The 67071-nt window shown below is 43.5% G+C and overlaps 12 protein-coding genes and 2 long non-coding RNA genes across 17 annotated transcripts; 7 read left to right on the top strand and 7 right to left on the bottom strand.

Moving 5' to 3' along the window:
* Nucleotides 1-3006: 3006 nt before the first annotated feature.
* On the top strand, nucleotides 3007-7918 carry LOC127768755 (protein NRT1/ PTR FAMILY 2.13-like). The gene is made up of 4 exons (XM_052294430.1): nucleotides 3007-3281; nucleotides 4900-5117; nucleotides 5419-5999; nucleotides 6781-7918. The coding sequence occupies exons 1-4, from the start codon at nucleotides 3176-3178 to the stop codon at nucleotides 7676-7678; spliced, it is 1803 nt and encodes a 600-aa protein (XP_052150390.1). The 5' UTR covers nucleotides 3007-3175; the 3' UTR covers nucleotides 7679-7918.
* On the bottom strand, nucleotides 4445-12404 carry LOC127769245 (glycine-rich RNA-binding protein 4, mitochondrial-like). The gene is made up of 5 exons (XM_052294820.1): nucleotides 12133-12404; nucleotides 11941-12009; nucleotides 8584-8690; nucleotides 8399-8482; nucleotides 4445-5166 (listed from the first exon to the last, which is right to left on the bottom strand). Exons 1-5 carry the CDS (start codon nucleotides 12314-12316, stop codon nucleotides 5158-5160), a joined length of 453 nt encoding a protein of 150 aa, XP_052150780.1. The 5' UTR covers nucleotides 12317-12404; the 3' UTR covers nucleotides 4445-5157.
* A 2212-nt stretch (nucleotides 12405-14616) lies between these two features.
* On the bottom strand, nucleotides 14617-16412 carry LOC127756021 (rho GDP-dissociation inhibitor 1-like). Its single transcript, XM_052281568.1, has 5 exons — nucleotides 16098-16412; nucleotides 15936-16002; nucleotides 15600-15818; nucleotides 15125-15249; nucleotides 14617-15036 (listed from the first exon to the last, which is right to left on the bottom strand). Exons 1-5 carry the CDS (start codon nucleotides 16257-16259, stop codon nucleotides 14956-14958), a joined length of 654 nt encoding a protein of 217 aa, XP_052137528.1. The 5' UTR covers nucleotides 16260-16412; the 3' UTR covers nucleotides 14617-14955.
* A 1002-nt stretch (nucleotides 16413-17414) lies between these two features.
* LOC127786314 (pentatricopeptide repeat-containing protein At1g05600-like) lies at nucleotides 17415-19236 on the top strand. The gene has a single exon (XM_052313676.1). It carries the CDS (start codon nucleotides 17488-17490, stop codon nucleotides 18970-18972), a length of 1485 nt encoding a protein of 494 aa, XP_052169636.1. The 5' UTR covers nucleotides 17415-17487; the 3' UTR covers nucleotides 18973-19236.
* A 70-nt stretch (nucleotides 19237-19306) lies between these two features.
* LOC127786305 (uncharacterized) lies at nucleotides 19307-21716 on the bottom strand. Its single transcript, XM_052313665.1, has one exon. It carries the CDS (start codon nucleotides 21343-21345, stop codon nucleotides 19828-19830), a length of 1518 nt encoding a protein of 505 aa, XP_052169625.1. The 5' UTR covers nucleotides 21346-21716; the 3' UTR covers nucleotides 19307-19827.
* Nucleotides 21717-21850: 134 nt separating this feature from the next.
* Nucleotides 21851-23502, bottom strand: LOC127786322 (uncharacterized). The gene is made up of 4 exons (XM_052313686.1): nucleotides 23294-23502; nucleotides 22692-22871; nucleotides 22371-22550; nucleotides 21851-22019 (listed from the first exon to the last, which is right to left on the bottom strand). Exons 1-4 carry the CDS (start codon nucleotides 23297-23299, stop codon nucleotides 21963-21965), a joined length of 423 nt encoding a protein of 140 aa, XP_052169646.1. The 5' UTR covers nucleotides 23300-23502; the 3' UTR covers nucleotides 21851-21962.
* Nucleotides 23503-28924: 5422 nt separating this feature from the next.
* LOC127786331 (putative lipid-transfer protein DIR1) lies at nucleotides 28925-29573 on the top strand. The gene has a single exon (XM_052313699.1). It carries the CDS (start codon nucleotides 29022-29024, stop codon nucleotides 29355-29357), a length of 336 nt encoding a protein of 111 aa, XP_052169659.1. The 5' UTR covers nucleotides 28925-29021; the 3' UTR covers nucleotides 29358-29573.
* A 2081-nt stretch (nucleotides 29574-31654) lies between these two features.
* On the top strand, nucleotides 31655-32494 carry LOC127768002 (putative lipid-transfer protein DIR1). Its single transcript, XM_052293505.1, has one exon. It carries the CDS (start codon nucleotides 31766-31768, stop codon nucleotides 32075-32077), a length of 312 nt encoding a protein of 103 aa, XP_052149465.1. The 5' UTR covers nucleotides 31655-31765; the 3' UTR covers nucleotides 32078-32494.
* Nucleotides 32495-36083: 3589 nt separating this feature from the next.
* Nucleotides 36084-37462, bottom strand: LOC127771487 (uncharacterized). Of its 2 annotated transcripts, none has more exons than XR_008017167.1 (3): nucleotides 37192-37462; nucleotides 36375-37026; nucleotides 36084-36187 (listed from the first exon to the last, which is right to left on the bottom strand). It is a non-coding gene; the product is annotated as an uncharacterized LOC127771487 (long non-coding RNA). The 2 variants fall into 2 exon arrangements; XR_008017166.1 differs by having other exon boundaries at nucleotides 36155-36187; nucleotides 36306-37026.
* A 61-nt stretch (nucleotides 37463-37523) lies between these two features.
* Nucleotides 37524-43525, bottom strand: LOC127771445 (pentatricopeptide repeat-containing protein At3g29230-like). 3 transcript variants are annotated; one of them, XM_052297369.1, is made up of 5 exons: nucleotides 41479-43525; nucleotides 41305-41393; nucleotides 40816-40934; nucleotides 38697-38900; nucleotides 37524-37656 (listed from the first exon to the last, which is right to left on the bottom strand). In XM_052297369.1, exon 1 carries the CDS (start codon nucleotides 43447-43449, stop codon nucleotides 41680-41682), a length of 1770 nt encoding a protein of 589 aa, XP_052153329.1. In that variant the 5' UTR covers nucleotides 43450-43525; the 3' UTR covers nucleotides 37524-37656; nucleotides 38697-38900; nucleotides 40816-40934; nucleotides 41305-41393; nucleotides 41479-41679. The 3 variants fall into 3 exon arrangements, with proteins under 3 accessions (XP_052153329.1, XP_052153336.1, XP_052153321.1); XM_052297376.1 differs by having other exon boundaries at nucleotides 37543-37656; nucleotides 38833-38900; XM_052297361.1 differs by lacking the exon at nucleotides 37524-37656 and adding an exon at nucleotides 37939-38091.
* Nucleotides 37534-38041, top strand: LOC127771495 (uncharacterized). The gene is made up of 3 exons (XR_008017168.1): nucleotides 37534-37604; nucleotides 37729-37802; nucleotides 37927-38041. It is a non-coding gene; the product is annotated as an uncharacterized LOC127771495 (long non-coding RNA).
* A 156-nt stretch (nucleotides 43526-43681) lies between the features above and the next one.
* On the top strand, nucleotides 43682-48095 carry LOC127771469 (signal peptide peptidase-like 3). The gene is made up of 13 exons (XM_052297387.1): nucleotides 43682-44949; nucleotides 45035-45305; nucleotides 45547-45666; nucleotides 45767-45891; nucleotides 46087-46269; nucleotides 46385-46419; nucleotides 46531-46687; nucleotides 46771-46824; nucleotides 46918-47010; nucleotides 47091-47230; nucleotides 47381-47451; nucleotides 47534-47614; nucleotides 47696-48095. The coding sequence occupies exons 1-13, from the start codon at nucleotides 44773-44775 to the stop codon at nucleotides 47758-47760; spliced, it is 1572 nt and encodes a 523-aa protein (XP_052153347.1). The 5' UTR covers nucleotides 43682-44772; the 3' UTR covers nucleotides 47761-48095.
* Nucleotides 48096-49988: 1893 nt separating this feature from the next.
* LOC127771479 (protein YLS7-like) lies at nucleotides 49989-53450 on the top strand. Its single transcript, XM_052297396.1, has 4 exons — nucleotides 49989-50150; nucleotides 50379-50858; nucleotides 51014-51291; nucleotides 52250-53450. The coding sequence occupies exons 2-4, from the start codon at nucleotides 50426-50428 to the stop codon at nucleotides 53045-53047; spliced, it is 1509 nt and encodes a 502-aa protein (XP_052153356.1). The 5' UTR covers nucleotides 49989-50150; nucleotides 50379-50425; the 3' UTR covers nucleotides 53048-53450.
* Nucleotides 53451-58437: 4987 nt separating this feature from the next.
* LOC127760187 (uncharacterized) lies at nucleotides 58438-59556 on the bottom strand. Its single transcript, XM_052284407.1, has one exon. It carries the CDS (start codon nucleotides 59483-59485, stop codon nucleotides 58604-58606), a length of 882 nt encoding a protein of 293 aa, XP_052140367.1. The 5' UTR covers nucleotides 59486-59556; the 3' UTR covers nucleotides 58438-58603.
* Between the last annotated feature and the right edge of the window lie 7515 nt (nucleotides 59557-67071).

Consider the following 67071-nt stretch of genomic DNA (forward strand, 5'->3'; position numbering starts at 1 on the left):
TCAGCCTGTTTTTTTTTTTGGCTTAATTATCTGCTGTTCCAGCCTGTATGATTTTCAGAACTACTCGGCTGTTTCAGCGTATGAGCAGCTATGATACCACTGATCACTCATCATTCGTGCTTGCTTAGATCTTAATGGCGAGTGATTAGCACCGAGTTAGTTAAGGGTTTGGTGAAAGCTACTACTAGTGCTGGCGGATTAAGATTTAACGGCGATGGCAAGGACGGGGACGTACCGGGCCGGGTGTGTGCGCTGGGAAATGATCGTGTCGCGCCGAGGCGGAGCCCAGATGGCGCGAATGATTCGGGCGGCGAAAAACAAACCACTGCACATGACCTACTACAGCACCACTCCATCCTAAAAAAAATACTACTAGCTACGAATCTGAACACACATATATATCAAGTTCATAGGTTGGATGAGTCTTTTTCTAAACGGAGAGAGTATACTTCATCCGTTAAAAAAAAACAAACCTAAAACTATCATATATTCTAGTGCAACGAATTATAGACATACTTCTATTCAGATTCGTTGTACTACTATATATCACATTCAGTTTTAATTTTTTTTTTTAAAGAACAGATATAGAGTAGTCGAATGCAAGATTGCAATGCAGGGATCAGGTCACCAGGACAACGGATGGGCCATGCACCCATCGCCGTCGCCGGCCGCGCGGCGCGGTGGCGCGCTCCGCTCCACGCTCTCTTCTTCCCTGATGCCCAACAAGACCCGTTCTTTGCTAATGGTGGTATAGGATATTTCTGTGATGCGCTTACAAAAGTAGATTTCGCCAAAGTTAACCTTGTACATCAGTATTATTAGATATAACTTTTCTAACTATTTGTTATTTTCGCTTTTTGAATTTATTTATGTATTTATGGGACTAGCTATATTTATGGTATCATATTAAAAAAAGTTAAAATCTTGTTACAATGTAAATAACATACATTTACACTTCAAAACTTATACTAAGTAAGTTATTTATATTGTAAATAACATACATTTACAATGTAAATAACTTATGGATGTTAACATATATATATATATATATATATATATATGAATACGAACAATGTTAGAAAGTCTTATAATATGAAATGTGGGAAGTACAACACTTATACTGTAAGTTATATAAGAGAATAATGATAAAAGTAAATAATTACCAACTTGGAAGATAGGATTGAGAGAGAAACACTAGCAATCACATATTTAAAAAATGATTGAGTCAAGTCAGAAATGTGGCACTATATTTACACCAAATTCGTTAATTTATTGGCTAATAAGCTTACTAACTAAACCGAATTAACATGCCATAATTACGGTCACTTGGAGCCTGGAGGCCAAGTCATCAAACGGCACCGGCTGGACCCACGTTTGGTTACGTCTCACCAACCGGTTCCCGATTCTGTGCAACAGAGACCGAAAGGAAAGGGAAAGGATTGGGATATTTGGGATTAGGACAAACAGATGGTACACTTTGTCACTCTATGATTATTATCGGTCACGTACGTACTAGTAAGTGCAGGCCCCTCCACCTGAGCCGGAGTTGATAGCATTAGTTTAGATTGTTAGCTAGCGGCTACAGAAAGAAGGATTAGTTGGTCTAAGAAAAGGTTTAGTTTTATGGGGTTCTTAGAAAGGCTTTAACTTTTGGACGTGTTTTAGTTAATCATGAGCTTGATTGGGTGCCGGCTGCTGGATGCATGGGCACGTTAAGTACGAACACGCGGCATGATGGATGCGTTGTCTTAGCTTTCGGGACGTCCCGGCCGGAAATGCCTCTTATGATTATTAAAGAATTAGGTCATGGGGTTAATAATACATGGAAATACAGGGTCTAATGGGCGACCTTTGATCGAGGCCCAGTACTGGTTATGGGCCCAATAAACTGTGCAAAGGCTTCATGGGCTACAAAGGAGATCATCCACAAAATTTGTGGGTCCAAGATAGTCACGGCCCATTATTTGCAACATACTCCCTCCGTCCCAATATATAAGAGCATCCCCAGCAGCTCATCTAAATTTCATCCTCCATACTCCCATTTGGATGGCCATCCAAAAAAATTCCCACTCTATATAACTTTTAACTTCAGCAGATCATCCATATTACATTCTAAATATACCAACATCCTATATTTTATTAATATTTTTCAACTACCACACATTTTTACTCCCATCCTTCTCACCTTTCACCACTTAAAAAAAATTCTTGGGAAGTGGGTAGTTGAAGATGGAGTGAGGAGAGAGAACCTCCATATTTAGCATGGGAAGAGCTAGGTTTGGAGAACCTCCAAAAATAGAGTATGTGATGGTGACTCTGCTGGAGCACTATTTTTCTCCTCCATACTCCAAATATCGGATGGATGACTAGATAGAGAAGCTGTTGGGGATGCTCTAAGAACCTAGAACCGGATAAAATATTTTCTATTACTATGAATCTGGACATCCTAGTACTACGAATCTAGATAGGGATAGGAAATATCCCATCCGATTTTAGTTTCTTATATACTGGGACGGAGGGAGTACTCATCAGCTTCCATGTTTAATTTCCACGATAATTTTTTTTCACTAAGAACCAAACTTTCTTCATTCATTCACGGGAGAATGTGGACTGGACTGTCAGTACCGCGCGCACACAATCAACATGACCAAAATGCATCAGATGCCGCCATGGACTGTCTCCATCCAAACCTACGTGTATCTTCAGGATGAGACACGCCGACGCGTCATGCCGCCTCAAAGGCCGCGGAAACCCAACCGCCCGTCCGCCAGCCCAGCCGCTGTGACGTGCTCACTGTTTCGGCGGACGGACGCATATGTGTCCGTTTCGCAATAAACACACGGGAGCAATCGCATCACGCCGACCCAAAAAAAACCGTCCCGTCCGCTCCGCGGCGCTTCACAACGCGTGGTGCACCCGATAGCTCTAGCGTCACAAGACTCCTACGCCGTCACGCACCCACGCACGCACGCACGCATATATGTGCAGTGTAGCGTGATGTACCACTTCGCCTACTTTCACATACGCGCGGCGCCGCTGGTGCTGGCTGGCTGGCGCGCGCACCGGCGGGCGGAGAGCGAGGTTTTTCGCCGGTGTTTTGGTTGGCCTCCGCCGTTCCGCGCGGTGGTGGTGGTGGTGGTTGCTGTGGTAGCGAGGGTAGGCTTTGGAGACGGAGATGGAGATCGGCGCCGTTGAGAACGGGGGTGTCGTCGGTGGTGAAGTTGTGGCAGGCAAGAGGGGGAAGAAGCCGCAAGGTTGGAAGTGCATGCCGTTCATCATAGGTGAGGCTCCCGTTCCAGTGATTTCTTTCTACGTTTTGCGACCCGTATAGTATGTTAAGGGCCCCTTGAATCGTAGGATTGAGAAAACATAAGAATAGGAAAAACGCAGGATTTTAAAAAGGTATGTAAGTGTAAAACAGAGGATTGCAGAACTAAAAAAAACACATGAATTACCGTTTGATTGAACCGCATGAATTGGATGAGAGAGATAAACTCAAAGAAAAATTATCAAGAGGTTAAAACTCATGCTAAATTTCTTCTAAAATCTCTATAGGATTGTGCATTCCATAGGAACTTCACAGAATTGGATAGGATTTAATCTTTTGTTTCAAATGGCTTTATAGAAAATTTTCCTATAGAATTGAAATCTTCTAAAATTTCTATGTTTTTCCTCCAAATCAAAGGGGCCCTAAAGGGGCGAAGGCAGGCCTAGAGTAGTTAGGGCTTGAGCCTTAGACTTGTCTTCAGAATTATGGTTAAATTATCTTAAACCACCATGTAACTTTAAGAAAAAAAAAAAAGCAACTCACTAGTTTAAGTTCACTCTTTAATGATTTTTAGCTCCGTCGCTGATGTTACTAGACCTAATACCTCTGCCGTCACTGATGTTACTTAGGCTGCGTTCGTCTCCAGGGATTCCCAACTCCCCCTCTCATATTTCGTGCGCACGCTTTTCAAACGGTGCGTTTTTACAAAAGTTTCCATACAAAAGTTACTTAAAAAAATCATATTGATCTATTATTTTGAAAAAAAATAACTAATACTTAATTAATCACACACTAATGGACCACTTCGTTTTACGTGTGAAGGGAATGAGTTCCCAAGCCAAGAAACGAACGCAGCCTTAGACCTCTCAAATGCTGCACGGCTACACCGTAGGCTTGAATATAACAAGATAGACACAACGCTCAAATACACGTATGTATACACACACACACCTACCTACACATATGAAGGGGTTGTTTAGATTGATGCCATTTTCAACCATATTATTTTTTGGTAAAAAATAATATCTACGTTTAGTTTATTGCCAAATTTAGTAAATACATAAGAAATCTTATCAAAATTGTGGCAATATTAACTGGCAAGGTTTATTTTGGCTACAATTTGAACATGCCCAAAGTCCCCTTTTTATAGATAGTTTCATGTGAAAGATCAATTCATTTCCTTTGATAATATAGAAAATATATTGCATCCTGAGAAGGGCCATATATATAGATCATAGATGTATATGTACATGGTATTCGTATTCGATTAGCACGTACGGAAGACTCTTTTAATCACTCGTATTCGTGAATCATCTCATTAATACTTCTACATGACTACCGTAAATCATATACTAATATCCATTCAATATAAGAGTATTTTCAGACTCTGAGCCTAGACCAAGTATATGTATATGTTGATTTGGTCTGGCTTGGCTTGGCTTCTTTGTCTAAACTTAGACATGACAACATGGGTGCTCTAACCCGGTGATCCCTGCACAGGGATACACCCTGCCTCAAATCAAAGCAAAAAGGGATTCACGAATGAATTATGTTGTACTTCAAGCGGATCAAATCAAAATGCTCATTATAATGTACTGAATGGATGCCCTTTTCTGACTGTATCTATGCAGCAACTGAGACATTTGAAAAGGTTGCGACAATTGGAGTGGTAGCAAATTTGACGGTCTATCTTGTGAAGCGCTTCAACATTGGGCAAATTGAGGCAGCTAATATTACCAACATCTTCTTCGGTACGCTTAACTTTGCGCCATTGCTAGGCGCCTTCATCTCCGACGCCTACTTGGGAAGGTTCAAAACACTAGCCTATGGATGCTTCGCCAGCCTCCTGGTATGTCCATATGATGACCAAACCATCTCTCTTAGTACTTTCATTTCACCTGCTTGGCAGCAGAAAGAAATGCAAGGTCACTTGTCATTGTCAAATAAGGCTTCACCCAACGAATAAAAAGAACAGCAATAGCTTAATGCTTTTTTTTTTCATTAGAAACGAAGAATGTGCAATAAGCCCCAACTGATGCAAGAAACTGATATATAGTGCACATCCAACATTTTTGTTGATTTAAGCTCTTCCCAGGAGTGTAGTTCATCAACATGAACTCATTTTAATTTATTTATTTGCTAAATAACAGGGGATGCTGGGAATGACTTTGTCTGCATCACTTCCAGCTCTCAAGCCACCGATCTGCCATGAAAAAACCCGACTAGGCGGAGGCTGCAACAGTCCATCAACACTCCAGCTAAGTGAGCTATACCTTTCTCTAGGCTTTCTAATCATCGGTGGAGGAGCGATCCGGCCTTGCAGCTTGCCCTTTGGAGTAGACCAGTTTGATAAGACCGACGAAGAAGGTCGAAAGGGACTAAACAGCTATTATAATTGGTACTATGGAACAAGTACTGCTGCCCTTGTGTTATCTATGACTGTCATCATCTACATCCAGAACAATGTCAGCTGGCCAATAGGATTTGGCATACCCACATTACTCATGTTTCTCGCCATTATCATGTTATTTCTGGGTACCAACCTGTACGTCCATGTACAACCAGAGGGAAGCATATTTGCTGGAATTGCCCAGGTTTTAGTGGCTTCATTTAAAAAGAGAAATCTCAAGCTTCCTTGTCCTCATGATATAAACCAACAAGGATTGATACTCTACAACCCTCCTTCCAAGGGCAACCGCGTATTCAGATTGCCACTTACTTCCCAGTTCAGGTAAACATCTGTTACCACTAAAGATGAACAGAATTGGAACTAATGTAGCTAGAGATGTAATCAACTTAAAGTGGAGGAAAAACTAAAACAATGACTAGTCATAGTGAAAGTATTAGAACATCCAACAAACTGAGAAGTGAGAAATGCATTGTCATATGTATATGTGCACACACTTTTACGCGTATAGTGTGCTTCAGGAGTTTTTGCAAGAACATTACAATGAATCGGAGATGGGTTGGTTTTCTTGAAATTTATATCTGCATCAATCCCGAGGCACATTTGAAAATTATGATGTTGCATGTATACATGTACACGTGGAAAAAAACGAAATTTGAAAAACATAAGTTCTTGACATTGTTCTATTTTATTGCCAAAACATTGAGTTTTCAAAGCAAAGCAACACCAAATAATTAATCAGGTTGTTGAATTTAGTGATTTTTATTCATTACCTCTTACCAAGTTGAAAGACTCAGATACCTTTTATACAGTTGAATATTAAACTCATATAGATCATGCATATCATAACTTGCACGAGTTATGATATGCATGATATTTACTGATAGATGCTATATTGCTATCTATGTGCTGGGCAAGAAAATGCAGAAATTCATATTTGTTGGTAAATATACACCCTTTTTCCTCTAGTAAATGCATAGAATGCACCACATGCTTAAATGGAGTTAAGAAGAAACATGCTGGTCATATCAAACAAAATACTGACCCTTTCAAAGAATTATATGCTAGATGCCATCATAGTTTGATGCATGTTACTCATCCTCAGGTTTCTGAACAAGGGTGCGATTGTAATGGGTGATGATATAAATGTTGATGGTTCTGCAAGAAACTCTTGGGAGCTTTGCAACGTCCAACAAATAGAGGAGGTCAAATGCTTAATAAGAATTGTGCCGGTTTGTATTTCTGGAGTCTTATGCTTTGTCGCATTGGCTCAGCAATTCACCTATATAATCTTGCAAACATTTACAATGGACTGTCACTTTGGGACGCACTTTGAAATCCCAGCAGGCTCTGTTGTATCCATATCCCTTATTGCCCTAACTCTATTCATCCCCATTTATGACCGGATTTTAGTACCAATAGCTAGACGATTCACTGGAGTGGAAAGTGGTATTACACTTCTACAGAGACAAGGTATAGGATTGGCCATTTCTCCCATTTCAATGGTGGTAGCAGGACTTGTTGAACGTAAGAGGAGGAACTCAGCCTTGTCGAATGGAGGAAGATCGCCTATGTCAGTCTTGTGGCTTGCACCCCAACTTGTTTTAATGGGTATTGCTGAGGCCTTCAATGCAGTTGGACAAATAGAATTCTACAATAAGCAGTTTCCAGAGAACATGCAAACCCTAGCAGGATCTCTGTTCTTCTGTACTATAGCTGGAGCAAACTACCTGAGTACTGCTCTGGCAAACATCATGAGAAAGGTCACGACCAGAGATGGTCACTCAAGCTGGTTAACAGACAACATTAATCTTGGCAAACTCGACTATTACTTCTATTTTATTGCCCTTATGGGAGTCCTGAACCTTATTTATTTTCTTATATGCTCACACTTCTACCAATATAAGGTAATGTCACTCCATTCTGAAGAATCCATCAAAGTACCTACCAAGGAAGAAGAAGCCACAGAGATCGACATTGACACAGATGCACCTAGCAAATGAATAGTGCAACTGCCAGTCTAATTGATCTGGCACAAGGAATATACTTTTGGACATGGTGACATATTGAAATTCCAATTTCGAATTAGAACTTTAGAAGAGACTCTAATGTTTGTAACATCAAACAGACCTCTATGTCATCTTATGGATGTGACAAAAACAAGTGTACCATAGCAAGGGGGTGACATGTTATCTAGCAAACATGAATAAAGAGTTTAAATGGCCTGTCCTGTTGTATTCGAAGTAATGGAGTGTGAGTGATAGCTTATGAAACTTAAACAAGTCCATAATGGTTATGCGACAAGTAAGCACAGGTCATACACCACCTTTTTCTATTAGAGCCTTTAATGTGCAATATTTGAAATTCTTATAGATGCTTTTACGAACATGATTTGCAGTAACTAGCCATTTATCAGGTAATAAGAAAAAAGTGAGCTCTATTAATAGGTGAAACAAATTGCCAGGTTGTGTCATCTTTGAACTATTGCTGTCAGTAATCTCACATTCTCACACAGTGTGGGTGATCCTTCATATACTTAATGTCTAATATAAGTAACTTTTTTTGATTAAAAAAAGTCATGCCAGGTGGAGAGATCTTATTTGATTGCTTAAAATGATATATAATAAAAATCACAGAAATGTTTATATAGAATAAAGAGTTTATGGTACCAAAAAAAATCTTCATTCCAGAAATGTAATGAACATTTCAATCGTTAAACTCACCGTGGAAAGTCGTGGAACAACAACTGGAGCACCACGGACCTTGTCAAGAGCAAAACTTATCCGTAATGGTCGTCCTAGCATTACCTGTAGAATAAAAAGAAAGAGCATGTTTATTTGCCTGTTTATTTTTCACTGAAACAGTTAATATTACAATCTGTTAGTCATTTCTCTTCATCAAACAGTACCTTTCCATCCATAGCATCCTTGGCGCACTTAGCTTCATACTCGTTTGAGAAGTGCACAAACCCAAAACCTCTTGACCTTCCAGAGTTTTTGTCATACATTATTCTCACTGCATCATCAAATAGTCTTCATATAATTCTGTTCACTAATACCAGCGTAATGAATATGTAAGGAAGGGATTAAGCATTGCAATTTGTGGGGTAAATAGAATAAACAATAGCAAAACACATGTTGCCACACACATCTTATAAAAGGCAAACACCAATATGCCTCCACCAGATAATTCCATGGCATATGCATATTGAGATGTCATCTTTCAGAATAAAACTATATGATAGGTGATAAATAATCACGCCACATATGAACCTGCTTCAAACAGAAGCAATAGCCATTGACACTGGGGCATACGCATGAAAAGACATGAATGGCAGCATCTATACAAATATGTGGGATAATTTAGACTTACAGAGCAGACAAATGTTCATTGATTGAAGAGAAGTGTTAGTACTTGGTAGATATATATGTCATAAAACAAATATAGCTTTCCTCTATGATTATCTATCGAGTGTCAACATTTGTGAATTATATCTGTTGGTGGGAGCATGAAACGTTAACACCTTTAAGGCAGAAAAGTGGAACAACGCTACTAGATCCTTGAACAAACATCCAAGATAAATTTTAAAGTGGCTGATTAATAGGGACTGCCAGGCTGCCAAATGAAATGGAAGTTGCAAAGCAATACTTGCACATATGTAGAGGTGCACACCCAGCAGACCCAATATACTGCTCATTTTTTTTAAAAAAAAAAAAAACTGCCACATCTGGTATTTACAGGCTCTATCACCAATTCTTTTTACTATCAATAGTATGTTGTTGTCCTAGCATGTAGGAAAGTCAACATGCACAATCCAGATGAGGGCATAAGGTCAGATGGAGGATCACCGTAAAAACTCCAAGGCAACTTTTAAAAAGGAAAAAAAAAAAGACAAATGAAAAAAGGAAGTAATGAAAAATGAGTATGCACTTAACAAGCTGCCTTAGACCTTAGTGTGTCAGTACCATTAGAATCCATATTCACGTGTTAGAGATTCCTGGAGCAATAGTGAGTTGAGATGTGATATCGTTGGTCATGTTCCATAGACCAAGGCAATATTTTTCTTTTAAAGAAAAAGGTCCAAGGCAATCATCTATTTCATCAACTTGAATTTAAAAATCATGCTTGATGCTTTACTTTTTCCACAGGAGACTTGGCAACCTGAAAGTGAATACTCAACTTATGCCTGAGATAGATTCCAATAGCTTGAGACAGACAGACAGTGAATACTAATTGTTTGATGTATCTTCTCTCTTCCCTAGGTAAGAGTTGTTCTACTATCTTCTGCTGTATGGCACTATCTCAATGGAACTAAGCCCTAAAGTTTTCCTTGTAATTCGTTTTGCATAACAGGATCTGACAGATTCAGCAGCTCTATATTTGCCAGATGATGCATAAGCATTAGAAAGTAACACAACATGCCCATAATCAAATGATTCCGTTGTGAGCACCTTCTCTGCAGCAACTTTAGTAAATTCCATGTCACCATGCAAATGCCCTCCTCCCATCAAAGCCTTCCAAGCATTTGCTCCTAATTTATTGTGAGTCAAGCTAGCCACTCCTGCTGCTTCATCCAAGCGGCCAGCTCTTGCCAACATGTCAACTATGCATCCGACATGCTCTGGGCATGGAATTATTCCCTTGTCATTAACCATTCTTCTAAAGACGAGCATCCCATCATCCACCAGTCCAGAGTGGCTACATGCTAGCAATGTGTTCAAATAAGTCACACTGTCTTGATCCTCGCTAGATTTCTCCATTTCATTGAAAAGTGCTACTGCTTTCTCTCCTTGGCCATTTACACCATAGGATAAAATCATAGTATTCCATGAGACAGCATTCCGAGAAATCATCTCATCAAACACTTTATGCGCTAAAGTCGCATATCCACACTTACCATAAACTGCAATGAGGGTATTAAGAACAGGTTTGTACAGACACAAACCCAATTTGTAACAATATGCATGAAGTTGAATACATAGTTCAAACTTAGCAACCTCATAGCAAGCAAGCAATAAGGTGACCAGTGTCACAGAATCAATCATAAAGGAACCTTCATGCCTCATCTTCGCAAAGAGATACATCCCTTCTAGGGAATATCCATTTTCTATATACGCTGACACCATTGCAGTCCATGAAACCAAGCTTTTCTCCATTGTACCATCAAACAACAGTCTTGCAGAACTTAAATCCTCACATTTAGAATACATTGTGATTAAAGAGTTAACTGCAGGAAGCTCACCACTGAACCCACGGATTACAATCTCGTTATGAACCAACTTTCCTATCCTTCCATCACCCAGATGTGCACAAGCTTGCGCCACTGTAACCAATGCTACCCTATCAGGCACTATGCCACTCAACCTCATCTGAACAAACATACGTATAACTTCAATAGCCTGGGCTTCCTCAAGAAGGAAACCCATCATCATCGTGCAAGAAACAACATCATTAACAGCGATCTTTTTGAAAATCTCTCTTCCAATCGCAAGACTACCAAAGCTCAAGTACATACCCAAGATTGAGTTTGTGACTGAGACATCTGAATCAAGCCCAATCTTGACTGAATAAGCATGTGCGCTCTCACACAATCCAAGGTCACCACAACCAGCAGAAGCCTGAGCAATGCTAATCATAGTCACAACATTATGAACTGGTCCAAATGAAAACAGCAACCTCTTAAAAACCAGCAATGCTTCCTCAAACAGATCGTTGTGCACTAGTCCAGAAATCAATGCATTCCAAGTAACTATACCAGGATCCCTCATTTCACCAAACAATGCCCAGGCCTTCATAGGACGTCCACATTTCGCATAGGAATCAAGCAATGCGGTACGAACAAAAGGATTGGATTCCAACAGGCTCTTCATAGCCCACCCATGGATGCACTCAGCAAGCACCAAGTTACCCATCCCAGCAGCTGCTATTAAAGCACCAACCAATGTGAACGAGTTGGGGCTCACCCCCACCCTCATCATACCAACAAACAGCCTGACAGCCTCGCCAAACAACCCGCTCTTCGCATGCCAGTAGATTGCGGCCGAGCATGCGACCAAATCCCTAACAGGCATTTCATCGAACATTTGGCGGGGTCGCGCGCGAGCGGAACACCCACTTCCTCCTCCGAGCCGTTTCATCGAACACCTACCGCGCACACCATCTGAACCCTCCCCCAATCCACCACCGCCCACCACTCAACAGGTTATTCTCTAAAGCCTAAAACGAAACAGTTTCGAGTGACAAATGGTCGCGATTCGTGGATTACCTTCGGTGACGGTGCCGAAGGAGGAGAAGGCGTCCGTCAGCGACCGCTCGTCCGCGGACCACGACAACCCTGCGCCAGCGAACGCAATCGCGCGAGAGAGAAAGCGTAGCAAAGCAACAAGGTGAGAACCATGGAACAGAGTGGGGATTGGATTGCGGGAAGGAAACAGAGGCGGGGGAGCAGAGGCTTTACCGGCGACGAAGAGCTTCGAGTTGGAGGGCGGCGTCGGTGGCGGTGGAGGATGCGGAGGAGGGGGCGACTCGTCGGGTGGTGGATCGGCGGCGGCGGCGGCGGAGAGAGCGCGGCCGAGGTGGCGGTGGTGGTGGTGGCTGAGAGGAGCGAAGCGGAGGCGGGAGAGCAGCGCACGAGCCGCCATGGCGGCGGCGGAGACTGCAGCTGCGACGGCTGGGTTAACCGCGAGCACGGCGGCGCCGCGATACTCAAAGTGAACCACGTCAGGGTCGGGAGAGGAAAGAGGCCTCAAGGCTGCGTGGGCTATAGCCTGAGCCCCGAGGACTCAAGTTTCGAAGCCCACCAAGAATCCTAGCAGACCTTGGCTGCTATCCGGAAAAAGTATACTTTGACTCCCTCAACTATGACACGAGTATGATTCATGACCTCCAACCATAAAACCGGGTATATCGACTCCTTCAACTATCAAATCCAATGCAAACTATATCCTTGAGTGGTTTTGGAAGCGGTTTTGGCTGACATGGCGCCTATATGGCGGTCTTGACCCGGTTTTCGTCTCATGTGTCGCTTATGTGGCATTAGAGTAAAAAATATATGTGGGACCAACATATCATTCATACAAAAAAAAAGTGGGACACATGTCCTCTTCCTCCTTCCCTTCTTCCTCTCCTCTCTTCTCTCTCCTTCCTCTTCCTCCTCCCTCCTCCTCCTCTTCCTCTTCCTGCGGCGACGAGCAAGGGGGTACCCGTTCTGCGACGAGACGCTGGCAGCGGTGGGCGGGAGCAGGAGTGGCAGTGGCGGCCGGGAGGGCGAGCGAGGACTGGAGCGGCGCGACGACCGTCGGCGGTGGACAGGAGGGTTCCGGAGTGATGGTAGTGGAGGCCGTTGTTGCCTCCCTCACCGTGGGTGACCCCGTCGACCTCCGTCCCTTGCTTGCCATTGCCACACCAACATTCCCTCCCTCCGCATCTCTTACGCGCCCAACTTGCCACTTTTCCTCTCTATTTTTCTTGGCTCCGGCCTCGCCGTCCCTTCTTGCTCGTCCTCAAGCCGTCATTCGGCGATTCCACCGGCAGCAGAGACGACTCGGCATTGACGACGTCGACCCCCGCCGTGGCCACTTCATCTTCTACGGAGGTGAAAATGGGGAGCGCCGTCCCCGTGCAGGGTGACGTAACGATAAGGAGAGCGAGAAGGGGGAAGATGGGAATGAGAGATATGATGACATGTGGGGTCCATATGTCACCGTGTCCCATAATATTTATTTGTGAATGACATATAGGTCCCACATATTTTTTTGCTTTTAGTTTTTTATTTTAATACAATATAAGCGACACGTCGACACACGTGGGACAAAGACCGGGTCAACACCGCCACGTAGGCACCACTTGAACCAAAACCGCTTCCAAAACCACCAAAAGATATAGTTTGTATCGGTTTTGATAGTTGGAGTCCATATACCCAGTTTTGTGGTTGAAGGTCATGAATCATACTCGGGCCATACTTGAGGGAGTCAAAGTATACTTTTTCCCTGCTATCCTCATTATGCCTATCCGGCCCGTAGATCATAGCCCAAAAGAAGCCCAACAGGGCAGCAGCAAGCAGACCACAGACTTACCCTATAAAGACACACACAAATATAGTAGTATTTCCAACACAAAATAAGCATATTACTCCCTCCCCCGCATTCAATTAGACACGGTCAAATTTAGCACGGTTTTCAAAATTAATCTTTAACTCTAAATTTATCATATATTACAATGTTTGTAGCAACAAAATCATAATCATATAAAATATATTCAATGTTAAATTCAATAAAATTAATTGTTTTAGATATTGCTAAATTTTTATATGATACTGATCTAACTTAAAAAATGGTTTGACCAAGAAAAATTCAAAACAACTTATAATATAAAATAAAACTGAGGGAGTACAAATTAGTACGGAAAACAATCACGGACACAAGGACGCTTGACGGCTTGAGTAAAGCAATCTTGCTAATTAATTCATCGTATGCGGAAATACACTGGCTGATATCCAAGGCAACGAAAGAACAAGGATCACATACTGCAACAAAAGAACTGGAGTAGTAGAAGGCTTGAAGCTAGCCCTACCAGGTGACACGCAACTTTCAGTTTATACTGTACGTACGGTGCTTTGCCACCGGCAGTACAGTAGCCTCCAGGTAGCAGAGATGCGTTGCTTCTCTGTAACGAGCATTAGCTGTTATGTCACTCTTCCTAAGCTTTGCTTTCATCCATCTCAAGAAAACGGCGTTCCTGCGCCTAATGCACTAATTACCCTATACTCAGTAGCAGACCAGAGTGAGAGGCCGAGAGCAATGCCAGGTGCAAAAACCATCTTAAATCACACGCAAAAATCTTGACTTGACAGGCAGAATCATTCATCATTTCGTCAAAGGAAAACTCAGCTACCACCACTGCACTGTAACCACCGAGACATTCAGAATTAAGCAACGAATTCGATCTGAAAGTGCATGTCTAGGACAATTAATCATTAGCTCAAAGGAATTGATCAGCTGGTGTGTTTCAGGCAAACAAGTAAACAACAGAGTTCAGTAGTACATAAATATATATCAGCGCGTCTCCATATATAGAGAATCGATTATATAGGTTTGAATAAACATTATGCGACCGAAGAACAGGAAGAAAAAGAGAAAAAAGAAAGTGTGACAAGCTCAAAACAAATTAAAAGGCGTTTAACGATGACGACACATTGAATCATTTCTAGAAGCAACAGCGCATCTGACTTGGCTTAGCTAGCAGCTAACATGTTTCTGAAGCCCTTTTTTAGTTCCACACATCATTGGATGGTTGGCCACTCCTTCCTAATCTCAAAGTAGTAACTCATCTCCAAGTAGCATTTGCCATCATCATCAACAAACTGATTTAACAGAAAAAATTACAGCCATGGTTAGTAAGGTAATTACCTCGATTAACACATCAGAGCTGAACTTGATGAGTTTGAATACCTTTAGTTTAGCAGAATAGGAACCTCTTGCGAACATGCCAGCTGGGGTGGTCTCCTCTTCACCCTCATATGTGTAGGGCTCTAGCTGGGGACTGAATGTCCCCAGCATCACCTTCTGGTTCTCAACTGCAAGTCAGAATGCACATATATGACACATCATATGACATTATTGGAGTTCATTGTTCCATAGATAAAAGAATACCTTAAATGCATAATTAAATTTCTCTTAATTAACATATTTCTTTACTGAAGAATGTAGGAAAATCCTCGAATAAAATGACCTAATGATCTAAGATCAGTATCTAAAATGGCATGTCGTCGTTATATTTATGAAGAGATTGCAGCACATACATGAAGATCATATGGGAAATTTAATGGAACGATCAATTTGTGCCGTTGTTTCTAGAAATTCAAGCGCTATTTTATCTGATCTACAAAATAAAATACGCAGGTTCAAGTCGTGCGTTGTGTGTCACCTCTTACTCCAGTCTTCCAGACAGTGTTGGTGTACTTGAGGCCTGACACGATGTTGTTGGAGACGATGAAGCTGAAGCGGAAGCTGTAAGTGCTCCCGTCCTTGAGCGCGAAGGCGTAGCCCTTCTCGTCGGGGACGAACGGGATCGGCAGTACAAGGTCCGGCCTATCCGGCGACAGGATGGTCAGGTTCAGCACCTTCACCTCCGGCTCAGCAGTCTCTGCATATCCATGCGCACGCCCAAAATGTCGTTACAGATCGCACATCAAGAATGTGTCAACGAATTCAGGCGAGAAGCATATATAATGATGAATTGGAAACAAGCGTAGATAGATACCTCCAAGCTGTTCAGTATCAACCTGCCCGAGGAGTTGCTCCTTCCACCTCCTCAGGCTCTCATCATCCTGCATTCAATTCGCAGAAAAGTTAAAATTATGTTCAGATTCAATTAGCATCAGATCAACAACAATGGAGGAATGCAGTGGATTATATTACGTACCTTGTCGAGCTCGAGCTGCTCCTTGAGGGGGACCTGGGGGCCGAGGACGACGGCGCGCTTGTTGCCCTCCTCGTCCTCCTCCTCCTCCTCGACGTCGTTCACGTCGGGGTTCCTGCCCGACGCGGTCTGCTCATGCTCCTTCTCCTTGTCCTTACTGTCCATGGGCGCGCGCGGGGGCGGCCGGTGGGTGGGTGGCTCGCGGACGACGGCGGACGGAGCTAGCTAGGTAAGCAGCCTACAGATTAACCGATCGATCGCGCGCTGCGGTGGGTGGCGCTCCGTATGTATGGGTGGGGGGGAGGGAGCGGCTGGGCGCGAGGGGTGGAGGGCCGCGGGGTCGATCGAGCGCGCGGTGGTGGTGGTAAGTACGTGGTGTGCATCGCGGGGGGCGAGGAAAGGGTCGTGGCGTGCAGGAGAAACGCGCGGCCGCGGCGGGACGGGAGAGGGTGCCAAGTGTGCGCGCGGCCGGCGCCTCCGCGGCGCGCGCGCGCGGGATGTCCGCTCGATCGATCGCTCGCTCTCTCGTCGATCTTAGCAGCTTGCTCGATCGTTGGCTCCTGGCTGCTATTGTGGTTGGCGGGCCTTTTGCGTTCGAGTTCTTCCCCCCTCTCTCTCTCTCTCTCTCTCGTATTTTCCATGTTACATGCTCTCTCTTGCGCTCCATATCCTCGCTCCTCTTCATGCAACGAACGACTTCATTAACGAACTTTAAATGATATTTTATCTTAAATTATACTTATCTAATATGTAATCCGAATACACCGTCCTATTTGTTACAATTAAATCTCTACTAGTACAAAATATCATGTAATTATATTCTAATAAAAATTGTTTTGATGGTTAAAATATTGTGTTTTATACCGGACAGTGAAATATTTCAACAGATATTTTATTGTGACGTTGCAATTACTAAAACGATTTTACTATACATCTTACAGGTGATTTTTTCGCTAGAAAGAAATCACCCGACAAATGGATAGACAGTTCCTTTGATCATGTGACGTTTGATTTTTTTTTTTTTCGCCACTAGTCAGACGCCCGATACCTAGCTGCGTCCAATGTTTAGAAAGGTTTTCTTCATGGAAACTGTAGTCATCAGATTTATTGTAGGAAAGCAATTGATTTTTTGGAAGGCATATTATCTCCAGGGATTCAAATCGATTTTACATTAGGGGGAGGTGTTAACAGACTGGACTCTGGAGTTTGGACGGTATTAAGGCCTACTCAGGCTCTCGGTCCATATTACAACTGGGCCCACCAAGTTCGTGTACAATATTGTACTAGGTGCGCTGAGCAAAGTCGAGTCAGCTACCAGATTGGGCCGAGCCGAGTAGCACGAAAACCATCGCGTGCACGACCACTCCAAAGTTGCTGGAAGTCCGGGACGGCGATGGTCGCCACGCCTGTGCGGTGGCCGCGGGTGCTGACTCCGGCGCACCTCGCCGGCGCCATCCGCCGGCAGAAGAGCCCCCTCGACGCCGTCCATCTCTACGCCGACGCGCCGCGCCGCTACCCGCGCTCCTCCTACCGCCACAACGACGCCGTCCACTCCTCCCTCCTCGCCGCGGCCTCCGCATCCTCCTCCGATCTCCTCCCCTCCCTCCTCCGCCGCATCCTCCCGTCCTCCCCCTCCGCCGACTCCCTCCTCGCCGCCTCCATCCCGCACCTCCCTCCCGCTGCCGCAGTCTCCGTCTTCCGCTCCTCCCTCCCATCCTCCCTCGCCCCGTCTTGGTCACGATCCTTCTCCGCCCTCCTCCGCCGCCTCCTCTCCGATGGCTTGCTTCCCGAAGCGGCCCGTCTCTTTGCGGACTTCGCGGGGAGGCCGGAAGTCTCTCTAGCGTCAGAAGACCTCACCTCGTTGATCACTGGATTGTGCCGTGCGCGGAGACCTGAACTCGCTCTGCAGGTGCTTGATGAAATGTCTAACCAGTGCCTCGCACCAGAGAAGGACGCTTATCGCGCGATCGTGCCTGCGCTCTGCGATGCTAGCATGCTCGATGAGGCCACACACGTTCTCTACTCCATGCTGTGGCGCGTGTCGCAGAAGGGATGCGACGAAGATGTTGTGGTGTACCGGGCATTGCTGGTGGCGCTCTGTGCGGCTGGCCGAGGTGAGCAGGCAGAGATTGTGTTGGATAAGGTGATTAGGAAAGGGTTGAGGTCCTCAGGTAGCCGGCGATCTCTCCGTGTTCCTATGCTTGCTGGGCTTAGTATCGAGGATGCCCAGGAAATCATTGATCAGGCATTGGTTGTTCGAGGTGGGCGTACTGTTGCAAGCTTTGAAGTTATGGTTATTGACCTCTATGATGAGGGAAGATTGAATGAGGCAGACAATTTGTTTAAGGAGATGGGCAAGAAGGGGTTCAAGCCAACAATATACATGTATGAGGCGAAGATCACTTCTTTATGCAGGGAAGGCAGGTTGGATGAGGCTGTGAAGGTGTTGGAGGAGGAATTACCCAAGAATGATCTCGTTCCGACCGTCACAACATATAACTTGCTAATGAGGGGACTTTGCAACTCGATGCAATCAATGAGGGCACTCAGATACCTTGGAAGGATGGATAAACAGCTTGGTTGTGTTGCTCGGAAAGAGACATTTTCAATCTTGATCAGCGGCTTGTGTTCAGAAAGCCGGTTCATCGACGCAGCACAGATTATGGAGAGGATGGTTAAGGGTCATCATAGACCTGAGGCAGGCGAATTTAACAATGTCATTGAAGGTTTATGTTCTGCTGGTAGAACATATGATGCATTGCTATGGATTGAGGAGATGATTGACCATGGAGAAACACCTGATGTTCATGTTTGGTCTTCTTTGGTTTCAGCAGCTTTAGGATTAGGAGAAGGCCTTACAACTGCTGCTACGCATTAAGTGGGATTGGGCCAAGTGCATTCTTTAAGCACAAAAACATCACTGGTTTGAGCGTACAGAATTAGCCTCTTTTGTATGTAAGTGAAGTAACATTTTTATCATCCTGTTATTTATGCAGTTCCAAAAGGAATATCTGTAAGCTAATTATTTCTGCATGTAGTAACAATATATCTTAAATCTACTTTAGTCTTAATAATGGTTGCGATGAGGAAAAACAGTAAGCTGTTTTTATTTACTATACTTAATACTACATGTTATGAGTTTTGAGTCCACTGCTTAGACGTTAAACAGAGCATTAACTTGTCAATGTGATGTATAAAACCATATTGAAGGTTGATTATATTGTTGCCACAAGATACGAGTTAAATTAACAATAAAATTAGCATGTGGTATTTTGTACATTACAAAATTGCCAGGATTACATCAAGGCAGAGGTACAAAATTGCCAGGTGGCTACATATCTGATGGATCAACCAAGCAGAGTTTACAAAATTGCCGGATCTTCTCCAGACTACTAAAACTGCTGGATCAATCCAATCTAACCTACAATATTATCGGGTCATCGAAGCAGAGCTACAAAATTGCTGGATCTTCTCCAAGCAGAGCTGCCGGTCTGACAGAACTGCTAGGTCTTCTCCGAGCTGAACTGCCGGGTTTCCAAAACAACAAGGTATTTTCCTTGCATCAAACCTATAGATAGATAGCCCCATGTCCCTCGCTTGTTGGCCAGGAAAATTGCTCGGGAACTTGGCGGCGGCGGTGGCAACATCAGTTGAATCCGGCGGCCATCCAGCGTCCAAAATTGCCGGGTTTCACCGTATTGCGACGGCTACTCTAGACCTTACTGCAGATCACTCAGTCCAATAGCACGTCGAAGTTGCATCCAAAGTCGAAGCCATCGGCCAGATCACTGAGATAATGCAGCTCCTCGAGGCCGGAAGAATGCTGGGAGGCGTCGGAGCACTGGAGGAGATCGTCAATGGAGAACTCCGTCTCGTCGCAGCCGGCCACGTTCGTGACGATGCTCTCGTCACTGCCCGTGACGATGAACTGGACGGGCGCGTCCATGAAGTTGTCGCTGGTGCTGGTGGTTTGGTAATCGAACACGATTGTGTCGATGTAGTTGCCGTCGATGTCGCACTCGATGTCGATGTAGGGGTGACCAGCTGATGGCACGATGGCGTTGCACGGCTCGCCGTCGTTGCCCCATGTGCCGGCCGGATTGTGCCAGCAGCCGTTGGCCGCCGGCGCCGGCGCCGGCTGCATTTGGTTGCCGTAGACGCCAATGCCCATGTAGGGGTCACCAGATGATGGCACGATGGCTTTGCACGGCTCGCCGCCGTCGTAGCCCCACGTGCCCGGATCGTGCCACCCGCCGTTGGTCGCCGGTGCCGGCTGCATCTGGTTGCCGTAGACGTCGTTGCCGGCGATGTCCATGTAGGGGTCACCAGCTGATGGCACGATGGCGTCGCAGGGCTCGCCGTTGCCGTCGACGACATTGTTGTCCCAGCATTGGAGGTTGCCGTACACGGGCTGGACGAAGGTGGCGTTGCATGGCTGGAAGCCTCCCCACGCGAGCCGGCTGTGGTTGTTGCTGCCATTGCCCGGCATCTGCATCTGCAGCTGGTAGCCGCTCATGTCCACGGCGCCATGGCCGCCCATGTACTGGGCGTTGTTGTACCCTGGCTGCATCAGCGTCACGCCGGCGTTGTACGGATGGAAGGGGTCACATGTCGCCGGTGCATGCACCTCCTGGTGCTGGTAGCCGTGTACGCCGACGGAGTTGGTTCCGTCGGCGTCGCGCCGCCGGCCGCCGCCGTCCGCGTCGTCGTCGGCGCCGGGCAGCAACCCGAGCGCCTCCCGCCTCTTGGCCGTAGCCAGCAGCGTGGCGTCGATGGACGCGAGCAGCTGCTGCAGCTCGTCCTGGGACATCCCGTCCAGCACGGCGTCCGGCGGGTCGAGCTCGCCGGGGCGGCCCTTCTGCCGCAGCCTGGCGAGCTTGGCCCTCTCCTTGTCGAGCTCCTCCTGGAGGTAAGCCACGTGCGTGTGCCTCGCCCGCTTCTCCGCCGGCAGCACGCGGTACCTCTCGATGGCGTCGCCGCCCTCCGGCGACACCCACACGGTCGGCGCGCCGCCGTCGGGCCCGGCGCACACGACGGCGACGGGGATGTCGCACAGCGTGGCGAGCTCCCCGGCCTTCTTGATCAGCCCCGCCTTCCGCTTCTTGTAGGTCGTAGCGCGCGTCTGCGGGTTCGCGATGAGGGCTATGGATATCTTCCGGCGAGCCATCGCTGGAGACGGGAGTCGATCGATCTCGATGGCGAGGAGACGACGGGTAGATCGGGTGGATTTTATGTGGTAGTACGTGCGCATTATCCCAGTCCGATTCGGACTTCGTATCGGCGAAAATCTGAGTCCGCATTGGATTTTGTTGCAGATCACGTATATGGATCAGACGGCGCCCTGTACTCGGCTCCAGGCTCACCCTTGCCTGTGCCACTATGGCTCAATTCTAACCCCAAACTTCAACTTCCTCGTTTTTTTTTTGTTAGTTTCAAGTTTATAATTATTAATGCTTGTGCTAATGAGGTTTAAATCTGTCTTCAAAACGGACGATCGAAAGCACCTCTCTCCGGATAGTCCGGTGAGCCCACACCACCGTTAAGGCGTTAGGTATCGTGAGGCCCTTCCTTTAACTTTGCAACGCGTATCCTATTCGATCTGTTCTGATGCCTCCTAATTTTGCTATCTTGACAAGATTTCGATTAAGATTTATAACGAGCTACGATCAGTGGAGGTGCATAATGGAAAGCGTATTTATTATTATTATTATCATCATCACATTCTTTTTTTTTTTAACGGACATCATCACATTCAATCGAGTCCAAACAGTAATCAGTTTCCATTACTTCCATATCAGCACACAATGTACATACATCTCTTTCTAACACCCAAACCCTTGGGAGAAATTTATTGAGGCTAGTTGTTTTTCAAGCGATGCAGTTCACGCCAAGGCACCCTCCTAGCAAATTCCTCAGCAACTTCTTCTGCAGCACAAACAAAAGATTATAATTATATTAGGAAAAAAATCGCAGTCAAGTTCAACTAGATCTCCCTGAAATTTACAGTCCAACTTTAACCTCGATTAATAAGCTCCAAGTGTTCTACAAATGCACTACTTAAGCTTTTTGAACAAAAAGGGTAGTGTGTGAGTGTTGCTATTATCCTAAGAAAAGCTAATTGCAAAGGCTCAGCTTATCTCAAAAAAGGTTTGTGTCAATCACATGATAGTACTAGAAGGTAACTAAAGTAAAAGCCACTTGGTCATCACACACAAGGGCCCAGCAAAGATGCACAGATTTTGGAACAAAACACAATTACAGTGTACTACTACTTGCCTTCTTCACCCTGCAGATTAGCTTTGGTGAGATCTTGTACAGGTCCTCATCCACTGCCGTCTTTGGCTTCCACTTCTGCTGCTCATTCAGATACTGCTGCTTCCTTCCTCCCTTTCTCACACGCACAGCATTCGCATTCGCATTCGCGTTTTCTTTCTCCCCTTTCACTCGAACAACGCACTGCATTTTGGTCACGAAATCATCAGTCTAACCGTTTGTTCTTTTGCAGCAACGCTATGACTTAAAACTGAACTAAACTGATATGATAATAGTTAGGTGAAGAAGACTGGAGAAAAGTTCAAGTTTTTTTTTTTGTCAGACCTTCTTGTAGTTGTAGGGGTTGGCAGGGAACTGGGGCACCTTGAAGAGGTCCTCATCTTTCTCTGCTTGTGCTGTGAAGAAGAAAGTCCCTGACTCGAAGTATTGGGTGACGGGCATATCATCCCATATATTCCAGTCGCCGAACGCCGGGATTTGGCGCCACTTGCAGTCATCGAGCGCCTGTCAGAGAATGGACAATCTTTACTGTTAACTTATCTCTGTAAGCAACTCATCCTACATATATGTTTGTGAAAAACAGAAAAGATATGCAGGAAGCAGGGACGTTGATAAAGAGGCATCTGAGAACTGAATCTTTGAGTCAACCTCTCATTGGATAAGGAAAACTTTGAGGTGATCAGGAGATTCAGAAAATCAGAACAGTATATGCCAATGCAGCAGAACATCACCCGTTCTTTTCTCCCTAGAAAAGGCTCTACTATTAAGAGCAGTACAAACACCACATCTCTACATGGCAAAAAAAAGGATCCAAGGCTAGATAGTAGAACACAAGCTTAGTTTTGGCACAAGAAGCCAAGAACTGAGATAGAGATTAGTGAAGAAGAGAAAGGCAACGAAATGCAAAGCATTTCTCCATGGCTCACCTCCATAACGCAGTGACAGAAAAGAATCAGATCGCGAAGAGGAGGAGGAGACGAAGAAGACGATCGATGACTCCCAACGATTTCAGGAGACAGGTGAGCAGCAGCAACGGCTCAGTGGTCAAAGCTGTAGTGGAGCTTGCTAGCTAGGCATTGGTCAGTAGCAACACGGCCGCATGCAGATGAGCAAGGGAGCTGGTGGCTGTGTGCATGTATACATAGCCACGCGAAAAAGCTCGAGGAGGAGAGGGGGTAAAGAGAATGTGGGGGCACACACGTACCGAAACTTTGCAGAAAGCCCACAAGAAAGCAAGCGCCCAAAGCAGCCAAGCAGGGCAGTGTGTTCAGCTGTTACTGAACCGAGGCAATGAGTGCTGCACTGCTAGTCTGCTACTGCTGCTTGCTTCACGCTCGTACGCTCTCATCTCACGCACCACCCTATTACCTATTACTCCCTCCATCACATAATAGGTGACGTTTTTGACTTTTTATTTACAACGTTTGACCATTTATTTTATTTAAAAAATTAGCATAAATATAAAAAAAGATAAGTCATATGTAAAGTACTTTTGATAATAAAGCAAATGACAAACAAACTAAATAATAATTTCAAAATTTTTTGAATAAGACGAATGATTAAACATTGATAAACAAAAACTCAAAAAGACAAGTAATATGGGATGGAGGTAGTACCCTTGGCCCTTGCTTTATGAGTTTAGTGTCTTTAGTGCAGTCATAATACTGTTCATCCTCTCCCATCTTGCTCGCTCACTCTTGTCAAGGCCCATGCTTACTTCGTTTCAAAATAAATTAACTTTTACACATAAATCTAAATAGAAGGCTATACTTATATTTGTAAAACTTTTTTCTAAATAAAGAGTATTTTCAGCTTATCAGCCCGATATCATTACAGATTATTCATGCCATGCATATAAAACACGGTTTCTTCTGAAAACTTTCTATGCAAGCATTATTTATACCAATTATTATAGGCCATTTGTTAGATTTATAACATATATGGCTTGTTTGGACGATGGAAAATGAAAATGATTTCCCGCCATTAAAAGATAACTTTAAGTTCTAGCCATCCAATTTTACCACATCATTTCATCTGAGCCCTCATTTCTCTCTTTTTTTTTTAGTAAATTTCACAAAACTACAGGTATTTTGACTAAATTATCACAAAAATACAGATTTAAGGAGTTATATCACAAAACTATATATTCAACACCAAATTTATCACAAAACTACAGATTTTAGGTTAAATATCACAAAAATGCATATTTAATATTGAACTTATCACAAAACTACAACTTTTGGAGTTTAAATCCTTAGCACCCTTGTTATGGTGGAGCTATAAACATTATTACTTTGTGATTAAATTGGTTCTAAACCTATAGTTTTGTGATAATTTAGTTACTAAACATGTAGTTTTGTGATACTTCATCTTAAATGTGTAGTTTTGTGATAAATTTAGTGTTAAATGTGTAGTTTTGTGATAATTTAGTCATAGTATCTATAGTTTTCTAAAATTTACTCTTTTTTTTTCGGAATAGCTAGTGCTCTGTTGACAGAAAATAGGGTGCTAAATCTTTCACTTTTTTGACCATTCATCTCTGTTTACAATTCGTGCTGCATTTGGATTGAGCAAAGTCATGCACAGCTGTGGACTTTGAGATGGACCGAGCTTTTGTTGTTGCGTTCTGTGGACTTTGTTGTTGCGTTCTGTGGGTCTCACATCTTTGCCGTTCAATTTTAAAACATACGCCTGCTTTTTTTCCTTGCATTTGAGCAGTGTTTTCTACTGCTACTTTGCTTATGATCCACGCTTACTAATTACATCGTGCTTACATTATAATTACATATGTAATTTTGTGACTTACATCGTAAATATACTAAAATTACATATGTAATTTTATGACTTACATCATAAATACACTAAAATTACAATTTTAGGAACTTACAATGTAAATACATGCCAACTTTTTTTTTAATAGTTACTCCCTAAATTTAAATAGATGAGATTAAATTTATCCTATGGCTTGAAAAATTTGCATGATAGTAGGCTAAAAAATCTATTGCATGATGTATAGGCTGTCCCTTTTTTTTTTCATGTCCCGTTATCCCAACAGACCCATAATATTTAATTCTTTCCTACAGATAAGCAAGTAGATTATCCACTAGTTTCTCATCCCATCTGCATTATTTTACCTAAAAAGAGCAGCACTCTGTGTAAACACCTCTCTATCTGTTACCACCTGTCAACCTCTGAGAGGGAGAGTGGCAGTAAAGGTGGTGGCTTTTGGGAGCAAGTCCTGGGGCTGTATGATGATGGCAAACAATGAGTGTGCGTGTCCGATGCTTTTGTCACGCACTGACCGGGTGATAGTCGATGGAGGGCCGGGGCGGTGGTCGTCCCGGCCGGCCGCCCGGTCGGCAGCGCCTGCCCGCGGCCGGGCTGCGGCTGGACTCGAGGACACGCATGTTTAGCGAGAAAGCAGCGCAAGGTGGCCGCTTTTCTTTCCAACCATGGCCAAATCACAATGATTCCTTGGTTGGCCGGCCCCCCCTCTGCACGCTTTGCCCGCGCCATGCGCCTTTAATTTCCCACCCCCCTGCCTTTTTCACCACTTCGCCATTACGGTGACCAGGTCCAGGCTTTGATTACAGCCGTGACGAAACCTGCGTAATCTTGTGTACTTTTGGGTGTGTTCTTTCTCCCTTTCCTAATTTCTACAGTACTTGCTTGCTTTTTGTGCGTACGCTTTTCAAACTGTTAAATATTATTATAATTGCTTTGAAATCATAGTAATCTATTTTAATTTTTTTAATTAGTACTTAATTAATTATGTACTGATCTGTTTCTTTTTTACAAGTGTGAAGGATTAGTTTCTAATCCACTATACGAACACAGTATTACCGTGGCATTTGGCGCTTCCTAACTCCCAAGCTTGTAAACGGTGATTTTCCTAAAAAGAAAGTTATATAAAATATTCTTTAAATACTTTTTAGAATATCTTTTACGTTTATAAGAGTTAATTATTAATTTGTTTATACTCTCAGATAACTATAGAAAAATCATCAATTTCAGCTATCTCAAGCAGTGCCTAACTGCCTACTTACCTGTGGCTCTGGGCTGTCATTTCGATAGGAAAGGAGAAAGTTCTGTAATTAGTAGTACTAGTAGATGGAAGAACTAGTACATTACTTATTACGGAAAACAAGTTACGAATTGCTGCTGATTAGCTCGTGTGTGTATAGTCGTCGTACGTTGAGTATGAGTCAGGTGCGTGAGGTCTTGTACTCTTGTGTATGATGTGTGTCATGACCCTTTTCTGAAAGTCATTCGGTGTGCCACTACTAGTCAGTTCGCCAGAGCATGTATGGTGGTACTATGGTATGATGCTGAAGTTACATGATGGTGGTACTCGGTAGTACTTGGGTATAATAATACATTCTTGGTAAAGAGAGGAGTTCATGATTATGTATGTATGATCACCCCATTGGCACCATGTATTACCACGCAATCAGTTAAAGCAACTTTAATTTAGCCAAGTTGGTATTACTACCTGCAAATGCTTTGGATTTTTCATGTATTGAGGTTTCAAATTAGGCTATATACTGCACCACAAACTACAAAGTTAACAAAAGGAATTACTTCTGGCCGGTCTCAGCAAAGCAAATGGAAGCTTAAGTTTACTGCTAATCTAATCTAAAGTTGTTCTTCAGAAAACAAAAATCTAATGTAAAGTTGTCTACCTAAAGTTACATAGAGCAATGATCCGGGCCATGTACATGTGGATACCTCTATATGGGCCTTTTTGTTGGGCCAGCTAAGAACCTTTCGGAATCTGCTTTGACAAAGACAGGTGCTTAGGAACCTGGCGAAAATTTTATACTTCACGGCCCACATATATAGCTACCCAACATCTTCTTCCCCTTCTTTTTCCACTTTATCTTTCTCCAAATTTTAACATGTCTTCTCCTCCTTTTGATTAAAAGTTTACAGCCTCTCTGTTTAGGCTTTTGATGTACCCTCTCCTAATCTTTTTTTTTTACCTTCTTTTTGATGGGTAGGCCTCCTAATCTTAGGTACAGTGACAGTGCAGAGTGTCACAAGTGACATCTAGATCTGCTTTTCTTGCCAGCTATAGCTGCTGCAGGCAGCTGTAGCTAACAGTAATTAAGCTTCTGATGGTTCTCATCTACCCTACTTTGTGTAGGTAATAGACATGGTCAATTTGACTTTCTTGTTGTCCATTCCATGGCAGAGCATAACATGGGGCACCGGGACCACTGCTCTGATGCAACCCCCTGCTTTCGTTTTTGGTTTTCTCGGTTCTGAAGTTTGAACAAAAGCTGTAGCAGTGTAACCGATTATTAATCTGCAGAGGCTGCAATGCAGTTCTAAGTCACCAGGTTATCAAACAGTAACAGTAATAGAACTGCATCTGCATAGTTAGAGACACAAATCCTAGCAGTATAGTACAATGCTGTAGTGGAGTAGTAGTTACAGTGAGCATCAGAGCATCAGTTGCAACTTGCAAGCCAAACATTCATCAGTTAGATCAGTCTGCCTTAGTAATCATGAGTTTGACAGGCATTTCATCATGCCAAGATATGATTATAATAATTCTGTAATGCAAAGTGTCACAGCCAAAATAGGACTTTTGTGCATATTCTCCCACTCAAACAAAAGAAGACATAATATAGTTTGGTGATCAGAAAGAACATAAAAAAAAAATCAGAATTGGTCACGTCTATAAGATTATAACCACTAGCACTCAGGCCAGGCCAACAAACTGTCACAGCCTCACAGGAATGCAGATAGGTTACTTTTTACTTCACTTGGCCCGGTCCATGTCCCATCCCCGGACGGAAAACTCTTTTAATCACTACTAGTAAGTGGATATCCACCCGTTGATTATTATATCATCTGAATAGTTACAAAAATATTTTAAAAAATAATAAAATAGATCAATATGTAATATATCACTTCACAAATATGTAAGTTAAAATTCAATTTTCTATAAATTGTAACGAAAATAACAAATAAAACTCAAATTAGTATATCTATAAACAGATATATTTGCAGTTAAATTTGTTATTTTTGTTAAGACTCTTATAAAATTTGAATTTGAACTTACATGTTTATAGAGTGATATATTACATATCGATTTATCTTATTATTTTTTTAAAAAATTGTTTCATAATCATTTAGTTGACATAAAATAAAAGGATAGATGTTCACTCACGTGATTAGAATCCATCTCCGACCGACCGCACATACAAAGAAACTCCTACTTGGCGCAGAACGGCGGCCAACTCCAGTCCAATTCTAACCCGAGGCCCCGCCGCTGCATGCCACCATCGGCTTTCCCGCCGGTACGGCCTTGCGCCCAGCAGCATGCACATGGACACATGCAATTGCAAACGCAGCGCGCATGTGCAACAACGCGAGCAGCAATATATGAGTATCTCATCAAATCGTACGCGCGCCTGCATGCATATGGCCGGAGCCGTGTCTTCACGGCCGGCGACAAGCCGGCGAGCACATGGGCGCACGTCGTCACGGGTCGCCACGGCGCGCGTGAGATCCCCCATGTACGTACACTCTCTATATATACAAGGACATCGATCGACAGTACACATCGTAGCCTGCATCAACGCAGAGATCGATCGATCACAAGAACAGTAATAAGCTAGCTACCGCACCAACAGTTAATAAGACATGGCCGGCGGGAAGAAGGCGGCGGTGGCGGTGCTGCTCGTGGTGATGGTGGTTGTGTCGTTGTCGGCGGTGGCGCCGGCGACCGCCGCAGGTGCGCCGTTCATGGTGTGTGGCGTGGACGCGGACCGGATGGCGGCGGATTGCGGGTCGTACTGCAGGGCCGGGAGCAGGGAGCGGGCGCCGCGGCGGGAGTGCTGCGACGCGGTGAGGGGCGCCGACTTCAAGTGCCTGTGCAAGTACCGCGACGAGCTGCGGGTCATGGGCAACATCGACGCCGCCCGCGCCATGCAGATCCCGTCCAAGTGCCGCATCAAGGACGCGCCCAAGTCGTGCTAGAGATCTAGTTAGCTAGCTTCAGTTACGAGCCAATAGCTAGCTAGCTAAGCTCCCGACTTAATTAATTAGTTTCAAATAATCAATGGTCCAGTAAGATTTGTACTCAATATTTGCTTCTTGGTTTGTCACAGTATTTCATTTGGTATTGTCAAACTATATACTCCCTCCGTCTCTAAATATTTAACACCGTTGACTTTTTTAAACATGTTTAATCGTTCGTCTTATTTAAACTACTATATATATATATCATGGAACTTTTTGGTTTGCAGTATATATGGGGACTGCTATATCACGAGATCGTGTTTGAACAAGATAATAACAACTACATAGACTATTAGTGATATCTAAGTATCGATACTTGTGAGGTATTAAGGACCTTAATAGGTATCGAATGATATCTATCGGTACTAGATCTAGTACCCCATTGGTACTTGTTGATACCCGTTAGTACCACTCGATACTCGTCGATATCAGGACGATAGCAATTGGTACCAGACCTGAGGAAGAGAGAGAAGAAGGAAGCCACGACATTGTCGGTAGGGCTAGGTCAAGAGCCTAGGACAACTCAAGGATGACGAATAGCCTGAGAGGAGGAGCAACTAGGAGGCGAAGAGGATGTCGGTAATGACGAGGAGCTCGCTATTGCACATAAGGAGCGGATCTACCTTGACAATGCGCTTTGCAAACTACTTGCAACCAACGAGGAGCTTCCCCATGATCTCCAACCAACTGCATATTTACAAACCATATATATCAGTATTATGCCTGTTTCAATTTGTACATGTCAAATTAAACCTATATATTTGTAGAATTTGTAGAGTGATGTGTCATTGATATGCATTGAAAACCTTTTATAAACTATTAAGACCACACAAACGATAACTCGTCTCCTTAAGAGACAATGATAACTTATCACCGTCAGCACCCACAGGAGTGATAGATCTGCCCAATCTAAGGATGACGGGAGTGGCGGTCTCGGACTGGGCAGATCCACCGCCAGCGCCCATGGGAGTGGAAGATCTACCCAGTCCGAAGACGGTGGGTGTGATAGCGGTGGCCTCGGATGGCGGGAGCAACCTCGAACCAGGTGGATCCGCCACCGGTGCCCATGGGAGCGGTTGATCCGCCCAATCCGACCGGCAGCTGGAACGACGATGGCGGTGGCGGCTGTGACAACGACGACAGCCACGGTGACGATTTCAGGTGCAACGGTAATGATGGTGGCTTTGGCTGTGGCGACGACGGTGGTGGCTCCGATGACGTTGGTAGCTTCAGGAGCTATGGTTTCGACTGAATTAGTTTTTTGGAATTTTATTTTTTTTCACTGAAACTGTTTTCGCAGACAGACAACATATGTGCCCACGTAAAAAAACCCCATATTCGCACGCTGTTGCGCGCGCTGCATATATGAAAATGTGTTGATTTTCGAATACACCTAAATGCAGCTGGCTGCGCATCACCCACATATGAAAATGGATTTTGGTCATCTGCGAAAATCGGTTTTAAGTAGTACCCTACCTTTTTAGCGATTTCTGCTCCGTCCTGCTGCTACCGCGTACATATACAGTACCGCCTGAATCTGGTGGCCGCCGCACGTTCCATTCGCGCCGACCATGAATTAACTTGTTCTAACACCGCGCCGTCCTTGCTCTGATCGAAGCTCTGAACACCACCCAGCCAGCCGGTCGGTCGACGAACCTGGGTAAATAACAGCCACTTGATCCACACAAGATGGCACTCCACACAGATACGTCCAACTAAAATTCCAGCCTCCTCCGTCTTGCCCATTGGCTGATTGGCTTCGCGCTGCAGTCCTCACATAGGGCATGTTTGTGCAGCTTCTAAACAGCTTTTCATCTAGATTCTGAGAAGCTGTAGCTATAAAATTTAAAAAATAAACTAAAAGCCAAAAGCTAAGAAACTTAGCTTTTCTAGATTATGATAAGCTAGCTATTAACCAGCTGCTTCTCAGAATATTAAGCTCTCCAAACAGGCTGATAGAGTACTGTACCGTAATACAGACATGCATTTCACCGTACGTGCCTGCAGTAGCAGACATGCACATGTACAGATGTACTAGCGCAGTTGCGCTACCTGCATGCGTATATACGACCGTGTGCATGCACATGCATGGCCCGGGAATCCACGGCGTCTCGTGAACGTGCCGACGCGATTTGATCTAAGCTTTGCCCATGAGTCCGTGACATAGCTAGCTAATGGAGACAAAGCTAGCGCGCGAGCACATGCACGTCACGGGCCGCGCTAACTTACCCCCACGCTATATAAGCCGACCGTATATAGCCATCTTAGCTACGTACCACACAACGTACACACGACGAACCCCCACGACGCACTTAGCTAAGCTAGCGTATAGTCTCTGATCGATCCGATCTCCGACGACGACGACGATGGCCGGTAAAGTAAGCGCGGTGGTGCTGGTGGCGTTGGTGGTGGTGGCGGCGGCGGCGGGCGGCGCGGCCGGGCTGTCGATGTGCGGCGTCGACCGGTCGGCCGTGGCGCTGTGCCGGTCGTACTGCACGGTGGGGAGCGCGGAGAAGGCGCCGACGAAGGAGTGCTGCAAGGCGGTGGCGAACGCCGACTTCCAGTGCCTCTGCGACCGCAGGGACATGCTCCGCAACCTGGAGAACATCGACGCCGACCGCGCCACGCAGATCCCGTCCAAGTGCGGCGTCCCCGGGGCCTCCTCCACCTGCAAGTAATTTACATTAGGTGATCGAGATGATCACTCTAGCTAGCCAGCTGCAAAATCACACTCTAGCTAGCTAGATGATCGATGATCGATGATCACTAGTGTGTTTCTAGTGGTTAAATAAGTATTGTTGGTTGGTTAATTAGGGGGGGCTAAGTATGTGATCGATCGATTGCTAGTAGTGGCCGTGTTATGTCAGGCCATCGTCGCGTCAGCTGGATCTTATTTTGTTCTGTTGTTTTGAGTAGTTCACGTTCTGAATGTCGCCAGGCTAGCTGACATGTGCTCGTGTTGCTCTTGCATATATGCATGGCGCAGTCTGCCTGTCTCTATGTATCAATCTTGTGATTCTCTTGTACGTCATTGCTGTGTGTCTACCTTAATCGTGTTCTCATAATAAATTTTGCTGCTTGTTTTGATCTAATAATTTTAATTTTGCTATCTTGTATATCTGAAATTGGCCCAGGAAGCATTACTGATTAAACAATGGCGAGATTAATTGGATGTTTCAGTTGGCTAAAATCAAATTTTTCCCATTTTTGCATGAATTTATCAAAATTCTTGTTTCCATATATAATTTCTTCGTGACATGCAACGTAAGAAAATCATAAGGTATTTAGTAGCAGCAACATAAGAAGAAGAAATCAATTCCTTGGAATTTCCCCAAATGTGTTGTCTAAAATAAATTTGCATGGAATTTTCTTTTGATAATCTCTACCAAATTGCATGAAATTCTTGAGATTTCTGATCTCTGAAATTTCAGAATGCCCCAAAATTTGGAACATCAGTTATGGGTGAAAATTCATTATGTGTCCATGAAATTGTGACCAATCCCTTCTATACCTCCAAGTTTTGTCCACTTCCTTATATGCATTTGAATGTTGGTTTTGATCCCTTTTGGACCCATTTTGTTAGTAGACCATTTAATTCCTATAAAACTGTTCATTTTGTCCTTATGTATAAAGAAATATGAAATTTTGTATAGTTTATTGTTGTTGGAAGTATATAAGGTTGTTATAGAAGACTATTATATTCATGACTTCATTGCACGAGGTATATTCATGGTAATGTTTATTTTTACATATTGATAGAAAAAGTTTAATATTTATTTTATTTCTTTATTAAAAGAGTATGCGCAGTATATTTGTGTGATGCTAGTTTTGTTGAATATTATATGAAAGGAATGCTATCCAAAACTATGTTTACCATTTTAGAAAATGCTCTCTCTCTCTCTCTCTCTCTCTCTCTCTCTCTCTCTCTCTCTCTCTCTCTATATATATATATATATATATATATATATATATATATATATATATATATATAATATTATATAAAACTTCGATGTATAATACTTTCTCATACAACAAACTTATGAATATTACAACCACACAACAAATTACTATATTCCCAATAATAGATACAAATTTCTACATACTCCTTGCACGTCGAAGGTTAAAAGTGATATTTTTTACACTATTAAACGGACAACTAATGGTGAATTGATGGGAAGGCTGTGGAAGGGATCAAAACCAAAATATAGGAGTATACAAAGGAGTGAAGAAAATTCAAGGGTATAGAAAAGATTGGCTAAGATTTAAGAGGAATTGAAGGAATTATCTCTTTTTCTATTTGTTGGAAGCATGTAAAACACCTACTACTTCTGTGCAATCCTATTAATTGGGCCAGCACATGGACACGGGGGGAAGGAAAGATGTCCCTAATCTCCCAACATGGACCTATTGACTGTTGAAAAATAACTCGTGTCCTCCAGATTAAGGGGATCTCTAGAACGATGTACTATCACTCGTAACCTTGTAACAAATTGGTTAGGCTCACTATGCATGTTGTTCATTGATAGGGCCCATAGTCAATGGACAATGCTACAAGCCTACAATGGCTCGATTCGAAGAGCGTATGGCACAGGATTTACCAGGAATACATACTTGCGAGGTAATTTATAAAATGTATCTCTACAAGTCCAAAGTCTATGAGTATGTCCTTTGATGTCGTTGAGACGTTGATTGTAAACTCAAGTTGAGACGTTGTTACATAGAAGTAACGGACTCAACATCAAGCAATTCATAATGAACTAAGGTCCTGTTTGTTTCAGCTTATGATTATTATAATCTAGATTATTAAGCCAAATTACTATAAGCTAGATTATAATAAGCTAGCATAGAATAAGCTGTGAGTTGTTTGTTTGTCTGGATTATTGAAGGCATGGATTATTGGGTTTGAAAGGCTAAAGTCTATAATGCCCTCAACTATATGTTCGGTTGATGGCATAGGTGGGTAATTTTTCTCAAGTATGTAGGGGTAGTGGGTCTTTAGCCACTCAATAATATGAAAAAAGCTCCTCTAGAGCAGCTTATCAGATTATAATAATCTGGCTTATAGATTATAATAATCTGCTATAATAATCTACTTGTTTGTTTCAGCTTACTCCTAATAAGCTAGATTATAATAATCCTAAGCTGAATCAAACAGGGCCTAAATATCATGAAATCCCTTGGAGTACCCATATGATGAAATCTCCTTTGATGTCGACTGGGCACCCTCTCTCTTTTGGAGCTCCTCTCCTTCTCTGTGGCGAGCTATATGCCTATATAGGTAGAGTGGAGAAGATGGTCGGTCAATAGCGAAAGGCTCGGGCTACCAAGACGATATCGCCTAATTCTAGACTCTCCTTGGCTAGATCTGGCAAGGTGGCTAGTAGACAGCGGGTGGGGCGGAGGAGACCTAAGCTAGTGCACAAAAGTGGCGACAGGGTGCGTTGGTGGTCTTGTTGGTGGTAGGACTAGAAATCAGCCCGCGGAAGGGTGTTGGTTTGGTGTGGTGGAGGGCGCATGCTGCGAACATTTGGATGGTGGAGCCTAAGATAGTGAGTGACATACCACAATGATACGACTGTACAGGGTTCCAAGCGAAAGCCTAGGCTGATGATTTGTTGGGCTAATAGCGGGTACACCTTTGGGCATGGTAATCCCCTTGTGGCATTGTTGAGGTACCTCCCTCCTCCCTATCTTGACAAGAATTTTTAAGTGAAAACCATGTCTAGGTTCCTTGGACGGGTGACGGCAGCATCCTTGGCATCGCAACCTTCGTGGTGACTTTTTTTTTGGAGACTCCGCTATGTGGCTATGTGGTACTGTTGTAGGCCTAACGACAATCGGCCACGCATAGCGATGACAGGTTTGGTGCCTGACTCCCCTCTTAGTAGCATGTGTTTGTGTGGTTAGCACATGGTTCCTAGGTGTACCAACTGCCCACGTGTGCTCTGGTACATGAACAATCTCAATAGCCTTCTGTTGATTACAGTATTTCTTGAAACTTTTTCCCTCGATCTTAATAACATTTGGATTGAGCACTGATAATCTATTAGACTTTGTTCGACAGGATCCTCAAATTTGACAAGGACCTCCGTGGTAACCTTGAGTTAGATCCAGTGAAGCAACCAACATTTCTGCGACTCAACTCTAAATCTCAATTAGTGCCGAATCCGTGAAAGTAGCCATAGGAATCGTTGACATGTCAAGAGGGAAGCACATCTATAGAGGCCCTAGAATATGATAGTCGCGGCAATGCCACAAGTCCCCAACGATTGCATCTTTTATTGGTGCATGGTTCTCCATGCAATCTGGAATTTTGCTTCCTTCATTCAGTGTTTTTAGAAGGATGGTTCTCCAAGTTTATTGGTGTAATCCTTTTGCTAGGCGATGTATCAGGGAATATATTTCCCGCTTATATACTTTTTCCTCAAGCTTTAAATACATTTTATGAGTCCTAGAAAAAAATATTTGGATGCCTTTTTCTTACGGGTTGATTCCGTCATCCCGTAAGGTTACACCACGCTATTCTAGTTACAGAAAGAATACTTCGAGGGTCTACCTATAGTGTTCCTTTCTTCCTAAAAAAAGCCTCCTATATATTTGGCGAATATTTTTAATACTGAACTGTAATTAACGCATAGTGTTAATTAGTGTAACTTTCGGTACTAGATCATATTCTTAGGTGCTAGAAGGGACACGTACCTGCAGGGCCGTGAAGAACCCCAGTTGGGGGAACCACAGCCAATCATCTCTGACTCATCCCAGCAACCGTGAATCAGCTCAGGGAAAAACTGCGGAAAAACGTAATCACATATCAATGTCCTATGCTAGTAGCCTGTGGTTGTGCAACATTTCAGCACTCTACGACATGCAGAATCAGACAAAAAGGGAAAGAAGGCAAGTCCCTACAGGCTTCAACGCGTGAACTCGACCATAAAATTCAGTAACTTCTCACAGGCAGTAAGAATTTTTACGCACCGAATGCTTCATTGCGTGCAAACATGCCCTGACCTGGAAAATCAGAAGCTTGCAGTCCGCTTGAAAAAACAATATTGTTAGTTTGACCAAGTTTAGATCCAGTTGCTGTCTCGTGACTCGGTGACCATCACCAGCATCTCCTAGTGGTGACTGCTTCGGAACTGAAAGCAACAAGAGCTAAACATTGCCCATATCCACCACGACCAACATCTTTAGAAAAAGAAATAGACTGATGCACCGCAGATCAGAGCTTCCATCAATTGCTTTCTGCAAGATATCCAAACTGTTCATAGTACGGCTCTGATAGTCTGATTCTCTGAATGTTGTCCCAAGATCCAGGTGCAGCCCATGCCGTCGTGTAACAGGCGGTAAGTGCCAGTGATGAACAAACAAGAGGTAACCGGCCGCAGAAAGCCAGAAATGCAAGAACCAAGCATCTCCGTCTCATTGCTTTCTCGCCCATCCTCTGCCACCCCAATAGTGCACTGCATACAACTTTTATATAACCAGATGACACGCCGTGCCTGAATGCTTCTGCATCTTCTTTTACTGAATAAGTTCCACTGCTGCTTAGATTCGCTGACTGTATCCGCTGCTCGGATGTTCCATGATTGCTACAAATAATTGTCCCCTCTTTCTACATGCCCTAGTTCTGTAGAACAAAAAGAACAAAGAGGGTGAATTAAATGGCCAAAAAAGCATGATATTTGACTATTCATGTTCAAAATGAAGCAAATAATTACAGAAAATACGATGCAGAAGAGCACATGTATAACGGACAAGGTGGTGCAATTGAAATAATGCAAGTTTCAGACACCTCTGCTGTGATTTTATCCTGTGTGCGCGTGCATACGAGGGAGATGAGCCATCTGGTGGTCTCCGCAGTCCCCACTGCTCCCCTTCTCGCTATACAACACTGTCTGCATGGTATGGCACAGGGATATGCATATGCCTGGCATGAGCAGAGCCACAGGGGTGGGCAGGCACACACACAAGAGCCATTGCACCAGCCTCCGATTTATATAGTCTCCAGCATTTGCTCCCCTTGTGTTGCTTCTCTAATCCAGGCACACCACCATCCTCCCATTCTCTATCCATTTGTTTGAAGAAGGGTTATGGCCAATGCTTGCCCCACATCTACCACAAGCTCCTTGCCCCTCTTCTTCCTCTTCTGTTTCCTGCTCTTCAGTCATGCTCGTTGCAATCAAGGGCACCATGGCAGCATCTCAGGTACCCCTTTGCATCAGATTGATATCTTGTCTTTTCTTCTGTTCTCCTGCATCTATTAACTGTGATTTAGGTTGACATGATAAAACCTATGTATTTAAATGTTTCAATTTCATATGATGTCAAGGTACAGACTATGGAGAACAATATCCTCACCAAACATTACCTGAAGAACATATACATTTGCAGGAGAACATCAAGGTACATATGCCATCTTGCTATTACAAAGTATGTAATTAATTGAGTTTTGTGTTTTTCTGTTCCTCAAGTATGTTTTCTTAAAACTTTAGTTTTATGTTTTATTATGTTCATTATATATGTCAAGGAAAAAAGCTTTCCCCCAACTGTCAGCTTCCTTGGCGCATACCATATGGTTCTGGATGGACTTTTCAGTAGGAAGAAATGGTTGCATCTATCAACTGTGCACTGCTTGGCATCTTTTGCTAGGATGAGAAAATGATTGGTAGCAACTTGCCTCCCATCTTTTCTCCTAAAGTAGTAAGAAAAGACTTAAGAACGAGACCAAACAAACATGAATGCCAAAGTTAAATCAGAAAGTATGTAAATATCTGGAAGATACTATGGTTAAGATGATCTTCAAATGTATGCCATTAGGTTCTAAACAAGGAGAGGCTGCCCAAATATGCAAGGAGAATGTTGATTGGTTCGACTGCTCCAATATGCACATACAACGAGTGCAGAGGGTGTCGATTCAAGTGTACTGCCGAGCAGGTCCCAGTGGATGCAAATGACCCCATGAATAGTGCTTACCACTACAAATGTGTTTGCCACAGGTGATCATTAATAATTAAGAGGAGCTTCTGTTATGAGTAGTAGTTTGCATCCATTTTATTCTCTTTTTCCCCCTTCTACCCTTCTAGGCTCAAAAGGTTCATTTTTTCCCCTTTTGTTTTAACAAGTGGCCAGCTAGTAGAGGATTAGAGGGCATTTTGTATTTTAAGATGTTCAGGTTGTGGACTGGTAATTTTGGAAGTAAATGTTAAAAATTTTGAAAAACAGCTTATTTATACTATTGTGCAGACAAAATGTTCCTTGCTTACGTATTGCACCACTGTTTTTAGTCTATGAACAAACCTCGATAGAGTTGTCTGCCAGAATAGCCTTGGAGCTCTCAGCTGGATCATCTGGAACTAGTGGTCTGCAACTGTGCTAGCCTTTCAAGGCATATAAATGCGGTAAATGTTCTATTGCATTTGAAATTTCTCAGTACCTTCTTCATTCTGGGCTGCTTCAGCTCTCATGGGCTTTTGTCATTCGTCTTTCCATAGTAACAACCATCTGTACAATGAGCAGTAAATTCATCTAGACAAATCACAGAAGAAGTTAACCAAGAGTAAGGGTAAGCAATAAAGAAGACTTTCGTGCAGACCACACTCCTTCATTGAAGTAGACATTGCATTCTAAATTCAATCGAGCAGATATGTATGAGGAAATTGCCAAGACTCAGACAATCACATGCACACTGACCTTAAAGTTACCAAGTAAACTTATCAATAGTATTCCAGTAAAAAGAATCAATAGTAGTTCAAAAATATCAATTGAAACCGTTTCAGTCCAAACAGGGCATTTATTTTGCAAGCAGAGAGCTTGCAGAGGTGCCTTGTATTTATTCAACAAAATATTTTTAGAGGAATTGTCTTGGTAAGAAACATTTATTAGCTAACTTCTTTTACTGGAGGTGTAAGGACAAGAGTAACTCATGCTTATTAGAGGATACTGACAAACGTAGTCACATTCAGACAGTACTTTCCTTTTGCAAGAAGTGTTCTCTTCAGTTTTTTTTACCCAAGTCACATAAATTACTAGAGTCTTTTACAAGCCACTGCTCACCCAATATACTCCGTAGAAGTTTTGCTTGTGCATGAGTGTGTGACATGACTGTCAAGCTGCGGCTGCAACTAGAGTGAGACGAGCAGGTAGCAGAACTATGGTGATTTGACTGATTGGCCACCTAGGATGGCTACGCCAGGTCTTGTATAATCTATATATATGGTTTACCGAACACCGAGATATGCACAGATAATTATGGTGTTTTATGGTGTCTGCTTGAACATTATTCAATTAGTGAACAAAGGAACTGGTGAGCATGTGTCCAAAGAAATATATAGTAATGTCTCAGTTGACTGAAAAACTTCATAACTTCCTAGTTCTTAAGCACACAAAAATCAAAAGCCCTTCTGGGTGGGAGTGGGACACATATACTAATTCTTTTATTCAGTTGGTAATAGGATACTTGAAGTCTTGAGCTAAGAAATAGACTGAGCAACTATTTCAAACATGGCCAGCTCCTATAGTGTGACAGGTGATGTGTACAAGCCCCCAGAACTCAACTTTATAAATGGTCAGCCTTGCAGCAATGGAGACAAACTCTGCAAGCAAGTAAATCACACTATTTCTGACCGATTACATGTGAAGATAATAACTTCAATACAATAACACATATTCCTATTGTAGCTTCAAAAATTCAAGTGGCTTAAGGACCAGCATTGCTAATCTCATAATGAGAACAAAAGGAAAATACTAGTAGAGTGGTATTCTGAGAGTGACACAAGAGGGAAGATGCATATGGTACAAGGAACGAAAGCTGCCACGTAGTGGCCTGTGGCTCTACCGCTCCAGTGCTACCCTTTGGAGGTACCGTGGTAGAATGAGGTCACCATTTTTCTTAAGAATAGGTCGTAGTTGCTTTCTGTGAGGTGGTCCTGCGTGCAAGGAAGAAGGCATTCACATGGAAGCAAGCAGGAGGATCCATCTCGAGCTGTTTTGTTTTGCATGACAGAAGATGGCAGAATGGTCCCAGTACGTTGGCACACGGGTCATGCACCAAGGTTGACGTGACCACAACACCAAGCATCATAGCCTTGCAGGCTGTAGCACCTCCGTATCTCCATGGTGTTCATAATTGTTAGTGCCACTAAAATATACCCTAAATTAGAATATGCTTCTAGATCAGGAGCATACAGGACAGGCTAATTATTTTGACATCACGAGTAGATATTCTGGGAAAAGGGATGTCATGGAATAGAAGAGATGTGTCATGCGGAAGCAAATCATAGGATTGGCGCAAGCTCAATGGCATAAGAGGTTTTCTCATGTCTAAATGTCAGTTACTACTATATTTTGCATGCGGCTAAATTCCATTTTCATCAACAATAATTAGATGGAATGTAGAAAGGAAAGGAAAGTAACTTACAGTATTATATGCATATTATTCGACACCTTCAGCCTTAATTCCAACAAAGTAAAAAGATCAACGCAGCAGAGGTTCAGACTTTAGAGGCTTCTTAGTCAGGATTGAAATTGTGGTTCAGCCTGAAATCATTTCAAAAAATTTCATGATCAGAAAGCTGCAGAACCACGCTTTTTCAATATACCCACTGAGACAGATTTCATAGTAAACATTAGCAGGATCATAGCTTCTTAGCTCAACCATATGTTTCTAGTACATATGGAATCTGAAAAATAAAATGCTATTTACCATGTGAAAGTAAAAAAGAAACAGATACGATGGATCACTCCATGGATGCCAAAGAACTATATATGTTTGGGAACTTTGAATGAGCCTGCAACTGAATCAAGCAAAATGAAAAAAACAAAGAGCACCACTATCTGAGTAACTAAGCGCCTGCTTGGGCTGGAAAAACTTATACTATAGTTTGCTTCCATCAGGGTGCTTAACTACCTGGTACGATTTTCAACCTTGTCGCAATCTCCAAGTTCCTTGGTGAAAAAAGCCAAAGTTCCAAACCTCCAAAACAACACTTCATGTTCCTGAACCAAGGAAGCCGGGTAATAATCAGGAGAACTAACTGGAATACGAACACAAAAAAGGGCAACACAGTACGTACTTGGATACCTTTTCAGTTTGACTTATCAAGAAACTCACAATGGCAAACACTCATCGTTCAGCTTCAGGGGGAAAAAAAGCTTAACAAACTGGGATATAATGATGTTTCAAAAGCTCCCTCCAGAATTATAGCGTCCCATGTCAAGAATGTCAAATCAATGAACAGACACGATAACAAAGGATTTGGCACATTTGGTACACAACAAAGGATCAAATAGATGCTGCTATGTTAGATAAATTCCACAGCGTCAAGTAAATTTCCTCCTTGTGGGGATGTGAACTACCTCCATTCACAAACTCATGAATTTGTCCATCCACCTCAATCACACTCCGTCCAATGTTCTTTTTCATATCCTCAGCACTCATCAACTTCCTAATCCTGAAAACATCATCCCACATTCCTTCATCAGCATAGATATTGGACAGAAGAACATAGACTCCAGAGTCATCTGCTCCGAGACTGGCCAGACGCTCAACTGATAGCTCAGCCAGCTCCACACACCTATGGCTTCGGCAGGAAGCAAGAAGAGATCCCCATAATTCAGGAGTCGGTTCCATCGGCATTGTCTCTATTGTGTTTCTAGCCTGATCCACTCGTCCAGCACGGCCAAGGAGATCAATCAATGCACCATAATGTTCCACCTTAGGTTCTAGTCCTAAATCCTTCTCCATTCTGTAAAATATCCCTAAACCCTCTGAGACTAACCCAGCATGCGTGCAAGAAGTCAACACAGCAAGTACGCTAAGATCATCCATTGGTGCCCTTTCAGTTTCCATTTGGTTAAAAAGTTTGATGGCATCAAGTCCATAACCATGAGTTCCAAGTCCAACAATCATCACATTCCAAGTGACCACACTCTTCTTGGGCATGCTTTCAAAGATCAATTTGGCAAGATCCAAACGACCGCATTTCACGTACATATCTATCAAAGCTGTTTGCACCACAACATCGAACAACACCTTCTTCTTCTCCAAGTATGAGTGCAGCCACCTGCCTTGCTCCAGAGCTCCCAGCTGTGCACAAGCTGCAACAGCCCCAACTGCAGCTACTCTATCAGGCTTGATACCACATCTTAGCATCCTCTGGAAAAACTCCAAAGCTTCATTTGGCTCCCCGAATCTGACATAGCCATCGATGACAATACTCCATGAGATCACATTCCTCTCAGGCATCTCCTCGAACAGAACCCTCGCTTCATCCATTCTCCCATGCCTGGCATAACCATCAATCATGGAGTTCCAGCACACCAAATCCCTGTCAGGCATTTGATCAAACAACTCACGTGCACGATCTACACCACCTGCCATCTCTCCGTACCCATCGATCATGGTGGCCCAGGAGAACGCATCCCTCTGCCGCATTTCGTCGAACAAATCCTGCGCCAGATCCACCTCCGCACACCCAACGTACCCCGCCACCATAGAGTTCCAGGAGACGAGGTCCCGCACGCCGTGATCGAACACCTTCCTCCCGGAACGGCAGTCCCCGATCCTGCAGTAGAAGCTAATCAGCGCGTTCCTCGTGAACAGGTCGGCGTCCAACCCCGTCCTCACCGCCTCGCCGTGCACCACCAACCCCACCCTACACCCGGGCGCGCAGCCGCACGCCTTGAGCACGGCCGGGAACGTGTAGGCGTCGGGCGCCACGGCGGCTCGCCGCATGCGCGAGAAGTAGAGGAGGGATCTCCGCGGGCTCGCGGCGGCGTGGAGGCGGACGAGGGTGTTCCAGGGGAACGCGTGGCGGGAGGCTTCCTCCGCGAGGTGGGCGAAGACGGAGTCGGCGTGGTCGGCGGCGGAGGGGGAGGTGGAGGCGGAGGCGAGGGCGAGGAGGAGGAGGTTGGAGAGGCGGGCCGGGGAGGCGGCGAGGTGGCCGGAGGTGAGGAGGAGGGCGTGGCACTGGAGCGCGTGGGAGGCGGAGCTGCAGGCGCGGAGGCGGGAGAGGAGCGTGGCGAGGGCGTGAGGAGGAGGACGACGAGACATGGCAAAGTTTGATTTGGGACGACGAGGAAGCAGTTACAAAACGACTCGTTTGTACATGAACTCTAGCCTCGGCCCCTGGGTCATTTTCCAGATGGGCCGTACCTAAAATGATCAGTTGGGCCGAAAAGAAGGGCAATTATGGTTCATTTTGAATTTCTTGATTCAAAAATGGTAGTGGTGGACATGTTGCACTCTCATGTGTAAATGTTACTGCTAGCTACTTAAAGTTTACTACATCCGTCCTAGAATATAATAATTTTTAGCTATAAATCTGAACACACAGTTGCTCAGATTCATAGCTAGAAATATTTACATTTTGGGACGGATGGAGTACTTAAGGGCAGTAGCCAGTAGATTAGAGGATCAGGTTCCATTCAGAGTGTATGAATCGCTGTTGGTTCTTATAGAAAACAAAACTGATTTATGTCAAATTCTAGTGAGAATACTGTGAATTTCATGGTTCCATCTAGAGAATTAGCCCTGATTATAATGTGAGACTTTGCATTGACTAATAAAATACCTGCTTGTTATAACGGATTTCTAATTATATGTCTTAAGTTGTTAGCTTAAAAATACTCAGAAAAAGAACATATAGAATTTACAAGCAAATATCCAACCAAAAAGTTTAAGCCACATGCACAAAAAGACCATTTATCCATCCTTACAAAATCATATCAACTCTAGATGATGTTAGATTCATCATCATCACTAGATTATTTTACATAGTAGATATACGGAAGATGGATTGTTTGGTGTGAAATTCTTGCGGAATTTGTACGAAACTCATAAACCCGCACGTTTACATGGGTAATATAGATTTAGGGACAATTCAGATTAATACCATTTCAAATCATACCAAGTTGTCAACGATGTACATACATTAATTTTTTTCCAAACTTTGATAAATACTACATAAGAAATTCTGTCAAAATTTTAATAATATCATCGAGGTTTATTTTGGATACAAACCCTCAATGAAGTCAGGAATTTATCGTTGGTTTGTATATCTTTAAGCGCGATGTCCACAGTGCAAACTTGGATGTTAGAGTACTTTACGGTGTTCACGTTGAAAGACGAGAGAAAGACGCTTCGATTTAGAGTTGACGGGGCGCGGGAACATAGGGGCCGGATGAATCCACAGCCACCCCCCAGTTATAGTATAGGCAATGAGCGCGGGAGGCGACCGACGCATGCAGCTTCCCTCGTCGGGGAAGACGACGTACGACCCCGACGTACTACGCGCCCACGCACGCACGACGGGACGGCCGGCCTCCTCACCTCGCGCGCTCGCGCCGCGCCGCTCGCCGGCAAATCCACCACGCCATGGCGTTCCCTGCACCCTCCTCCTCCTCCCCTCGCCGCGGCGGCCGCGGCCTCGCCTACCTCCTCGTCTCCGTCCTCCTGCTCGCGTCCCGCGTGCCGGGCGCCGCCGGCGCGGACTCGGAGTTCGAGGACGGCGTCTCGCCCAAGTTCCCCGGCTGCGACAACCCCTTCCAGAAGGTAAGTAAATCGCCGCGTCGATCTCGTCGGAGAGGAAGGAGATGACGATCGATCGTACGTGACGGTGGCATGCGTGTGTGTGCAGGTGAAGGTGACGTACTGGGTGGACGGCGACGAGAGGAGCAGCCTGACCGGGATCACGGCGAGGTTCGGCGAGGTGCTGCCGGCCACCGGCTCCGACGGCGACAAGCGGAAGGCCGTGGTCCCCGCCCCGAAGACCGGCTGCGCCAAGTCATCCGCGCCGCTTGCTAGCTCCATTGCCGTGGCGGAGCGCGGGGAGTGCACGTTCCTGGAGAAGGCCAAGACGGCGGAGTCCGGCGGCGCCGCCGCGCTGCTCCTCATCAACGACGAGGACGGTCAGTACGTGTAGTTTTTAACCGAACGACTGCATTTCCATCGTGCATTGTGCATACCATGAAAGTAATTAACATTGAGAAATTTTATGGTACTTAAAAAAAAATCCTGAGATACCTAAAAATTTGGTACTTAGAGATATCAATGTCTCAGGATATCAAATTTTACACTAAAAATATGGTATCCTCCAATATTTTTTTAAATGGTAAAATTATCCAATTAACATTAGGGTTCTTCGTGTAGATTTGCAGAAGATGGTGTGCACCCAGAACGACACGGTCCCTAACATTGGCATCCCGGTCGTGATGGTATCCCAGTCTGCCGGTCGCAAGATCCTCTCCGGCATGGACGGTGGGGCAAAGGGTGAGAGGCTGAAAAAAAGAATTAGTCTGTCGAGAAGCTGAATTCATTTCTTGCTGCTGTTTTTGTGAACCATATGCTTCTGATTTTGCTTAATTTGCAGTTGACATTCTGATGTATGCGCCGGAGAAGCCGAGTTTCGATGGCGCTATACCTTTCCTCTGGCTGATGGCCGTCGGCAGCGTGGCCTGTGCGTCCGTTTGGTCCTTCGTCGTCGTCGGCGACGAGGTATATCAATCAATCCACAAAAAATACGTTTCAGAAGTTTAATTTTATAAATTACGAGTATTATACGTTTTTTGCAGAAGAAAAAGAGTGAGACAAAATGCATCGATCATGTCACATCACATGCATTTTTCACTGAAACGAATGGCGCGAATTTAAAATATGACTTTGATATGGCGGCGATATTATTTGGTCCAGGATAAGAATGCTCCTACACTGGGTGGAGAAGAAGCTGCTGACTCTGAAATCGTGGAGCTGCAGACCAAAACCGCGCTCGTGTTCATCGTCACCGCGTCGCTTGTCCTGCTGTTCCTGTTCTTCTTCAAATCCACCTGGTCTGCATGGCTGCTGGTTGTGCTGTTCTGCCTCAGTGGTCTCCAGGTGCATGGCAATTGCCTACTCAATCTGACATAGTTTGGTTCAGTTAATCAGTAAACTAACTAATACTGTATAGCTTTGTTTCATATCTTCTCTTGACGGATCCTTTGTTTTTCAGGGATTGCACTATGTTGCCTCGACTCTAATTGTAAGGTGTGATCACTGAAACCATGCAACCTTTTGTATCATCGCACCATTGATTCTGAATTTCTGATAGTACTATTACTTGCTTGCTGGTCTAACTGCTGCAAAGTTGATTGACAGAGCTTGTGATCGGTGCCGCGAAGCAAAAGTAGCTCTTCCTGTATTAGGGAACGTGACAGTGGTTACACTTGTCATCCTACCACTAGCTCTGATCTTCGTTGTCGTTTGGGCTGTACACCAGAATTCACCGTTTGCTTGGGTTGGTCAGGATCTTATGGTATGGTTTGTTGTGTGCACCAGGTACAGTGCAATGATGATTTCCTTGTCATGTTTGCTCATGGATTGTTCCTTTTCATTCAGGGCATCTGCATGATGATTCTTGTATTGCAAGTGGTCCATCTGCCAAATATCAAAGTGAGATCATCAAGAACATATGATGCCTTGGTTTAGTAAATATGGCAATTGTAATCATCTTTTGTACACTGATGTACTTGAGATTATTTTCAGGTTGCAACAGCGCTTCTTGTGAGCGCTTTCATGTATGACATTTTTTGGGTGTTCATATCACCTTTCATATTCAAGAAAAGTGTCATGATCACAGTAAGTTTGTTTCTGACAAAGTGCAAATAATGCAAATATTAGTGCAAAAATATCCTAATCCAATTGGTATGGGCATACAGGTTGCTCGTGGTAGCGATGAGGGACCTAGCCTTCCCATGGTTCTGAAGATGCCAAAGGAGTTTGATACATGGAATGGCTATGACATGATCGGATTTGGGGACATTCTTTTCCCAGGACTACTTGTTGCTTTCAGTTTCAGGTCAAAACCAAGATTTTGTTCTCTGAATCCGTCAATGCATTCAGTTAATATCAGAGTCTACTGGATACTTCTAGTGATCAACTGTTCATTCTCCTGAAAATTTACCGTTATTTTTCAAGATAATATTTACCTACCGTTCTTGAGTTGCAGGTATGACAGAGCAAATGGAAAGGACTTGACTGACGGCTATTTCCTCTGCCTAATGATCGGTTACGCCTTCGGTACGTAATATTATCCGCATTTCTGAATCACAGAAGAACAAAATCATTGATATCAATTATCAACACTGTCATCTCAATGCAGGTTTGTCATGCACATATGTTGGCCTGTACCTAATGAAGAGTGGACAGCCAGCTCTCCTCTACCTAGTCCCATCAACACTAGGTATCACATCGATTCCTCTGCTGAGATTTTAGTACAGAAATCTTGAGCTCCAACACCTGTTTCTTCTCTGAAATTATGCAGGAACTATTGTCACGCTAGGTGCGAAAAGAGGAGAGCTAAGTCAGCTCTGGAATGCTAAAGTATAGCTTGTGAAATATTGATACTTGCTTGCAGTCTTGCAGCATTGTACTAGTTAGAGAAGCGATCATTGATCTGTATATGAGAATATCTGATGGTTGTTGGTAAATATATCATGCCAACCATCTGCACGAACTTTGGTTAGATTTCTTTTTTCAGTGTACACTTACCATGAATGGTGGTTATTAGTGCGAAGCAGTATGCTCTGGCTGTAAATGTCACGGCTGTGATGTAAATGTGAACAGAATTATATTCTGTGTCTTGATGTGTTCTTAACTGGGTGTAATATAAAAAATCCACTTTGTTTCAGAAACTTCAGATGTTGCTCAAGTATCTGTACTCCGGTGTTCCTTTCTTCTCGACTGTAATTTCAAGTGTCGTCAAATTGAACTTTACAAAAGGGCAAGAGATCTGCGCAGATCCCAATGCTCAGTAGGTTATCTGCATTGCAGTCATCGTACGATAGCACATGAACTCGACCGTAAACGCTAAGATAGTGCATGGGTGTCATTACGTTTGATTCTTAGCAGTTTGCAAGACCAAGTTCTCCACGCTCCCCTTTCATTTTTCGCGCGCACATTTTTTAAACCGCTAAACGGTGTGTTTTTTAAAAAAAGTTTCTATATGAAAGTTATTTTAAAAAATCATATTTATCCATTTTCTTAAAAAATTAGCTAATACTTAATTAATTACGCGCTAATGGACTGCTCCGTTTTCCGTGCCGGGGAAGTGTTTCCCAACCAAGAGTAGCGAACACATACAACATAGTAAATCAATCGCGATGTTTAAACGTTGAAAAAGGTCGAATTTTCTACAAAATTACTCCCCCCGTGGTTAGTTTCGTTTTGAGCTAACCAACTTCCAAAAAAGAAAAAATAGAGGGAGTACAAACGATGAACGGGCCAAGAATATTGGATCTCTATATACTCCCTCTACTTTTTAAATAGATGACGCTATTAACTTTTACACACATATTTGACCATTCATTTTATTTAAAAATTTAGATGACGCTATTAATTTTTACACACATATTTGACCATTCGTTTTATTTAAAAATTATGTAAATACATAAGATATATATCATACTTAAATTACTTTTAATGATAAAAAAATCATAATAAAATAAGTATTAATTATTGAAATTTTTTTGTCAAACACGTGTTAAAAAACAGATATAGTATGTACACCTCAGTCTTTAAGAAAAAGATAAATGCGTATTTTGAATAGATATTCAGGTTTCATTGCTAGAATTGAGTATGAGTAAAGTCTATCACCGGTCCCTAAACTTGTATCGCTGTGTCATCCCGGTCCTTAAACTCACAAATCAACCGTTCAGGTCCTCAAACTTATTCGACTGTGTCATCCCGGTCCCTAAACTTGTAGATCACTCGTTTAGGCCCTCCAACTTGTTCAGTTGTGTCAACCCGGTCTCTAAATTTAGATTTGAATATCATCTGGGTCAAATAGGACGGTAAATACTTCATATTTAAAAATAATTCATAACTTTTTCATGTGAACTCTAATGAAGACAAACTTTATATCAAACTTGTAGCCCTCGACGCAATCTACAACTTTGTAGATGAATTTTTTTTATTTTAAGTCATTTTTTGTCCCAAAATGTAATTTTAAAATTAAAATTTCAAAATATATAAACATGCAACAATATTTTGTGACCCTAAACAGTTTTAATTCAAAAACTTTTCAACTACAAAGTTGTAGGTCGCGTTGAGGGCTACAATTTTGATATAAAGTTTGTCTTCATTAGAGTTCAAATGAAAATGTTATGAATTATTTTTTGATATAAAGTCTTTAGACCGTCCTGTTTAGGGACCGAGGTAACACAACTGGACAAGTTGGAGGACCTAAACGAGTGATATGCAAGTTTAGGGACCGAGATGACACAGTCGAACAAGTTTGAGGATCTGAACGGTCGATTTGCGAGTTTAAGGACCGGGATGACACAACGGTGCAAGTTTAGGGACCGGTGATGGACTTTACTCGAGTATTTTTTATGGAGGGAGTACATGTATGGACAGATACTGTATGAATGATGTATGTATTGTATGTTCGTACTGTACAACGCACCGGATGTCCAGAGTCGTCCGATCCCCATCCAAGCGCGTGGAACAGCACCAACGTGAATGCGAGCGTGAGTGGATCAGTGGAAATGTATGTTCGCATCTGCGCGTCGAGTCCAATTTTGTGAGCGAAAACAACCCTTAAGATTCAGAAAATAGCCCATTTTGGGCCCTCTAGCAGTTCTTCCTTCCGTTCCTTCCCTCTATCTATCCTCCGCCTCGTCCTCGCCACGCGCGAAGGCGGCGTCGATCGGTTCCCCCATTTTTCTCATCGATCCCTCGTGGCCTCCTCCCCGCCGCCGCGCCACCTCGTCTCGAAGGTATTCTTTGTCCCCAAACCGCCTCCTTCGCCGACGAGCCGGTGTAGGGTGGAGATCCGACTTGTATTTCATTTCTTTTTGTTGGGATGAACTCCTAGGCCATAGCATCCTTGGATTGTCTAGGGAGTTCTGCTCCGGTCTTGTTTGTTTATGTTTTGTGGGGAGGAATTTTTGTGTCGAATTCTTCTTTGCTACTACGCGATTAATCCGTCCTTTCTTGGTTTGCAGATTTCTTTGATGCGTGGTGGCAGTGGCGTTTGGATCTTGGTGCCGCCATGAGTCCGCCGGGGAGGAAGGCCCCGGCCGGTGCGGGCGGGATCCGTCGGTGGCTCTCCACCGTCGTCGTGTCGGTGGTGGCTCTTGTGCTAACCCTAGTAGTGATATCGCTATCGGTGGGCTCGTCTCTGACCGGGGCATCGCTACACGAGTACCTCTTTGTCAGACCTAGTGATTCATCCAAGCTTACTGATGGGAACATGAATGGTACTGCCGTTGGTGTTCCATTACAAGAGGAAGTGTTGCAGGGTGGCAAGGAAGTACCCGTGGAGCACGGTGTTCAGAGTGGCGGCGTGAATTCGAGCGAGACGGGTGAAATCGATACCAAAGTACAAGATCCAGCTGTTACCGATGATACCGCGTCAGTGCCTGATGAGGGAAATCTCCCTGTCTCATCGGATTCATCCGACAATCTTCAGAAGACTAATGAAGGTGCGGTGTTAGTACACTTTCCTGTTTGTTTTCTCGGCAGCACTGACTAACATGAATGAGATATTGTTTTCTTGCTATTGTAGTGTAATGGCTTGTTTGATTATTCATGATAATTGAATGACTGGGATAAAAAACGGTATGGTGTGATTGTACAGGTAGCTGTGATCTATACCATGGACATTGGGTTTTTGATTCTTCTGGACCACTATACACAAACAACTCTTGCCCGATCATCACGCAGATGCAGAATTGTCAAGGAAATGGTCGACCTGATAAGGATTATGAAAATTATAGATGGAAACCAGAACAGTGCATCCTACCACGCTTTGATGGACCAAAGTTCCTGGAGTTGATGAGAGGCAAGACAATTGCATTTGTTGGTGATTCAGTCGCCAGAAATCAGATGGAATCCCTCCTCTGCATTCTGTGGCAGGTGCTGATACTATTCATGATTTTCTTTTGGCCATATGATTAGTTAAGCTGATGACAAGTTGCCCATTACTATATATGACAATTTTTTGTTGACCTGGATATTGATTATTAACTTAAAATACTAGGCATTTTTGTTATTCATGTGAGTTAGGTTTGTTACAAACTTGTGGATGACACCATGAATTTTTTTATATAGTTTTGTGATGTTCATAACAACATTATTTCGATTTATTTAAAATAAATGGAGAAGGGGTCAAAGTCATTTGTTCTACATGATTTGTTTTTAAATTGGTGAAATCTACTTATTTTGTAGTACATCTGTCAGCCAAGTTTTTTCCTCAAGATACTGCAACTGTATTGGCTGGTGTGGGTTCAGTTGCTGGATTATTGATGTTGTCTGATATCAACTAGAGAAACCAATGCTGTCCTGTTGCAATCTGACACTGTACCAATCCTATGGTTTCTAGAAGAAAGCTGTTTTAGAGTTTAGATTTCAATCAGCTCTTTATTTTCTCAATGTGGACAAATTTAGGATATTGCAAGATTAGCCTATTGAAAATGCCTACCAAAGCATCAGAACAGCAGCTAATAAGCAGAAGAATGCAAATCAATGTCCTGTAGTACATGATAGTCTTTTATAGATAAGAAACTGTATGAGTTAGAATTGCTTTGTGAACTAATAGCATACCTTGTGGTCTCACGTAGGAAATTTTATGAAGATTGAAGCAGATACCATGTTTATTACTTTTCCTTATCATGCAGCAGAGTCTTGTTTTTCAAACATCTGATTGAGAAATCTTTTGTCGTTATATAGTGGAACACATCTGGTTGGGCTTTCCTCCTTACAGTAGCAGAAATGTCTCACAAAGATCAACCTATACCTCTTTTCCTATGTTAAATGATTTTGTAGGCTATGTCATTAAGAGACATGATCTGTTCTTTTACCTTCTTTTTGGCAGGTAGAGGCCCCAGTAAACCGTGGTAGCCGCAGGATGAGCAAGTGGATTTTTAGGTCAACCTCAACAATTATCGTCCGCATCTGGTCGTCTTGGTTAGTGCACAGGTCAACTGAAGCTGTGGGGTTTGCTCCTAAGGGTATAGATAAGGTTTTCCTGGATATCCCGGATGAGACCTTTATGGAATTTATCCCACGTTTTGATGTGCTTGTCCTCTCCTCTGGGCACTGGTTTGCCAAACGGTCTGCTTATATCCTGAATGGCAATGTTGTTGGAGGGCAGCTCTGGTGGCCTCATAAAGCTGGAAATATGCAGATCAACAATGTTGATGCTTTTGGTATATCTGTTGAGACATGCCTAACTGCTCTAGCTACCAATCCAAATTTCACAGGTATAGCTATCGTGCGCACATATTCACCAGATCATTATGAAGGTGGGGCTTGGAATACCGGTGGATCATGCACTGGAAAGACTAAGCCCTTGGATGTGGTGGTGAGGAATGGATTCACGGACACCATGTATGGAAAGCAGGTTTCAGGGTTCACAAAAGCAGTGCAGAATTCTGGGAAACATGGTTCCAGGTTGAAATTGATGGACATCACTGAGCCCTTTGCCCTGAGGCCTGATGGGCATCCTGGTCCATATAGAAGTACTGACCCAAACAAGAAGACGCAAAGAGGTCCAGATGGAAGGCCTCCACCTCAGGATTGCCTACATTGGTGCATGCCAGGACCTGTAGATACATGGAATGAGATGTTGCTAGAGACCATACGAAGAGAGTTCGAGGGAGTGAGAAGCTGAAGAAAAACACTCGTTGGCTGCTTGATTTCTATCATGTGATACGACCTGCAAAAACTAATTAAGCTTCTAGCATTGGTGTATACCTCATTACATATCGTGTTGTTGTTCTCCCACAGATAGGAAGGAAATATAGCTTTTGGTTGGACAAAAAAACAAATTGTAGGCATGTTGTCAACAGTCGGGATAGAAGTACAGAGGGGTAGACAGTTAGAGAGAGAGAGAGGTTATGATGGATGATACTGTGCAATTGATCTGTATCTAGTTTTTTGTCTGACACATTCTTGGAGATATGATCCGTTGACGAATTTTGTGAAACTACATATGATCTCATATCTCGAGCACCTGTCAATCTATGAGGCAGATGCTGATTTTGGTTTATAACAGATGAAAGAGGACTTGTTCACACGGTTCGCTTCCTGCCACTACAGTTTACACCTCTCTTAAGTTTTATGAACTTGTTCATAGGGACTGTTTGATACAATTCCTATTCCAAGGATAAAGTGGAGCTAAGGAGCCGCGAGAATGCTGCTTTACTCTCGTAATGTAACTTGTGGAGTATATTATCCATTGGAGCGGAGGTGGGAAGCGGCGTGAATGCTGCTTTTACCGTAAATTTTAAATATATATTATCTAGGGTTTCGAAAATATTTGGTACAACTCAAACTTCACGGGATAAGAAACATATATTCTCTCCGTTTTATATTATAACTTGTTTTCTTAGTTAAAGTTTTTAGTTTGGCTTAGTTTATAGAAAAAAAATAACTTCTACAACACCAAACTAGTTTCATTAAATTTAATGTTGAATATATTTTGATACAATATTTATTTTGTATTAAAACGTTACTATATTTAGCTACAAACATTATCAAATTTAAGAGAGTTTGACTTAGAAAAAGATTAAACTGATTTATGATATGAAACAAAGGGGAAACTAAATGGCCCCCTAGGGACCGGGCTCTGTTCGCAAGAGCTGTTCCCAACCTAAACAGTATGCACGGAAAATGGAACCGGTCCTTTAGCATGTGATTAATTAAGTATTTGCTTGGGAACCGGCTCTTGCGGACATAGCCCAAATCGAGTAGTGTGTTAGTTCTAGGCCCAACGTTTCTACGACTAAAAGCCTGCCAGAATATGGCCCAAATTTAACAAAGTTCTAGGACGAGATGGGCTCAGTTCAGAAGGAAGTCAGAAACACACCTCCCCTTCCACTTCCACTTCCACTTCCACCGACGAGAGCGACGCGGCGGCGCGGCGCCGGCTGCCCACACCACACACTCATCCCTGCTCCTCTTCCTACTCCCCGCATCCGCCATGGCCCATGGCCAATCCCTTGCCCAGTTGCCCCCGTGCCTCGCCGTCCCGCTCGCCCGCGTCCGGGAAGCCATCGTCGGAGGGGGGTAACTCAATGCGACATAGGTAGATCTGCAGGCGCCGTGCTGGGACTGCGAGGAGACGGCCGCGGCGGCGGCCACCTTTGCCCCGCCTCGACGGGGAACCTGCTCTACGTCTTCTCCAGGTCCCCTATGCGAACTTTCCACTACTATTTCGACTCTTCGTGTATTCGTTAATCCTTACCAAGTTACCGTAACCTAAAATTATGGTAAAGCATCATCATATTGTTTTTTTTTTGTACATACATTTTTCGCTGTAGCCGTTTTGGCAGAATAGATTGGACTTGATGGCATTACGGGGTAGCGAAACTCTTGAAGCATGTTCATTAAGCAAAACATGGATGCATATTGTTACTTGTTAGGTGTTCACTGTTTGTATTATAATGTACATCGATATATATTGTTACTTGTTAGATGTTCACTGTTTGTATTATAATGTACATCGATATATCTTGATGTGCATATATGTCAATGATTCCATGTATTCTATTTCATGGAAATTGAACCTAGGAAGTCGCATTTTTCCACTACGCTTTAAGCTGGCCAATAAAATTTTACCTACATTTCATCGATATATCTTACATGTTTTTGTTGCTTGGATCAGATTGGCTCATCCTGCTGCAACAGTTGCATTCACCATGAAGCCACAATACCTCCTACGCCGTGAATCCTCCTACTATGCCTAGCCTATAGCAGAATGTGAGCCATTCTTGCTTGCCTCCCTTTTCTTCTATTCTACAATGGTACTTGTGAGTATATATATTTATTCATGTGGTCATGTCTCAGGGGGATAAGTTAAAGATTAGTTGTTAGTGACACATTCATAATATCTTCCCAAGGTCCATAAAATATGCAATCCTTTTGGTTTCTATTTACAGTGGATGAAGTTGGGTGCCTCTTCAGTTCTTTACTTTTTTTTGACTGAATTTTTGTTGTCGATTAGCAAAGGATAAGCTTTCAGTATTTGAATTGTAATAGCAGTATAGGATTTGAGACCGCTGGCTCATGATGTAAACTCTGTACTGCAACGTTCTGCAGGCAGGATTAGCTTTTCTTGATGGAAGTATTTTAAACTCTGAAAGCTTGAATACTTGCGTGGTAATCACAGAACTACTTGGCTACTACACTGGCTGTTCTCCCTCAAGACATAAAAGGTTAGGGTTCGTGCATTGTAATCCTATGTTTTTAGTTACAGAAACTTTCCTTTTTAATTGCCATAATTTTACTTACAAGAAGCTGGTGCATATAGGACTTTGTATGAACTGTGCAGAAAACTGAAAGCCACTCTTCGAAAAGTGAAACTGTCCTCGAAAAACAAGTCTGATGGAAATAACCTATCCTATAAGTCTGATTACCTGGAATAGTTAGCATCAAACGCTATGCCTTATTACTCAAGAGAGGTTAAAGCAAATAATAGGGTAATGCACTAATGTACTAGTCTTTCAGAGAGTAATTAACCTAGAGAAAAGATGACAGGTTCAGTTGTTCAAGAACTGTAAAGTAGAGAATATTAATGTAGTTCCTCATGAGTTATCTTTTTGAAAGGGAAGCAATCTGGTTGCTCTCTCACTGCTCTGAGAATAAAGTTTCAATTCGCTCCAACCAAATTATATTCCCATCAAGACTTAGAAGAGCTTAAACTATTCTCTTGTGACCCTTCCCGAGTCAGTAACGTCAATTGATCCAGGAGGAAGATAATATAGTTATATCTAAGTAGTTATCTAAGCTTTTGATCTAATCTATTAGGTTAATCATATATGCTTGGAATATGCCACATTGCCTTTGGCTGTATATTATCTGCTTCTCAAGATTTGTCCTAAAGATTACTGGTCCAGACATTGGTATATAAAAAGTATGAAACAACTCTCATATATTTGATCCTTGTTTGGACTTAGGGGTGTTTGGGTGAGAGGGACTCCCTCTCACCAAAAAATAAGTCCCTAGGGAGTGTTTGGGTGAGAAAGACTAAACTTTAGTTTGTGCAATGGTACCAATCACTGGTGCTCCTTGCTCTTCTTTTGAGTGACCATGTGAACTGTGTGTTAATTATCTAGGTTCTACTAATTTCTTTTAATGTTGGACCACTTCTTGTGAATGTACTATGTCTGTACCTCGGCCTTTCCATTCTGACAATGAATTGAAACGTGCGACGAGAAAAGTCAATAGAAGCAAATAAACACACGTGCTTCAAAAATACTAGCAGAATGCGAAAACTACTGCTCCCTCCGTCCCAAAATAAGTGCAGTTTTGCACTATTCACGTTCAACGTTTGACCGTTCGTCTTATTTGAAATTTTTTTGTGATTAGTATTTTTATTGCTATTAGATGATAAAACATGAATAATATTTTATGTGTGACTAAATATTTTTAAATTTTTCATAAATTTTTCAAATAAGACGGACGGTCAAATGTTGGGTACAGATATTCACGGCTACACTTATTTTGGGACGGAGGTAGTACTACACTTATTTTGGGACGGAGGTAGTACTACTAGTAGTATATTACAGCATTATGGAGTAGTATGTTATTGGTGCAAACCCATGGATTTATATCACAGACTAATTCAAACAATTGTATCAAATCAAGTAGTGTGCTGCATGTAAATTGTATAAGCCGGAGAGATCAAAGGATAAATTAAAGAAAGAAAACGAAAAAAAAATAAAACTTCAACGCGGATTCACATCCAAGTCTGAAAAAAAATGCTTAATCCTAATCCAACAAATCCACTAGCTGAAAAACAAATATCCATTTGATTATTCCCCCAATAAGCTCTCTTTCTTCTTGCTTTCTCATCTCTGAACACTGAGATTTCGCATGTATTTTCCCTATCTTTAATCCCAGCTTGCTCTCCCAATGCTGTCACATCTAGCTAGCCACATCAACCCTTTTATCGTTGTACACGTGCCTTTATATTTGTGTTGCACTTAATTAAATCTCCCTAGTTTTGTGGTAGAGAAGAGAGATATCTCCGTGGGTATACTGTATACAACTCAGGCAAGCTGTGCCCAGCATGAGTGCTTGTAATCGCAGTATATCAGAATCAGACCAGGTGGTCCGTGGCCGGCTCATAGTCCCATACCAAATCTCTCTCAATTTTCTCATTTTTTTTTAAAAAAGGAAAAACACATCTCTCTCGATCTGAACGCATGTGGCTTGAAACGACAGTACGACACCACATTTACCTGGCCAGAATTTGCAAAGTTTGGAGCAAAATCACAAGCAAAGCTGGAAGATGCATCTAGTAGGAGTAGTAGGGAGGGAGTAGAGATAGCAACGGTACATGAGTCCACGTGTGTACTGGGCGACACGCCGAGTACAAGGTCCCTTTCGCTAGCCGTGGCGGCGTTTGGTGGTTTCACCAAGAAGCTCAAGCCCGCCTCGTTGCCACGTGGATATCTGGTCCAGGACGCGGCGGGCCCACCGCAGCCTCGAGTGACAGGTCTCCTTGCAAGTGGGCCCCACGCTATTATTTATTATCCGTAATAATCTGATGGTCCTGGACCACTGACAAATTCTTTTTCTCCTCTGATCGCCCTTTTCCTTATCCGCTTTAAAATTAAAAAACTTCAAATGGTATAGTGGATTATTCTTGTTTGTTTGAAATGGAATTTTCGGTTAAATTTCAAGCAACTCGTTACTCAGGATTTAAAGAGTATTTCGTGGCTAGGTGATCAAGGGGGAGCAAGTATGCGTATCATATGATCGACAATCCACGATGCTGAATCTTGAAGAGAGAAAAAAAATAACGTACGCAGATCACAGCAACGAGAGAGGATGATTGGGCTGATTGTATTATTATTGTTAAACATATCGTCGCCGACAAGCGCCATTAGTAAAGCATAAACATCCGTGGCACCATTCAATCCACGCTAATTCAACCACACCCACCCGCCGCGTACATCGTTTCTTGCTTTCTTTTCCTGCAAGATCTTCATATTATAATCTTTTCCCTAGCTAAAGATCAAGTTCAAGTATGCTACACAATAATATATCATCACCTTTTGCAAGAACAATTTGCTCCTTAATAATTAATCTCGACCAAAAATATCTGTACAAAACAAATTCGAGAGCAACTCAAAGTTGAAAGGAACTCTCGCTCTAATTAATCTCTACATCTACAAACACCGTTAATTAATGCCTTGATTATGATGTTTCATCGCCGAGTCTACTTGATCCTCGCCGCCGGAGCAGCCGGCGGCGGCGTGAAGAACCCGACGGCGCGGCACTTGACGTCCATCCCGGCGGCGGCGGCGGGCATCGGCATTGCTCCGGCGGCCGACGGCGAGGTCGCCGTCGACCTCTTGTAGGGGCCGAGCCACTTGGCGAGCATGTACCGGGTCTTGCGCCACGGCGGGACGTGCAGGCCGTGCGAACGGAGCGACCGCCGCGCCGCGTCGGCCGCGACGCGCACGGCGCGCCCGACGGCCTCCTCCCGCGCCACCACCACCGACGCCGGCACGGCGGCCACGACGACGGCGTACTCCGCCGTCGCGCGCGCGACCTCCAGCCCCGCCCGGAAGTCCGCGTCCACAATGTACCTGCTCTTCTGCCCCCTCGCCGCCGGCGCGACCACGTCGACGTACTCGTACGTCCCGGCCGTGATGCCACCGGAAGCCTCCCACCGCGACTTGCACACGCCGGCGTCGTACCCGGCGGCCCGCAGCCGCCGCGCCACGGCGCGCCGGAACGCCGCCCCGTACCTCCTCAGCGCCGGCTCCGCCTCCATCGCGGCCGCCACGGCAGCAGCCAGCCTGACCCGGAACGGGTCCTCCTCCACCGGCGGGTCGAGCAGCTCCCTCACGGACTCCGCCGCCGCCGCCGCGCGTTCCGGACCGTCGCCATCATCGGAGTCATACCCTTCGCCGCCCTTGCTCGCCGGCACGGCGCCGTCCTCTCCCGCCGCGGCGCCCTCCGTCTCAAGAAACGCCTGCACGAGCCCGGACAGGCACGCGGAGGCCTCGTGCTCGCTGCCGCTGCTCGCCGACGACCCGGCGTCCCCGCGGAGCCGCGCGCGGACGGCGTCGTCGAGGCGGATGTAGACGGCCATTCTCGCCGGCGGCGTGCGTGGATTTGAGGTGTCTGAGCTCGCGGTGAGGGGAGGAGGAGGCGCACAGCTGGGTGACTCGTTTTTATAGGGTGGTTGGCGACGAGGCGATCTCGAGAGAGAGGAAGGGTTTATTCCTTTGGATCATTAGTGATTAGTGAGGGCGCTTAGGTTAGGAGCAACGAATTTGAGGAAGTTAACCATGGAATATGCTTTCCTGATGAGAGATTGTAGGCAAAAGCAGTGCGCCAAAAAAATTACATATCAAAGCTAATTTGGTGCTGCTACGTGCTCCCTCCGGTTCATATTAATTGATCTTTTAGACAAGGTTAAGGTCAAACTTTTATAATTTTAACCATCAGCAACTTTAAAAATATTTAGTTCCAAAAAAGTAGAAGAACAACATATATAGATTTGTCTTTCAAAACACTATAATAAAAGTAAATATATATTTCTTTATTATATATATTATAATAGAAAAATAATATCAAAGATATATTTTGTAAATCGTGTTATTGTCTAAAACGTTAATTAAAATGAAACGGGAGGTAGGCAGATAGAGCGTGTTGGTTGATGGCTCCATGGCTGACATGTATAAATGTTTATCTCTGTTTTCTTTCTAGGTCCATCCATACTGACAGGGTTAATGTTGTTACAGTGCATTTTCTGCTGCCAGAGGTGACAGGTGTACAGTAATTAGCAGCTGTTAGCACGTGCTTAAGTTGTTTCCGAATCAATGGACGAGTTATTTGCATCTTTTAAAATTTGTCTTCCATCTTCAACCATGTAGAATACTACTCACACGAGAGAGCTGGCGTTCGCACTGTAATATGCTGTTTTCTACTACAGCATTTGACCACGAAACGTCCAGGGAATGGAGGGAAATAGCGTGGAAAAGCAAGCTTATAATCCACACGCACTATACGAATATACGATTATGCAACCAAATCACTTTATTTATTTTTAACCTTAAGCCCCCGTTTCAAACGTGACGCTTTTTTCACCTGTATAAAAACAGTAAAAAGCTTTCTCGAAAAACCGGGTCGCCGCGGTGTGTTGGCATATTGCACTATTGCGTGTGTGTGTTGCTGCCGCCTGCGTGCGTGCCGTGCGTGGCGAGGATATGCCGTGGCATCCCGAGGCTTTATCCTATCCGCACTGTCACGCGGGCCCCCCAACCTGGCTCGGGCGACGTCGATTGGGCCAAGTCAGCAGCAGGTGGGGGCGCCCCAGTGTTTGGCCCTTGGCGCGGCCGCGGGGTCGCCGTGGGAGGGACGAGAGCACGAGATGGATGGCGACTATGCTGCCCATTGCTCGATCGATCGTCTCGGTCTCGCCACTAGACTCGATAATCCATATCCGTTTCTGTGATCGCCTCTTCCTAATCTCTATCTCGACGCTCTCTTCTCGCCCCGTCTCCGTCTCGATCTCGATCGGGGCCCTACCAGGTTCAGCTGTACGCAACTGTTTCCAGGAGTATCTACACTGTTGACGGCATGACATTTCTTTAATGAAACTTTTTTACTTGCCCCCTGGTCCTGAGCTGAAGCTGAACTTATCACCACTCACCAGAAAGAGAGGAGGCAAGTATTTACTGTACGCTTATCAGCTGAGGGAACAGAGTTGCGCTGTGCGTTGGAGGTAAATGGTGGCATACGAGTTACAGTTACTTTTGCCGTATTGCGGTGGAGACAACTCACCGACGCTGTGGAGGAGTAAAATCTCGAGCGGAGATGGGATCAAACTCCGAAGAGAAAAGGTCGCGGTGGAAACATCCAGGGTCAAACGGCCACCAGCCAGGGCGTACGTGTAAACAGCGTGGTCGCGGTGGTACACATGCATAGGCCCCTGCGCACACGGGGGGGCGAGCGAGATCACGAGGACACCGGACACGTACCGGATCGGAGCGAGGCGGGGCCAGCGTTATCAAGGTTGGTTACTCGTTGCCGTCGCGACCGGGCCACCACCTCCCAACTCCCATCCCGCGCGGGATCCTAATATTCCTGTACAGTTTGGTCGAGCCAACGCTGCGCTCGCGCCCCCCGCATCGACCCACCGTTTCGCACGCAGTCTCGCTCTCGCGCGCGCTCGCGCTCGCTCAGGCGCAGCAAACGCAACGACCGTAGGCCGGGTAGGTAAAGGCACGTACTACGCCGCGCGCCACCGGTTTGCGTCGCGGAACGCCCGCCCGCCCGCCCGCCCGCCTCTGGTTTTTGCTAGAAACGGACACACCCCTTCGCGGAAGCCAAAATACCCAAACCCAAGTGGACGACGCGGCCCAGCGGAGCTGCGGAGGGAGCATGCGGCCGTGGAGGGGGAGGGCATCTCGCCCATTCCGTGCAGCACAGAAACTGCCCCTGTCCCATCGTTTTCTTTGGCACAGTTGGGTGTGGTTGCGCGTGATCAATGTGCGTGGGGTTGTGTAGACTACTCCACTTGCAATAACCTTCCCATGTAAATTCGGGTAATGAGACCCAGTTTAGATGAGACTAAAACTTTTAAGTCCCTGTCACATTGGATATTTGGACACTAATTATAAATATTAAATGTAGACTATTAATAAAACCCATCTATAATCTTAGACTAATTCGCAAGACGAATCTATTGAGTCTAACTAATCCATGATTAGCCTATGTGATGCTATAGTAAATATTTTTAATTATGAATTAATTAGATTTAAAAAATTTGTCTCGCGAATTAGCTTTCATTTATATTATTGGTTTTGTAAGTAGTATATATTTAATACTTTAAATTAGTATCTAATTATAGAGTTAATGGAAGAGAGAGAGCAGCTCGACGACTAATTTGCAGTCGGGTGATACGCTGCTCCCAATGATGTGTTAGTGCATTTTTCTCTTGCATGCATCCAAGCTGCTACTCTCAGCCAATTGTAGAATCTAAGTGAACACTAGAAAAATCAAAGCTAGCTATGAGAAATGTGTAGGGATGTACTCTCTTTGTTACAGAATAAACTAACATCTTACAAGATATGTGTCATATCCTGAAATAACGAATCTGTACATACCTATATCCATATTTGATGTATTAAGATATATCACGTTCTGCACGAGATTGATTTATTTTGTGATGGAGAGAGAGAGTATATACAACCTATTATTATATTCACTAGTTTTTAGTATAATACGATGTGATCACTTTTGGAGCCAACAACTACTCCAAAGCGGTGGAAGGGGTTTGCCTGTTCTCCAAAGCGTCCACGTACGTGTCGTCTAGATACAATGAACCTGTGCGTTTCAAGATCACGAAGGAGCATTGTTCGTCGTGGTTCTTTAGCATCTGGACAGAAGTTTGGGTCAAATTCAAGGCTGATAGTTACACAGGAACCGTTGGTAGCATGCTGGGATAATTTTATGGCCTGGTCGCGTGAATGGCGTAAGTCCATTATAAGAAACATGCAGTCCACCACGATACAAAGATATCAGCAAACCAAGTGGGTGACGATACGCGGTGCGGTGAAGGAGAACCAGAGAGAATAAACAACGATGGCACGCCAAGTCGCGAGCGGGCGCAACGTGGCACGTAGGTCTCATCATCTTCTTCGCCTCTCGATCTTCGGCATTTTTCTTGTACCAAATGTTTGGAGCTAATAGTATACGCGCATGTGATTTCCTACACCTAAATATTGATTTTGCTCAGCTCGGTGCTGGACTTTGTGGATCAGGAATAACCCAACAAATATGCAAGAACAATACACATACATAACGTCCCTTTCGACCATCGGTGCTTGTGATTTTGTGAATCATTACCGATCATATTAGAGTCGCCGAAGAAATCTCGAGCTTCCTATTAAGGAATCACCACCAAATCCCATGAGATTTGACGGTGTTTATTACAGACTACACCATCACGTGATCCCGTCTCTGTACTCCCAAATAAACTATTTCCCCACGTACAATCAGGTTCTATAAGCAGGCGTTTTCCAAATCCTTTTTCTCGTTTTCCGCGCACATGTTTTTAAATAGTTAAACGGTATATTTTTTATAAAAAGTTTCTATACGAAAGTTACTTAAAAAATCAAATTAATCTATTTTTTAAAAAATAACTAATACTTAATTAATCACGTACTAATGAATCGCTATTTTTTTCTATTTCCGGTTGAACATGGGACACTGAACACACCCTAAGTAGAGTACTCCCTCCGTCCCAAAAGTTCAGATTCATAGCTAAAAATAATTATATTTTGAAATGGAGGTGGTACAAAACTAGAGATTATAGCAGAGATCATTCCCCCGACAATTAAACATAGATTAACACTGTTAAGTGATAGTACTAGTAAGCAACTGTGTGCCCCTCCCCTGGCCCCGCGCGGTCACGAAAAGCCCATTTAACCCCACGCGGCGCGGCACACGTACGACTCTAGTTAGGGCTGAAAACGGTACGAAAACTTTTTGGATTCCGGATCTATTTTCGAAAACGGAATCTGTCAGTCGGAATTTTTCGGAAACGAATTCGGAAATATTTTCTCGGAAACGGAATCGAAAATGATAAGGGCAGTTTCCGTCGGAACTCGGAATCGGTCGGAAACTTTCCGGAAATTTTTTCGGAATTTCCGGAATTTTTTTTCGGAATTTCCAGAAATTTTAAAACTGAAATACCCTAGGTTTTTCTTTTAAGCACTTAATAGAGAATACCATGGTGTTTTGTTGTTATTTTCTTTAAAATATTTGTTATGCAAATCTAAAATTACATAAGAATATTTTTTTCCTTCATTAGGATTTACCAACATCATTACTCTTTTAAATATAGATAATTTATTTCATAGATTGTGTTTTATGATGTACTATTAATACTTAATAATTGGACTTATATGATTGTGTTTTATGATGAATCGTTGACCGTTGAGATTTGAGAATTGGATTAATCAGTTTGAGGGTTTTTTTATTTCGATAAATTTTCGTTACCGTATTTGCACCGGTTCGTTTTCGCTCCGTTTTCGGTTTCGATAATATTCGATTCCGTTTTCGTATCCAGGGTTTCTGATTCCGATTCTGATTTTAAAAAGAATATATCGTTTTCGTCCGTTTCCGTATTGTTTTCACCTCTACTCGTAGTAGGACATTTTTTACGAGACCGGCCGCATGCGATTCTTCACCGGTGACAGCGCAATGATGCGGTGGCCTTTATCCAGCGGCACGCAGGAGCTCTGTCCACGCTGTTCATGCAGCTTGCAGATAGTAGATCGAGGCCGTGTTTAGTTTCCCATTATTCCTAACTTTTCATTACATTATATCATATAAAAACTTTACTACACATATAAATTTTTAATTTTCTCTTAAACTTTTAACTTTTTTCATACTACCAACTTTTTTTAAGAAACTAATCACACTCTCAGACACACCGGTCTTGGACGTCAAATCGTCCCGGGATTAGGATTACCACCGTTTTTTCTTTTGTCTCGCTGTCGAGAATCGAGATCATCGTGGACGTGTCCGTGCTAATCCACGTCGAAATCAATCGAATCATCGTGGACGTCTCCGTGCTAATCCACGTCGAAATTGCTAATCCAAGTTAAACCAGCCGTCAAATGACGGTCCCTTCAACAGAAACTCAGTGAGATATTTCCACTGAGATTAGAAATATGTTGTTGGTTTCAGTCTCTTTTACTCCCCCCGTTCTTAAATATAAGGGATTTTAGTTGGATGTAATATAGCTTTATATCCAGATTCGTTGTACTAACCAAAATCTTTTATATTTAGATATAGAGAAAGTAATATGTGTTAGTTTGTTAGAGGATACATTCATGGGTACATGAGTGTGATGACTAATGTGACGTGTATACTGATATGCGCGTGTGTCTACCGTGTAAAAACATATCTTGAAAAACAAAAACAACGAGTGAATTACATGTTAGGTCAACTTGGTTACATATATTACACATTGACATATTTGGTTGTCAGGGCTACGGCATATCGCAACCAACCAAAACAGTTCTGCAAGCAACAAAGGCAGTTGCAGCCACAGCCCTTGCCTGCTGAATAGGCCTGTTGGACAAGGCCCTCGTCTGGAAGTGTTTGCTGATACATGGGTTACTGGCCTAAAGTGCAAAATCTGGTATCTAAACCTAATCCAACGTAAAAATATTGATGATCCATGGTGAGACTAGGATAAAAATAACTGGTCCAAAATACAACTTCTCATAATAATATCATGCATGATAGATATCTAAGTTGCCATTATGTCATTTTACGTATCATAAGATTTGTATCCTGTTATATGCCGATACTACCAAATATTTGATATAAAGGATTACTACGTTTCGTATTGCAGTACCATCAATCTTATTTATTTACGACAATATACTCAGAAATGATGTGATTATATTATATAATTCTATCCAGTTTGGAAAGAACGACATATCAGTCTTTTTTTCATTTTCTACAGGATATGAGAAAAATTCCGTGATCCAAGGATATCAAAATTAATTAGGTGCGGACGTTTGTGACGATTTTATATTTCATAAATGAAGCACATTATTGCATCTAGTTTTTTTCTCTTGAACCAATATACACGAAACTGAGTGACTTCAACATCATGCGTGGCGCCATGGGTAGTGAAGGCAGCAAGATCAGGAGTGAAGTTTGATCCTGTGTATTATTATCATATCATGCGCATAACAAACTAGATGCAATAAACATTTTTTTTTCTAGCCACAATATAAACAACTTATTATGATTGATGTCCTTGTTAATTCCGGCCTAATGATCAGCACATACCTGTCATTCCTCTAATCAGGTCTGGCGAAAAATAAAGCTAAATCAAGTTCAATAATACACCCTAAAGTAAGGACTGGGTGTTAAAGTGGGGACACAAACGATCAGGAAGATCACATTGATACATCTGCTCCTAGACTTGTTTGGTCCTTTTCTGATTCGTTCAGATATGCACTCTACCTATCAAGTAGATGAAGACCACATACAGTAGTGATCAACCGGTCGTAGTGCCACAAGTGTAAAGTGAACATCATCTGGATAACGTGGTGTGTGCATTTCTCCGTTTAGTAGTGTATTGACTTGATAGACGATGAACCTTTCATTATTTTTTTGCCGAAGAAAGTTGAGAGAGATATTTGCCACTCCCACTATTTTTCATCATTATTCGTTCCAGGGTGATCCTCCAAAGAGAGTTGATAATATATATAGCAGGTCAATATATAGGCATGCTTTTTTTAATTATGTTGCCGTGCAATTATGCGTTTGTTTAGTGTGCATTTTGTTGTCGGGTTAGTGCGGGTTAAAACTAGTCAGCCTATCATTTTTACTCCTAAAGATGGTAACTGATCGATCAGCTCGATCGGACAATAAACCCACTGCCACTACCACTAGTACTAGGTTAGCCTAGTCCTAGTAGCATGTAGGCCTTCTAAAGTTGAAAGTTTGGGTTGAAATTGATACGATGTGACTGAAAAGTTGTGTGTATATGACAAATTGATGTGATAGAAAAAGTTGGAAGCTTGGATCTAAACACAGCCGTAGCATCGCAAATCAGACGAGCTAGCTAGTACTACAATTTAATCATTTCTAGCCTCATCTTTTCACTTATACTTATCAGAAAAAAATTTAAATTTTCAA

The sequence above is a fragment of the Oryza glaberrima genome, chromosome 1 (assembly GCF_000147395.1).
Source record: "Oryza glaberrima chromosome 1, OglaRS2, whole genome shotgun sequence".
Classification (NCBI taxonomy): domain Eukaryota; kingdom Viridiplantae; phylum Streptophyta; class Magnoliopsida; order Poales; family Poaceae; genus Oryza; species Oryza glaberrima.

What these genes read in the sequence shown, in the direction of transcription:
- LOC127768755 (XM_052294430.1), top strand. Translation starts at nt 3,176, where the DNA reads ATGGAGATCGGCGCCGTTGAGAACGGGGGTGTCGTCGGTGGTGAAGTT. An exon ending in GTGCATGCCGTTCATCATAG is followed by an intron (nt 3,282 to 4,899) that starts GTGAGGCTCCCG and finishes GTATCTATGCAG; the next exon opens with CAACTGAGACATTTGAAAAG. An exon ending in GATGCTTCGCCAGCCTCCTG is followed by an intron (nt 5,118 to 5,418) that starts GTATGTCCATAT and finishes GCTAAATAACAG; the next exon opens with GGGATGCTGGGAATGACTTT.
- LOC127769245 (XM_052294820.1), bottom strand. Translation starts at nt 12,316, where the DNA reads ATGGCGGCTCGTGCGCTGCTCTCCCGCCTCCGCTTCGCTCCTCTCAGC. An exon ending in CTCGAAGCTCTTCGTCGCCG is followed by an intron (nt 12,010 to 12,132) that starts GTAAAGCCTCTG and finishes TCGCTGGCGCAG; the next exon opens with GGTTGTCGTGGTCCGCGGAC. An exon ending in CTTCGGCACCGTCACCGAAG is followed by an intron (nt 8,691 to 11,940) that starts GTAATCCACGAA and finishes TTGATGATGCAG; the next exon opens with TGAGAATAATGTATGACAAA.
- LOC127756021 (XM_052281568.1), bottom strand. Translation starts at nt 16,259, where the DNA reads ATGGACAGTAAGGACAAGGAGAAGGAGCATGAGCAGACCGCGTCGGGC. An exon ending in TGATACTGAACAGCTTGGAG is followed by an intron (nt 15,819 to 15,935) that starts GTATCTATCTAC and finishes ATGGATATGCAG; the next exon opens with AGACTGCTGAGCCGGAGGTG. An exon ending in CTGGAAGACTGGAGTAAGAG is followed by an intron (nt 15,250 to 15,599) that starts GTGACACACAAC and finishes TCTGACTTGCAG; the next exon opens with TTGAGAACCAGAAGGTGATG.
- LOC127786314 (XM_052313676.1), top strand. Translation starts at nt 17,488, where the DNA reads ATGGTCGCCACGCCTGTGCGGTGGCCGCGGGTGCTGACTCCGGCGCAC.
- LOC127786305 (XM_052313665.1), bottom strand. Translation starts at nt 21,345, where the DNA reads ATGCGCACGTACTACCACATAAAATCCACCCGATCTACCCGTCGTCTC.
- LOC127786322 (XM_052313686.1), bottom strand. An exon ending in ACCCCTACAACTACAAGAAG is followed by an intron (nt 22,551 to 22,691) that starts GTCTGACAAAAA and finishes ACCAAAATGCAG; the next exon opens with TGCGTTGTTCGAGTGAAAGG. An exon ending in TAATCTGCAGGGTGAAGAAG is followed by an intron (nt 22,020 to 22,370) that starts GCAAGTAGTAGT and finishes TTTGTGCTGCAG; the next exon opens with AAGAAGTTGCTGAGGAATTT.
- LOC127786331 (XM_052313699.1), top strand. Translation starts at nt 29,022, where the DNA reads ATGGCCGGCGGGAAGAAGGCGGCGGTGGCGGTGCTGCTCGTGGTGATG.
- LOC127768002 (XM_052293505.1), top strand. Translation starts at nt 31,766, where the DNA reads ATGGCCGGTAAAGTAAGCGCGGTGGTGCTGGTGGCGTTGGTGGTGGTG.
- LOC127771445 (XM_052297369.1), bottom strand. Translation starts at nt 43,449, where the DNA reads ATGTCTCGTCGTCCTCCTCCTCACGCCCTCGCCACGCTCCTCTCCCGC.
- LOC127771469 (XM_052297387.1), top strand. Translation starts at nt 44,773, where the DNA reads ATGGCGTTCCCTGCACCCTCCTCCTCCTCCCCTCGCCGCGGCGGCCGC. An exon ending in CATGGACGGTGGGGCAAAGG is followed by an intron (nt 45,667 to 45,766) that starts GTGAGAGGCTGA and finishes CTTAATTTGCAG; the next exon opens with TTGACATTCTGATGTATGCG. An exon ending in CTTGTTGCTTTCAGTTTCAG is followed by an intron (nt 47,231 to 47,380) that starts GTCAAAACCAAG and finishes CTTGAGTTGCAG; the next exon opens with GTATGACAGAGCAAATGGAA.
- LOC127771479 (XM_052297396.1), top strand. Translation starts at nt 50,426, where the DNA reads ATGAGTCCGCCGGGGAGGAAGGCCCCGGCCGGTGCGGGCGGGATCCGT. An exon ending in TCTTCAGAAGACTAATGAAG is followed by an intron (nt 50,859 to 51,013) that starts GTGCGGTGTTAG and finishes GTGATTGTACAG; the next exon opens with GTAGCTGTGATCTATACCAT. An exon ending in TCCTCTGCATTCTGTGGCAG is followed by an intron (nt 51,292 to 52,249) that starts GTGCTGATACTA and finishes TCTTTTTGGCAG; the next exon opens with GTAGAGGCCCCAGTAAACCG.
- LOC127760187 (XM_052284407.1), bottom strand. Translation starts at nt 59,485, where the DNA reads ATGGCCGTCTACATCCGCCTCGACGACGCCGTCCGCGCGCGGCTCCGC.